A 72,089-nucleotide genomic window follows, 5' to 3' on the forward strand; every position below is an offset into this window, starting at 1 on the left:
AAAATGACTTTGGTAAAAGTGGGCAAAACATTGCAACTTCTCTTCAAAAAGATGTCAAAACAGAAGGTGAAGTTAGTCTTCTTTTTTGTGAAAACAAAAGCAATTTGTCTATAAATCCTAGTGATAGCTTGGAATCAGACGTTGAATTTGGCAATCTCTGTGTTGAGTTAGAAAGCAAGGATGAAGTTGTAAATGGTGACAACTTGCCGGTTTGTTCTATTAAAGAGGTGAAATCAGGGGTTGAAGTCACTAACAAATATATTGAAAAGGCTGAAAGAGTGTCCATGCAAGATTCAAGTGAAACTGAGTTAATTTTTGTGGAAAGAAATCAGTGCTTGCCTACTGTCCCTGTTGATGGTTTTGGTTCAGAGGCCAAATTTCGAAAAGACAGTGTGGAAAGCAGTGAGTATAAGCCTCTTGCACTTGTTGATGGTGTGAAGGTGGAATCTGACAGTACTGCTACCAGTGTGATTGAAAATGAAGATAGCTTGGCCAACAAAAATGGCAATGAAAAAACTTATTTCTGAGGATGTTGGAGGGCTTCAAGAGGTCCACTTGGCTCCTCGAGAGGATTCTACCATTGCTTCTTTGGATGCACAGAAGGCTAAGATGGAAGCCATAAAAAGAGGACCTAGTTACATCATTAGAGTCCCAAGATTTGTTAATGATGAACTTAGGGCAAAGAATAACTGGGCACAATTAGAAGTCAACCAAAATACCCAAGAGAGGGACTCCATTTGAGTAGCTTTACAGAAGAAAAAGGCAACTTGTGCCGAGTACTGGGACAATGATCTAGCTACTGGATCAGAAGAAAGAGCTGCATGGAATGCTGTCAATGCGAAATTTTGGGAAATGGATTATGTCCACTTGATTATTAATAGGATGAAGAATGCAACTTCCATTGATGAGAGTGATGAAAGGATACATGACATGGAGCATAAGATACAACATGAAAGAAGAGAAACAACTCATTCGTGAGATCAAACAACTGAAACAGGCCAAAGAGCAGCTTTGTGCAAGTATGGGCACACATGCTAAAGTTCAAGAGGCATTTGACCAACGGGACAACATCGAAGAACGCATTAAGGCTTTGAGATAGTAACTGGATTCTCTTAAGAGTGAGCTTTTACATGCTGAATGTACCTCTATATAGCTACTAAGAAGAAGCATTCCGATGAGTGTGAGGTTTTGAAAATTTGCAAGTGCAGCTTAAGTATGCGGATTCGCTTCGCCAACAAGCTTATGCAGAATTCCAGAGTCTAAAGAAACAAATGTATAAGAAGAGTTAATACTTTCACAGAAACCGCGGAAGCTACTTGAGAACAGGTGGAGACATCGGCACGGGCAAGCAGACCCTACCTGCGAGATTGAGGACAAGCTCTTTCTCCCAGGGAGAGTATAATGTTATGCACGCAATAAAATTATTATTTTAATTATTTTTTACTTTATTTTATTTTATTTCAGTTAAAGAATTAAAAGGTCATAGGGGCATTTTTTGAATATTTTATTTATAAGGGTATTTTTGTAATATTTTATCTTAAACCTTGTAAGGATGAACCCTATTTAAGGGGTAAGAGTAATGAGAAAGACAAGCATTGATTTAGGTTAAACAGGATTTTGAGTTCTCCTCAACAGCTCAGGGGTTTGCGTTCTCCTCAAAGAACCTAGGCTTTTCAAGCTTTTGTTTGGCTTGATTTTCATCTTTCTCTTCTTCCTCCCTATGAATCTATGTGTCAGATCCAGGACCGTAACAAATAACTCATCCACAACTGGTATGGGAAACTTGTCTATGACTGTTTTTGCATTTAACTCCTTGTAGTCCAAAAAAAAATTTCATGTGTCATCATGTTTCTTAACTAGTAGGACTGGTGAAGACAATGGGGAACAACTGCTCTGAATAAGACCCTGTTCTAGCATGTCTTAGCATTGACGTTCTATTTCATCTTTCTAGAGGTGTGGATACCTGTCTGGTCTAACAACCACCACCTCAGATCCGGATTTTAAATAAATTCTATGATCACAGTGCCTCAATGGAGGCAACTCTGAAGGCTTCTTAAACAAGTCTATGAACTCTTCCAGTAACTTTTCTAAGGTGCTGCCCAGTGGTTCCTATTTGTGTAGTAGGTGGATATGATGTGCCACGTCAGCTTGACTGCTCTTTAGCATTACTTGGTTTCCTTCCGACACAAAAGTCATAGTTAAGGCAGAGAAAACCCACAAGATTGGGCCCAAGATTTGCAACCATTTGATTCCAAGTATCATATCAAATCCGACTAATGGTATGACAAAAAAATCATTGGTAAAATGAGTGTTACAATAGAAAACTTTACCGCCTTGCTGACCCCGTAGCTAGGGATTTTCTCACCATTGACAACTGAAACCGTGGCAATTGGGTGAGGCTGGATCCCAAGTTGAAGATGTTTAGCAATTGTTAAGCTTAAGAAATTGTGGGTACTTCCAGAGTCCACTAACCCCACAAGTTCCTGGTCTAAAACCCTTGCCCGCACTTGCATAGTTTTTGCCGACTTTTGTCCGGTAATTGCATTTAAAGTATTTTTTTGGTTCGGCCTCCTCTTGAGGACCCTCATTCGGTTCTTCTTCTCCCATTGTATCTAACTCCAACCATAACAATCTTTTACATTGGTGGCCTACCCTGTAAGGTTCATCACAATTATAACAGAGGGTTTTTGCCCTGCGGTCAACCATTTCCAAACCGGTTAATTTTCATATATATTGGGGTAATGAGTGGCTAGTCCTTGTATCTACTGCCATAGTATTAACCGGAGTATTTTTTGGGTGGCTGCACTGTTGGCAAGGTCACCTGAGGTGAATAGTTCCTCCCCCCTTGCCAACCAGGTGAATTGTTCCTTCCCCTTGCCAACCAGTCCTTCGACTTTGAACTTTTTGTCTTGCTTCCAGTGCTCGAACCAAATCAGTAGGTGAGTACAGTTCCACCTCTAACCTCAGAGACTCATTAAGGTTTGCTGTAAATTTTTCTTGGAACTATTTCTGATAAAGTTCCATAGATGTGGTTTGTCTCAACTGGACCAAATCTTCCAATAGGTTGCTATGTGCTGGAGGGTAGAATCTTATGGTACATAACTCTTTAAATTCCTCCCATTCCAGCACCAATCTCTCCACTTCTACTTGATGAAACTATAGCTATGCCTCATCGAGCATGTGAAAAGCGGCCAGTTCCACCTTGTCAAACTCAGTTGTCCCTTGATTTGAAAAAAATTTCTCTCATCTATGCAACCAAATTAAGGGGTCGTCTGACCCAGTAAAAGTGGGAAAATCCAACTTTGTGTACCTGGGTACTGTGCCTCCACCTTGTTGTACATGGACACCAGTGCACCTTGCGAACTGCTCGCCCCTTTTGTTGTGCAAGTTGTCCTACCCCCTTCGGTCTAGGGTTGTGTTTCTTTCAACCAAAAGATCTGAAACCATACTTGAGAGTCTCTCGAGTTGCAGGTTAATACTTGGAATTTTTTCCAGTTGCTGGTCGTAATTTATCATTCTCACCACCTATTATTAGGCCTGTGCGCCCTGCACCTCTCTGACTATGGCTCTCAGCTCTTCATTTCTATATGTGTCCTCCATGTTACCTTGCTCTGATACCAAACTGCATGGGTCCTGGGTTATGAATTTTTTAACACGGTGCTGGAAAGGATAATCCAGAGCTTAATGGATGAATTTTGCACTACAGTGGTTACTCTTGGTTTCGATAAATGGAAAAGAGAAAAGGAGAAAGGAAAAGAAATCAGATTTATACGGGAATCTGGACCTTAGAGCTCGTTGAAGAGAACTCCAAACCCTGTTTAGGCTAAAATCAGACTTGTCTCTTCCCATTTCACTTTCCCCTTTAAGTAAGGTTGGCGCCAACACAAGTTCAAGATAAAATATTACAATAATGCCCATGAGGCATATTAACTCTTCAACCAAAATAAAATTAAAGATAAAGTAAATTGAAATAAAAGCAATTAACTAAATACAAAATAACTCAACCACGACACCTCTGACTAAGTCGGCTTGCTATTGAGTTCATAACAGAGTCTCACAAGAGGTCTCATAGAAGAGTATTAGTTAGATGTGTTTTAGTTATATTAGTCTTCTATTTATATTCAGTTGTTCAATTGTTCTAGAACTAATATTTTAGTGTTTAACTTTGGGCAATGGCAGTTTAATTGTAATTGGATTCTACTTGTTTCTTCTATTATATATATAAAAAAAGATCATTGTAATCAAATTACAAAAAGAGTAAAGTTTTTTTCTTTTTCCGGAAATTCAACATTCTTAAAAATCTATAAATAGCAAAACCTCCTTGATTATGTTTGTGTTCTTTTAAAAAGGTTGCATGTGTTTTCAGCATTTGTCAAATTATGAACTGCTTAGAAAGATCTAAAAAAGAATACCAAAGCAGACAGACCAATTTGTGTAATGGAAACTTCCATGCAAAAATAAACCGACTATTTCAAAAACAAAAGCAAAAACAAGAAAAAGGTAAGGTAAAGTAGTTTACCTGTCGCTTTGGTTATGCATTAACTTAGATCTTTTGTTTTTACAAGAAGGGGGAGTAGACATATTGATTGGATTCAGCACAAAATTGCATCTGAAAGAGGGACAGAACCAATAAAAGGCTACAGAGACGGCCCAACTAATCTAATGCAATAACTCTTACCAGCATGGCAGTAGAAAATCTGCTATGATAAATTTAAAGCCAGGGACCTCATCATAACAGAAACCAACTAGATTCCAGGGGCGAAATTAGTCGCAAGACATGGACCCACTTTGACAATTTGTCTGGCTAGTTAACATCGATTGTGTGCTCAGAAATGATTTGACAAAGAAGAAGCATTCAATCAAGCCAAAGTTTATGTGATTCCCTCCCTCCTTTTGGGCCTTCAAGGAAGCTTATCATAATGTAATACCCCAAAACGTAGCTTCTCTACTCCCCCGAGCCCTCTCTAATGCTACTCATTTGCATAATAATTGAGTGTTACTCAAATGAAGTAAACTTCCATAGTGGTGAGAAGGGTGAGAAGAGAGCCTACATTGGCTTCTGAATCAGTCAAAGTTTTCTACTCATCACTTCGAGACTATTACTGAAACCAAAACATATTTGATATGCCGAGTGGGATTTTATCATGCGCTTACAGAGACATTTTCATCAACAAGTAGTACACGTGGATAGTCACCAAGCATCTCTCATCTCCACTAGTTGTTTCTATCTCTTGGTGAGGCCAAAACCTACTCAATTGTGCAGATCTTCCGCTATGGGCAGATCTTCCGTCTCCAGAGCCCTACAAAAACAAACAAAACACAATATGCACCCTAAAAAGTGCTCCGCAGGCATTATGACCATCGCATCCTCCACCATTCTTCTTGCCACCAGGTGAAGAATCAAATCACTCCACGCCAACGACCCAAATCATAACACAGGACCTTAGTCGTCGTGTTGGTGATGAACAGTCGTTTTCCTCTGTATGTGAAGTGCGAGCTTTCTCTTTTTTTCTTTTTTGGTTTAATTCAGATTGGATAAGGAAAGCGCAATACCTTATCTTTATCGACGGATTTGACCTTCAAACTTTGTCGCGCAGTGTTAGCGCTGTGTCCATCATTAATTTGCAAGAGTAAAAGAGAAAAAACAGAGCAAGTAGAGTGAGATCGCTCTCCAGGACTATAGTTTAGTGATGAAAGGCATCAGTAAGTATGCTAAGGAAGAGGAGGAGCCGGGGAGGTTAGTTGTTACCGTGATGATGAATGGAGGATGGATTTTGGAGAGCGAGAGGAGTGGGTCTGCATGAATGAGTGCATGAGTGGGCCCTCCAATCGGTGGGACAATACCTCGGGGAACCCAACAATAGCTTCTCTTGTCTCACACATGGATCTTTTCCTTCATTCTTCTCCGGCAAAATCGCCGAGTTCTTCGGACATCAATGAAAGAAAAAAGTGGCGGCTGCTCGTTTTCACGGGACAAAACCTGTAGTTAAACCAGAGAAAAACTTTAGAGACGCTATGGTTGAACGGTTCATTGAGCAATTTTACCCAGTTTATAAATAAGCCCCATCATAATTCACAAACATCTGGCGTGGGCTCTCGACAAGCACTTATGCGTGCAGACAGAGAAATAAATGAACCGTGAGAGGGCGGCGATTTGCTTTAACCCGAGGCCTCTCCCGGTTGGGCTGGTCGGTCCTCGTCTTAGTCGACAAGCACGCCCACCCTTCATGTTCCTCTAAACAACTGAAGCCCTGCCTTCGCTCCCTCTTTCCAGGTTCCACCTAGTCTACTACTGTGACTCCTGGAAGTCAGTCGACACGCGCCTACTTCCTAAAGGGCGAACGATTGGAGAAAGCCGATAAAAGACATCGAGAGATCCTGTCCAGGTGTTTTCGTCTTATAGATTACTCGTTTTGTGCATCAACCATCACTCGCTAAAGCGCACTCGAAATTATCGATGAAATTACTGTGAAGAACAGTGCAAGTGCGGACATTTTCCCTCCAGGTCGCTGACTTGCTGTGGTGGCGCCATGGGGGATGCCGCTTCACAGTAGCAGTAGCAGAGTGATTGGCGTCCTTGCGAGTTGAGAGACTCGAACAGACGATCCGTTGAAAGAGATGACATATTAATCTTGTCAAAATATTCGACTTTTATTGCATCATTGCTCGACATGAAATCTCATGCAGGTACGATAAGGAATTCGCAGGAGTGGCCGTCTGCCTGTACGGGCACAGAGCTAGTAGGACAAATTTGTTTCTGTAATCCGTATTTCCTTTTAAAAGAGAGCAAACTTTATCGAAAGGTTACGTGTCGTCGTCTCCACCGGAGGGCCCTTCCTTTTAATAAGCTTCATTAGTCTTTACTCTTCCAACCTTTGCCGACATGTTCACATGAATGGAGGAGATGAACTCTGTGATGAACCTCTTATTTTATGTTTAAACTGCACATATCGAATGATCCATAGTGATTATTCAGTCCACAAGCGAGTGAATCAAACGATAAGAGGGACTTCAAACTTCAAAGGCAGCCATGGTTTGTCTCATTCAACAAAAAAAAAAGCCCTCGAAAGCAAAAGCATCCTTTCCTTGTTGAAGATGCCAAACAGTCCAATCCAAATCTGTTTTCCCTTATCCAGCAAGGCACAAGTCATCCTTTTCCAATAGAACTTTATATATATCTATATATATTTATATATATATATATAAAATAACTTTGGACTGGAGCCCTTCTCTTTTCTGATCCTTATCTAATGCATAGAATAGCTGAACAGAATGGAATTCCACTTCCATGTGCCCTTCGAGTGTCCTTGCCTATATCTAAATTAAGTGAGTAATCATTGAATTTAATAGGCTGATTAACAGTTTAACCATCAAACCGCCCCACAAGAGCTGAGTCTGGCTCGAAGAAGCTGTGGACGTTTCACGTCAAAGTCGACAAATTTCTCCAAGGCAATGATGGTCTTCGAGTATACGACTATGGAGCCTCAGTCAAAGAATTAGTAAAACCATATCAGTCTCGCTTTAATTATTGTTTCAATGGCTGAGTCACGGCATAGACTTCACGGGTTCTTCATCATAGTTTTCTTAATAAAGCGATCACTTTTTCATCAGCTGAATGGGAATATGGTCCGGTTTCTTCTCCCGACTCCGTAGTCTCTTGCCATTAAATCCTGAAAAGATTGTTTTGCCCCTTGCAGCTTGCAGGTTTTGCCAGGCAGAGGCTGAGAGACAAACCCCCGCTTTCTGAGAGCACTTCATTTGAGGAGAGTACAGTTGCTTCCCGAGACTGGGCTTTTCAGTCTTTCTCCAAGGGGGACCTTCTTATTGCTTTTGTGGTGGTGGGGAGGGTGGGTATGGGGTTTTTTATGTTTGAACGCTCCAGGCTTTGCAAGAGAAGATCAGCTGTTTTGTTAGAGCGAGAACAAAAGACAGAAGCTCGTCCAATAGCGACCCTTCCACTTGAAAGAAATTCCTCGTATTCACTTGTTCAAATTCAAGTACCCAGTTTGAATATTCCCTAATCCTACTAATCCTACTAATCCTACTAATCCTTCATAGGATATGGGGTGACATCGTCTTCTTTTATTCTTATCCGTTTCGACCCGCAATTCAGTATAGGAAACAGAAATTTACAGATAGACCTCCATTGAACGAACTACCTACAGGACGATGGACGCCAGCTAAATGCTGTCTGGGAGTGCAAGATATCGATCTCAGCTCTTCCAAAATCCACTACCCACGTAACACAAGACGTGTCGATTGGTGGTAAGCCTTCTGCTCCATTTAGTGGCTTCACAGTGGAGCTGTGCAGCACTTGTCCTTGTCGTGCAAATCACTCGTTTAAATACTTCAACTTCGGCCTGCTTTGGGCCACTACGCCAATCAATTCTATCAAGCTATAACCTCCGAACCACGAACCATGTTTGAGTTGACATCAGTCCTACTCTTATAAACGGGTAATTAAAGATGACAAACTGGAACTGCTAAAGAGTGTTGATGAGAATTGAGAAAGGTCTGGTAAAGAAGCGGAGGAAGGCAGAGCAGGAAAGAAGAAAAGAGAAGTGAGCAGACATGTCGAAACTTGTCAGCAAACAAATGATACGAGAGCTTCACAGCAACTTTTCTTCCAAAACATCCTTTTTCTCATCCTTGATCCACAAGACTATGATATAGAATTACCATTAAAGCTTAACTTTTGTTTGCACCCTTATTGCTACGAAAATTGGTCATCCTCCACCAAGCGCAACATAGCTATCCTTTTCCGATCTTTCTCAAGTGCGACTAACCTATTCTGCCTGGAGGAAAAAATTCTAAGAACCTGAACTCTGGAAGAAGCAGAGGACGGTGGCCTTTTTCTCAAGAACATGGTGACACTCACTTGGTCTATCACAACGGCATTCGCGTCATCTCGGCATTTTCATCATCAAATTATTTTGACTAATTAAGCTGTTGTTATGACTCAATATGAAAGATCGACTTGCTGCAAGGAAGAGTAATTTTTACAAAAGATTAGCTAAGAAAATCAAACATTTTGGTGTGTCCATGAGATTAACATCTTCATCGACGTTCATCAATGAATTATAACTACTAATTCAAAGGTTAAGCTCATGATGGTCTTCTTAAGAAGAAAGTGTCACCACATTTTATATTTTCAGACAGATCAAGATAGAGAGATGCTGCACAGACCTGAATTCGATGGAGAGAAGAAATGCATTTGACTCCATCTTCAACCAAATCAGAATCCCAAGTGGGTCCCCATGTACCATTGGCCACTCGTCTTCACTGTTTCAAGACCATTTTTCCATTCATAAGATCCAGCAAAATTTTTACCTCATCTCCGATCGTTCTGGGTTCCAGCGAGCAAGTTATGGGTCACCGATGCTGAAAGCATTGGGAAATGGAGGGAATTTAAATATCAGGGTCGGACGTTGGGGGGTCTATGAGGATCTCCTCTTCAGTCTTGGCCTTGGATTGGAAGAAAGGGAAAAAACAAATTAGCATTGGCAGAGACAAAACTTGCAGAGAGATGCAAAAGAATCTTACCCGTTACGCCCCATTCAGATCTTGTTTTTAAGATATATTTTAATCCGACTCCTGACTGCCGAGTGCGCTCGTCGGCTTAAGCAGAGTCGAATAGTTTGGTAACGGTGAGAGTCGTACGTACGCGCATGCACGCGGACTCGTATACAAATGTATTTAACATTTCAATGGGGGTGTAATTATTTATAAAACGTCTGTAACAGAGTGTCGATGAGAGAGAACAAGTTAATCAAATGAAGCAGCGAGCAAACAACTACTAACTGACAAGAATGAATAATGACCAAGACCTTGCTCAATCTCCATTGGTCCAAGTTATACTATAATGTCGAAGAGCTTCACATCGAAGGGAGAGGAAGTAGAGAAAACTTATGGAGAGGGACGGGGCCAGGCGACTTCACAGAAAAGGAAAAAAAGGATGGAAAGGGGTCGAAGAGGCAGAAAGGTTCCCTAGGGATCCTAAACCAGTAAAATAGTGGGCGGCCGGGAGCATGGTTGGAGTTCCATCAATCTAGGCAATGGAGGTGAGATTAGAGTATTAAGCGGAAGTTCGAACGAAGCATAGAATAATAGGGGATGGGTATTTGTTTACTTATAAAATATTAAACTTGTAATGGAAGAGAGAAAGAGTGATAGGATGAGAAGAGGCAAGGCATTTAGTAGAAGGAATGGCATGGCGTGGGAGGGGACAGCATGCTTGGTCTGGCGAAGGTGGGAAAATGGGGAATGGGAGATCGCGTTAAATAAAAAACGCCATGTTTCCTCTCTGTGCAACATCTCAGTCCTACCCTCTCCCTCTCTACTCTGTACAAGGGACAAAGAGAAGGGGACGGGGAAACAAAAAACCATTTATTTATTCAATTTGTCATTCGGGGCTTCCACATTCAAATCAATGAGCTCTCGCAGCATCGTTGTATTGTATGCCAATGATTCATGCACCAAATCTAAGACCCATCAGTGGATATTTGAAGCTGCAACTGTTTAGAAGGAAAAGAAATTCGCTCCGAATCAGCACCAAAAGAGATTACCTCCACAGCCCTCTTTCCTATTTACGAACAGTAACAGGATGAGAAAGTATTTGAGAAGAGAAGAGAGGAGAGCAGAGCAGATCAGGCTTCAGAGTCCTACTGGTACGAAGACAGGGACAGAGAGGTTGAGGTCCCCGTACGGAAGCAGTTGGTTTTGTAATGCCTGGGGTAGGGCCATCTTGTTTTCCACTGACCAGAATAGGACAGCTGTCATCACCCCCATGTCGGCTCCACTTTTTGGTGATTCAGAGGGTTCGCACTACCACAATGAACCTCAAGAGTTGTGACTCGGGACAGAGTCATTTCGGAAGCGTCGTTTATGTTCTAGCACATTTTTAGTCTTTTTCCATCATTAATCATCTTTTTTTGTTGCTTCCCCAGAAAGCGAGTGTGCAAATATATATATAATATAACGCTTAAAAAGTTATAATATGAATGGAGGCGGTGGGTCTATGCGAATATGCGTGCTGTGGGTATCGGTGGAGGAGTGAGCTATCGTGCGCCCGTGTGTATTCCCATTTATAAAATACGCATTGGAAGGCGCACAATGCGTCAAGTGGATATTTGTAGTCCAGTCTGCTTTGCGGTGAGCGTCTGACACTCATATATATAGTTATATATATAGTAATATATATATAGTTATATATATATATATATATATATAGTTATATATATATATATATATATATAGTTGTGTATATAGTGGAGGGGAAGGGAGAGTTTGAGAGTGAGAGACTTCGAATCGAGGCTTTCTTACTGGAAGCTCCTGGAAGAGAGAGACAACAGCGGGGTTCCCTTTCATTTGTTCTTTTGAGAGTGAGTAATAGAGTAGAAGGAACACCGAAGAAAGAAAAAATGGAGCGAGACTTGGAAGTGAAACAATCTAAATTCAAGAGGATTTGTGTTTTCTGTGGGAGTTGCCAGGGGAAGAAGAGCAGCTACCAGGATGCTGCTATTGAGTTGGGGAAAGAGCTGGTATGGTTGCAGACAGTTAATGGTTTCGGAACTGAGTTTCGCTTTTTTTTTCGAGCTTACTCTTCCGTGCTCTCTTTTCTTTTCTTCAACAGAGTTCCTGTTTTCGGATTAGTTTCACCAATGGGTACTGTCTGTTTTCAATTGTTATGATCTTATTGCTTGTGTCCTATTTCCTGAGCCTGCCGCAATGTTGGCGTTCTGAAGTTTTCTTTCTGTATAGATTGGTCAAAGGTTTTTATAGCAAAATCAGCTTCGCTCAAGGGTCCTTCAACTTTTTTTCTCATTTATATTCATGGCTCTTGGCCTATACAGTGGGTGTCTCTCTCAACGGCATCTTTTCCTTTGTGTTGTTGGGGGCTTTTGTGCAATGGGATTCCCAAAATATATCTTCTATGAGTGGGTTAATCCCAGTCGTGTTTATTATCTTCTAGGGCAATTCAAGCAAAATGTCTTATGTCCACCTCTGTGAAAAACAGAGGTATAGTTACTGGCTTCTAGTACTCACGCTTTACTCCCTGTGCAAATGCATGATCATTGCAGTGAGGGAATAGAAATGCATAATTCATCGGTTCATTTACTTTCTCTTTGACTGCTCTCTCTTACTCTTCGTCCTTACCATTAAAAAAGCATCTAGATAGGATCTGGAGACCATCCATGGTCTTCTCATCCAGTTCTCCAAGTTCCTCAGTGAGGAATAAGGCATTGTGAAGTGAATCTTCGAAATCATCCATTTGGGTACTTGTTTTCTCCCTTGTATTTCTACATTTGAAATACATTCTCTAGTTTATCTCTTTATTTTCTCTCAAAGTGGACCTCCCAACTGCGTCTTGCTTTCTGTGATGGAGGTAGCTATGAAATAATGCGCCTCCCTCTCCGATTCCCTGGCACGGTTTTCGACAACCGAGACTTGGCTAGAAACAGAAACTGCATTACTATTCACGAGTTTCGTTTTCTAAGGAGGCTAATTATTTATAAACACGCTTTGATGGAAAGATTCAGACAATGTTCAGACGGCATTTCCACCTAAAATTAAAAATTCCCACCATCTGACTCTACTTATTTGCTTGGCGTATTCACCTCAGCACTACGCTCTGTCTGAATTGTGGTCGGTTTGTGATAGGTGTCAAGGAACATTGATCTGGTTTATGGTGGGGGCAGTGTCGGTTTGATGGGTTTGGTGTCGCAAGCTGTTTACGCTGGTGGGCGCCATGTCATTGGGTGAGCACTGGTTATTTCCTTTTTGTGTTATCGAACTCAAATTCCAGAGATTAATATGTGGAAGAAGAGACGCGTTATCTCTCGCAACATGTTGTCCTTCGAGGTTGTTTCTAGCTACTGATATTTTTTGTCATGTTATTGTCTCTCTGCAGAGTCATTCCCAAGACGCTCATGCCTCGAGAGGTATGTCAGCTGTAAATAAGTCTCAATGCTTTCCTTGGAAAAATCTTTAGAAAGCCAAAATGCTTCTATTGTTTATATTTTTCCTTCTACTGTTGTTGGACATTGACATTGCGGAGAGAATTCCAAGTGTATTTCACTTCCCTCTGTCTAAAATAGCGGCTATTTGGGTCTTCGGCCTGCATAAACTGTTTGTGAACGGTTTTAAAGTAAAGTAACACAGTTTCTTTAGCAAGATCTTTCAACTTTGAAATAAGAAATTCGCAAATATTTGTTACTTCAGACATTTTCTCTAAAGTAAGATGGGTTTATCCTTTCCCCGTCAGATACTGCTTTTGACCTCATCAGTACGTAATTCTTCTTTTTGAATGATATCGATACATTGATTTTTCTTTTCTTTTAATCTTTTTTTCTTAAATTTCTTTTTACGGATAATGACTGAAAAATCTCTGCATTTAGTTTTTTTCTGGAAGAAGGGTTGTCTGCATTTCTGCTTTCAGACAGAGAGGAACTCCAGAATTTTTTATCTTCAATCCTAAAACAAATAACTGAGACTAATCACAAAACCCCTTGCGCTTGCAATTCTCATCATTGCTTCTCTGCATAACAGTGCCCCATAAAGAAGGCTCTCAGGGAAAACTGTGGCAGCCGTAGAAACCGCTCTGTTCGAGTGTCAAAGCTTATCTCTTTTTTTTTTTTTTTTCCAAAAATTGAAAATATTTTGTCTTTTGCCCTTTTGCAGATAACTGGTGAAACTGTAGGGGAAGTGAAGGCTGTTGCAGACATGCACCAGAGGAAAGCAGAGATGGCTAGGCAGTCCGATGCCTTTATTGCCTTACCTGGTTAGTGTAAATTCTGTATCTTCTGAGATTTCACTCTGTTTTAAGAGTATACGAAGCGGACTCGTGTTGATGTTAGTTTTTCTTGTAACTGCTAAAAGTAGACATCCTTAGACGATAGAAACGAAAGTGAACATGAACGGAAATCAAGTTCTGGGTTTTCTTGTAACTCCTATTTTTCCTAGGTGTCTGAAATTAGTCTTCTTTAGTTCTGGAACTGGGATGGTCTGAATTCAAACGCCTCCCTCGATCTTAGAAGTAATAATAAAAGAAAATAGATACCATGTTGAATCTGCCGAAACGGAAATGAATTTGGAAGAACTGTGTATCAAACACCTTTTCAACGACATTATTGTGTTTCTTTACTCAATATAGATCAATGGTGCTAGTTGCCACAAATGGGTTTGCCATATCTCTGTCTATTTTTAGTCAGTTTGTGAAAGGCTGAAATCCTGAAAGTAACTATTCCAGCCTTCAATTATTACCATCTGTTTGTGCTTACTGCTCTCACTGAAACTCAGGCTTTGTGAATTTTGACAGAGCCACAACTTTTCCTTTTTCTGCATGTTGAGTGAATTGAAGAGCTTCAGTTGTTTTAATTGCAGGAGGCTATGGAACTCTTGAAGAATTACTTGAGGTGATAACTTGGGCACAACTAGGCATTCACGACAAGCCTGTAATGATCTTTCGCTGGTTCTTTAAGATCCCTTTTCCATCTACAGTTTCGTCTTACTTCCACACAAGTATCATCGCGTTAGTTATTAAATTGTTCAGGTTGGATTGCTGAATGTGGATGGCTATTACAACTCTTTGTTGTCGTTCATCGACCAAGCTGTAGAGGAAGGGTTTATCAGCCCCAGTGCTCGACATATCATTGTCTCTGCTCCAACAGCGAAGGATTTAGTGAAGAAATTGGAGGTTAATTAGATTTCTTACAAAAAATGTAGTGCTTAAACTAGATATTGAATGCGAATTTAGGCAAATAATATTTTTCCGTGGTGGTTGACAGGAGTATTTCCCCCGCCATGAAGGAGTCGCATCGAAGCTGAGCTGGGAGATGGAGCAGCTGGGATACAATGCAAAATGTAAGGTTTCTAGGTAGGGGAGGAGTGGACGAATGACGTTTAGGTGAGTATGAGGAGCAAAATGGAAAAACCAATTGTTTCCTCTGTAAGGGACAGAATGCTGGGGAATTCTTTTTGTAAAATACAACAAAGCTTCACTTTTGTCTTTTATTTCCATTTCGAAGTTGTTCTTTTTTTCTTTTATCTCTAACCGGAATAGCAAAAGCAGCTTTTTTTAATGGAATGACAAAAGCGCCATCTTTAAAATGTGAAATGCGCTTCTTTAGTTTTTGCTTACCATTTCACTGTCCCTTGCTTACTGTTTCAACAAAATAGGAAAAAAATGAAATTACATAACTGCCTTACATTTCACTTAAAAGCAAGGAAGAGAGTAAGGGGTAGCAGAATTAGAAGGTCACCCCTCTACCTCTTTTGCTATGTGGAAGGACAAACCCTCCCCTCAGGTTTGGAACATATAAAAGTAAAAAGAAAATAAAATGAAGTATTAATAAATAGTCTCACATGGACTAGTGGATATAAATTGGTACCTTTTTGGAGAAAAATGACAGAGCCTTCGACTTGATTTAACATGGTATCAGAGCAAGTCACTTAGAATGTGGGCCTTTATTTAAATTATCCACTTATAAAACCACAAAAGAGAGCGGGCTTACACGAGAGGAAGAGTGTTAAGCAATAGTCTCACATGAATTAGTAGATATAAAGATCTTGAGTTTATTAGTTGGTTAGAGAAAGAATATTTTTTTTCTCTTGTTTGGATGTCTATGAAAAATGAAAGAAAAAATGGAAGAGAAATGTAGTTTATGTTGTTTGGATACATGTGAAAAAATAGTAATATTTTAAAGTTTTCTCCTAAGTTTCTATTTCTTTTATTTTCTACCCAAATTCCATTATTTTGTGAGAGAAATTTTCTTTTCTTTTCTCTCAATGATTCTCTACTTCCAAACAAACAACAGAAAATATATTTCTCTCCTTTTTTCTTTTCTTTTCTTTTTTGTGGGTTCTAAATAGGCCCCTACTAGATTAGGAGAAGAAGAAAGGTTTTTTCCAAATTTTTCTTCTTCTGCTGTTTTTTTTTTCCCGTTTGTAGCGTCACAGAACCAACCACTTTTCAATTAATTATCTTCTTCAACCAGAGAATGGCTCAACAAAGAAAGGATGGCCGAGCTATTTAAATCGTTTCCATTGTTTTTGTTATATGCGACTAAAACAGAAACAACTTCACACGGGTGGAAACATTTCATATTTTAAATATTAAAAACTCCAACAATATAAAAAATCAGAACTCGCTGGGCTATTTCCCAACATTTCCTCAAGCAAACTGAGTTTCCCGAGAGTAAATTAGAGGCCAACTGCCCCTTCCCAGTTTCTGATGATCACCCCACCACCAGCGCAGTTGTTTGAGAGGTTGCTTTAGCCATCGAAATTCGCCTTTAGAACCCCTAGTAGGAGGCTCCCTTCAGTCACCCAGCTTTCTGCCGGTTCTTGCCATGGACAAGTTGCCTTACATTGATGAGGAGAGAATTGACTTTATCGCTATAGTTAACGGGGCCAATAAAGTGACGCGGTTGGAAGACTAGACTGTTTGACGTGGCAACCCTTTATCGAGCCATAGGGAGGTCCTGCTACCATGTTCAATGATATGTCTGTAGTGGGCTGAGCAGGTGCGTAGATGTGGTTGCATATGTTTCCAAATGAGACAGTCATGTGTTTCTGTGCGTTGGATATATTATGGGGAAAATTCCCTTATTTCTCTCTCATAATTGTGCTACACCAACTTGGTCATGTGCGCATGTTAGGGAGTTTTTGTTTCTTCTGCCCAAACCTCCCTTCTTATACGGTTCCCAGACTTCAACCCATTTTACCGGAGGGATCTTCTTTGAAAGACAGCAAGAGGACCCCTGTTAGTAATTTCAAGGATGAATGTCCACGATCACAAAAGAGGTCAATTTTTTTTTTTTGTTATCAATGTTCAGTGGTGGTAGTCACCGTTAAAAAACTTCTTACTTCAAAAATTCACTAATCTCTATATAAAAAAAAAAAAAACTTGAAGGGTTTATAGCCATATGGAGAGATAGCTACATGCACTTTAGATAATTGATCATGCTTTATATATATATTTTTATTTGAAATGATCCATCATGCACTATAAAGGATAACCAATCATGACTTATAATTTTCAATGTATGACCAATCTTATAATTTTCAATGTATGACCAATCATTGTAAGCTAATGATCAATCAATATCACGGATATACATAATACTTCAATTTTGACCATTTTCAAGATTCAAATCGATTCAACACTTGGTGAAGGATAATTCAAGAGACACTTTAAAACATTTCTATTATCCTTTTTTCCTTCTCCTCCTATTTTTTTTTCTTTTTCTTCCTCTTCCTCTTTTTCCTTTTCTTTTTATCTCATTTTCTTGGAAAACTTTTCCACCAACGAACATGAAAAGGCCGTAATAAGATTGGAAGACCTTTATCATTAAAGCCTATAGTGTAATCCCATCTCCAAATCCATGGTATATAAAAAATTATAAAGAAGATGAAGATATCACCATGATCGGGGAGTCTTTTAAATCCCAGAACTTTAAGCTCAGGACTGGATTTAGTCCATTTTGTAAAAAGAACTTGAATGGGTTCTAGTACTATATCAAAAGGCGGCCCAAATTTGATCCACCATGCATAAACCCAATTGGGTAGAGGTAATGACCTCTTGTAAACATCCTTTTCCCATTGGAAAAAACAGGAATGTCTTTGGGAGGGATTTTGGTAATAAAAAGTATTATACCAGGAATCCATATAATCCCAATAATTAAATTCCTTATCATTAGAAAGATTAGCTGCTTTAGCCAAATCAAAATTTTCCCAAGTTAAGGGATGCATGAATCTTTGAATTGTAAACTTACTGTACGCTCTTGGGCTATCCCATTTAGCCACATTTTCCAGTGTATGATACACTGCAATTGAATTGAGATGAACCAAAATAGATTCAAATGAATACCATCATTTTCCTGCACGGATGGGATAGTAGGCTTCTCCAAGCCATTTCTATAACATCTCCCAAGAATCCAAGGTACCATCCAAGTCCTCTTTATTGAGGATCAAAATTGTGTCCTTTTCAAGAAGAGTAATATACTCTGGTTTTGCTTCAAGTGTCTCTTTATACGACACTAGGGCTTTGCCCTTCTTGTCTGAGGAATTTCCTCAATCTTGATTTTTAAGGCTTCGGCCTCTGGATTTTCCACCTCCTATGATTGGGAGTGGATAACACCTTCTGGGGTTATACATGATTGGCACCCTGGAGAAATTCGCGGGTTAGAAAATCAGGTAAGGAGTTTAATTTTCCTTTGATATGTTCAATATCAAAATCAAAGGCGCTTAATTCCGCCTGCCATCTAGCAAAGATTTGTTTGGAAGTAAGATTCTTCAAATCCTTCTTAAGAATTGATTTTGCAGCAAAACAATCAACTCTTAAAAAAATTTCTGATTTAATAAATCATCTTGGAATTTATGAATGCACTTAATTATTGCCAAACTTTCCTGTTTCACAATGGAATAATCAACAAAAGACATAATTACTCTATTTGTTTCCAAATAAAGATAAAAGTCCTTTGAGAATTCCATGCGTTTTGCTTCCCCATAGGTTTCATAAAACCATCTTTTGAAACCTAGGTTATTGGGGTGAAAGAATTCAGCTTTAATGGCTGCATGATTCACCACAAATGGAGGTGAATCCTGGGGGTCAATCTGGAGAGGTGTAAAATCATAATTACAGATTGAAACCAGTCATTTCATTGGGAGTGGGAGAAGTTCGCTCATGCTCCCTTTCGGTATAGACACCATGAGGAATTTGGGTGTCTGATATGTGGATTCCTTTTAATGAGGAATCATACTTGCAGGATAGGCGTGCATCCACCTCTTGTAGGCGTAAGGTCTGGCCTACATCAGAGAATCTCGAGGACGGTGGTAAAGAGACTCGGTAGGGAGTCTTAGGTTTAAAATTTATAACTACATCTCCATCTGTGGATTGAAGAACTTGATCAATATCTTGATTAATCAGGAGTCTTGGAGGAACAGCCTGGGGAATTGTCCAGTTGGCTGGAAAATGTATTTCCTCCCAATTGATCATTCTTGGAGTAGCAACATTTGCACTCATGAGATCTGTTTCAATCAAGACTGTCTTACCCTGATCTGGTAAGTGTAATACCTTAGGGACTAAGGTATTCATGATGTTGAAATGAATCCTTGCAATAATTGTAATGGTTTCAGTTCTAGGAATGAAATTATATCCCTATGTTAAAATCCTCAATTGGATGGATTCTAACATATTCCAATCAATCAATGACAGGGTGAGGTTTGGATGGATATTAAAATAAACTGGTCCCCTACTGAGACTTGTTTCAACAATACCCATTAATGAGGGTTTCGAATCCAAACAGCGACCATCTCGAAGAATGGCCTGCAAACATGTGTTCATCCCTAATAAGGTAAAGGGTTTAAACGCAATTTGTATGCATCCAATATGCATATATTTTTTCTCAGTATCTCTGCAAGATACTTATTGAGATCTGTTAACTCTAATAATTTAAGAGTTGAATCTTGATTTTCAAGATTAATGGTTTCTTCCATGGTGTTAATTCCCATGGTACTAGAAAGGGTGAAAGTTCCTCTCTTGTAAATTGAAGTTGGTTTTATGGACGGAATTGTCCAATCGTTTAATTGCTTTTGAACTTTATATTCAACAAGAGATGCATTCTTTATTGATCTAGTAATCATACTACTGGATGCCATTGTTGTAACAGAGATTAAAATAAATACAATTAAAAGAAAAGTAAACTAAATTGAAAAAAGAGGGTACATCCCTCTCCCAACCATTTCTCAATTTAGCTGGGAATGTCTTTTTGTTTTTTTCCATTTTTATTTTTCCTTTCCTTCCTTTTTCCCACCTTTCCTTTCTTTTCCTTCTCCCCCTTTTTCTCCTTTTCTATTTCTTTCTTTTGTCCTCTTTTCCTCTTTTCCTCTTTTCCATTTTTTTCTTTTTTCCTTTCTTCCTTATTTTCCTTCTTCACTTATTTTTCATTTTTCCTTTTCTTTTTCCTTCTCCTTTTTTTCCTTTTCTTTCTCCCTCTTTTTTGTTTTCCTACTTTTTTTCCTATTTACCCTTATCTATTTTCCATGTATGTGTTTCCTATTTTCCTTTCAATTTTTTTTTCTTCTCTTTTTTGTTTTTCTTTTCTCTTCTTCTTTCATTTTTCTCTTTTTTATCATCCTATTGTTCTTTTTCATTTTTCCTTATTTTAATTTCTTTTACCATTCATTCCCTTCCCTATCTTTTTTCTTTTCTTCTCTCCTTTTTTTCCTTTCACTTCTTCCTTTTTTCTTTTTTTCTTCTCCTCATAATGTTCTTTAATCAATTTTCCTTTTTTCCTGTAATTTTCCTAATTTCCCTATTTTCCCTTCATTATTCTTTTTTCTCTTTTGTTCTTTTGTTCTTTTTCTTTTCTTTCCTTCTTTTTCCATGTATTTTTTTCTTTTTTTCCTTCATTATTGTCTTTTTTCTTCTTTTCTTTTTTATTTTCTTCTCTTTTTCTCCCTTTTCCTTTTTTTCTTTTTCTTTTATCCTTCTTCTCCTTCTTCTCCTTCTTTCCTTCATTCCTCTTTTCCATTTTTTTTCCTTTCATCTTGTTTTTTTTTTTTCCTTTTCTTCGTCCTCCCTTTCCCTTTCCTTTTATCCTCTTTTTCATCCTACTCCTTTTGCCTATTTTCCTTTATCTTTTTTCCATGTATTTATTTCTTATTTTCACTTCAACATTTTCTTATTTCTTTTCTTCTCTTTTTTCTGTTTTTGTTTTCTCCTCATCTTTCCCTTTTCTAGTTTTTTCCTCCTATTGTTCTTTTTGCATTTTCCTTATTTTGTTCTTCTTCATTTTTGTTGAATTTAGGACCCCATGATTGAAACCTCGAGCAAGAAGAGAGAGGGAGAAGAAAAAGAGCAAAGAGAGAGAGAGGGTAGAGAGGATAAAAGAGAAAAGAGAGAGATTCTTCACAAGTTGAGAAATGGAGAGCTTGATTGAACCCTTCAACCAATAACCCTATTTATACTATTTTTATTACATATTTAGAGATAAGGTAGGATCCCTAATATCCCTAATTACATCAATCATGATTATCCAAATCTACATAAATCAATGGAAGATAAATCAATTACATTAATCAAGGAAGATTGCCAAATCTTCCAACTCATGCGATAAGGATCCCAATTCATGTGATAACTCATCATGCCACCTCATGTGATCATGGTGGGTGGGTCCCACCAACTCGTGTGATCATAGTGGGTTCCACCTTGTAACACTCCCCCCCCAAGTTGAGGGTGAGAAAATATCATAAATGCCTAGTTTGCTGTAGATTGTGGACAAGATCTTATGAGTGACTGGTTTAGTGAGAATATCTGCAACTTGCCCTTGTGAGTAGATATGTTTGAGAGATAATATGTCGGCTTAAAATTTCTCTCATAAGAAATGTCGGTTTACTTCAATGTGCTTTGTTCTCTCATGGAGGACTGGATTTAAGGTGATTTGTATTGCCACTTGATTATCACAATGTAAATCCATAGGGGTTTCTTTATAGAATCCCAGTTCAGTGAGAAGGGATCTGATCCATAGAAGCTCACTAACTGTGGTGCCATGGCCCTGTATTATGCTTCTGCACTAGACTTTGCAGCTACATTCTGCTTCTTACTTCTCCATGTAACCAAGTTTCCTTTAATCATTGTACAATATCCCAAAGTAGATTTTCTATCATACGGGGATTTGACCTAGTCTGCATTTGAGAACCCTTCTATGTTGAAGTGATCATGGTTCTTATAGAGAAACCCTCTTCCTAGAGCTCCTTTCAAATATCACAATATTATTTCTAGTGCTTGCCAGTGACTAAGTTGTGGTTGTGCATGTATTGACTCAACACACTTACTGCATATGATATATCCGACCTTATTACATAGAGATAAATGTGTTTCCCCTCAAGTCTCTGATATTTTCCGATATCCACATTTTCTCCAGTGCCTGTAGATAATTTTGTATTGGAATTCATAGGGGTTTCTGCTGGTCTACACCCCATCATTCCTGTCTCCCCTAGTAGATCAAAGACATACTTCCTTTGAGATAGTATAATCCCATGTTTGGACTATAGTACTTAAATACCCATAAAGTATTTAAGTAGTCCAAGATATTTTTTCTTGAATTCTTCACATATCTTTTCCTTGGTTTCTTGAATGTCCTCGGCATCACTATCGATTTGGTGAGTCTTTAAGAAATACAGAGTGATCTATAGAACATCTGTGAAATCCGGCCCGTATGAGTGCTTGGCTAAATTTATCAAACGATGCACGAGGAGACTGTTGCAGACTATAAAGGGATTTCTTCAATTGACATACCGACTCTCCCTCAACCAAAAATCTAGGTGGTTGTTGCATATAAATTTCTTCCTTTATATCACCATTGAGAAAAATATTTTTCACATCAAGCTGATAGACCGGCTAGGAAGAATTATCAGCAAGAGATAATAAAATATGTACCGAGTTCATTTTTGCCACTAGAGAGAATGTTTCCTCATAATTGATCCCATGACACTGTGTATAGCCTTTAGAAACGAGGCGGGCCTTAAGGCAATCAACTGACCCATCTAGATTGTGTTTAATAGTAAAAATCCACTTACAGTCGATAATTTTTTTATCTGAATGAAGAGGAACTAGAGCCCATGCCTGATTCTCATAGAGTGTCTGCATTTCTTCGTCCATTGACGCCTTCCATCCTGGATGTTTCACAACCTCTTGATAGGACTGTGGGACTGAGATGGAGGAGATAGATGCAAGAAATTGACAACATGAAGAGGATAAACGATGGTGAGACGCAAAATTGGATATGGGGTGAGAAGTAGAAGGCCTAGTGTAAGTTCTGGGTTTTTTTTAAGGCAATGGGTCAAGTATCATATTGTGGTCCAAAAGGAATAGGAGAAGATGGACTTACCTTGATGGGATCCGCAAACTCTGCAGGTGTGGTGTCAGCCAGCGCTTCAGGGGGTTGAATAGTTTCCATAGCATGGGGCACAATAGGTCGAGGAGAGGCTAGTACAGGAAGAGAGAGTAGTATGAAGAGTCTTCAAAAAAGGTTACACCCCTAGACACAAGTAACCTTTGGAGAGTAGGATTGTAGCAAATATAACCCTTCAGCATGAGAGAGTATCTTAAGAAGATACAATTGATAGATTTTGGATAAAGTTTACTATGTTGTGGGGAGGTAATATGAATAAAGCATGTACAACCGAAGACTTTCAAGGGAAACGAAAAAGGATCACCGTGTGGAAATAATAAGGAATATGGGGATTTATGATCGAGAATGGAAGAGGGTAGCCTATTTATAAGAAAGCATGTAGTAAGGATGGCATGCGGCCAATCAAAGTATGAGACTTACGTTGTGAGCTACATCAAGAAGGTGACGGTTCTTTCATTCTACTACACCATTTTGTTGGGCGTGCAGGCACAAGATGTTCGATGGGTAATGCAATTCTCTTGACAAAAATAGTCAAGATCTCTAGAAGTATATTCTTTGGCATTATCAAACTGAAGTACTTTGATTTTCTTACCAAATTGAGTGACAACCATAGCATGAAAGGATTTAAATATGGATGGTATTTTAGATCGCTCTTTAAAAAGAAATAGGCATGTGATACGAGTAAAATCATCAATAAAGATAATAAAGTACTTGACTAGGGAAATGTTTGAGACGCTCAAGGGTTCCCATACATTTGTGTGGATCAATGAAAAAAGTGCAACACTTTTAAGTTCTGGACGAGGTGAGTATGTGGTCCTCTGGTGTTTGCTAAGTTGACACACTTCACAATTTAAATTTGACCTATCCTTAAAGTTAGGGAAAAGAAGATCAAGAGATTGTGCGGATAGATGTCCCAACAGATTGTGCTATAGACTTGCCTCAATTTCCTTGGTTGAGATGACATTTATTTGTGGCACGTCCAGGTAGTAGAACCCACTTTGTTCACGACCTCCACCAATCACCTACTTTGTTATAAGATCCTGAAACACGCAAGATGTGGGTGAGAAGGTAATTGAGCAATTTAAATGTTGTGTTAGTTGACTAACAGATAAACGATTCAAGGGAAAGGTAGGAACAAAAAGAATATATGTGAGTGGAAGTGATGGTGTAACAAAGGTGGATCCTTTCCCGAGAACTTTAGTTTGGGAGCCATCAACTATGGTAACAAGTTTATTTGAGAAACAATGAGAAATTGAGTGGAGTAGATTTTTGTTACCTGTGAGATGCTCGAAGGCCCTTGAGTAAATTATCCAGGATGAAGAGGAAGAAGTTGTAGAGAGCATACCTAAAGCGGTGGTGAATGCAATAGTTGAGGAGGAACTTGAAGGAGAAACTATCAGTGTTTCCATTTTCTGGAATAAGTCATACTCATCATTGGTAAGGGTTTTATTTTCTGTTGATGGGGTAGACTGGTCCTCCTTTGTATCACTTACTAAGGCTTGATTAGCCTTAACCCAATTTGGTATGCCATGAATTTTAAAACGCTGATCTATAGTGTGAACATATTTCTCACAATGGGTGCATTCCCTGTCGTCTGTTATGACAAAACCATGCCTTCCACCTCTTTCTTGTCCTCCTCTATAATTTCTTCCACGGCTTCGACCACAGTCGATTGATGTTCTCCTATACCCAAAGTACATAGCAGATGACACTTCAGTAGGAGAAGTAGAAGAAAATTCTGGAATGCGGAGTAATGTGGCATATACATCATCAAAGGTAGGAGTAGCAGAGGTGCTAAGGAGCTGACTTTTAGCAACTTCGAGATATGGCTTAATGTTTGCTAGCCAAATGGCAGTGGCTATGGCTTCCTTCTCCTTGTCTTGGACGGACATTGGTGGAGGTAGGCTGAGCTAGCTTCCATTCTTGAAGAAGGCCTCTAAAATGAGCCAAATATTCATGGCTATTTTCTCCTTTTTTAGTGTTGAATATTCTTTGGAGAATATCATATGGCTTGTATAAGTTGTCGAAGCTAGAGTACAACTTAGCGCATGCCTCCGAAATTTGTTTGGTGGTGTCGAGATGAATAAAATTGTTGGAGACAGGTTCTTCCTTGTTGTTGATGAGCCAACTAATTACCAAAGTGGCATTTTTTAACCACTTAGAATAAGCAATATCTTCTTCATCAATGGGTGGCCCAAGTTTGGTGAGGTGACCAAGTAGATCCCTTGTTATAAGGAACCGTCGAACCAATGTGGACCAACTCAAGAAATTTGATATCCCTCACAAGGGTATGGTAGTAATCTTGAGAATATCATTTTTGTTACTCAAGTATTCTTCAGCCATAAGAGTCAATTCAAGGGTAATAATGTACTCACATTTGAAGTACCCTAAGTAAGCTGCTTGAAGATTCTAGACCAGCCAAGGTTAGCTCGGGTAGATGGGAGGAGAACCTGAGCTTATCAAGTCTTTAGGCAAGGAGGGAACCCTCTTAGGCCAGTCAACTTTCTGGCCAAAAATTTATATAATTAATTCTCTAGTCTTCCTTGTAGAGAATTGCAAAAATCAATCAATCAGCATGAGATCAAGTAAGGTAAGGTAGCAATTCCGAATTAGATCTTTCCAAGTATATATTTTTTATCCATTGGGATAAACCAGTATATATTCATTTCCTCATGAATTAGGCAAGATATAATTGATAAAACTTCAAACAAAATCAGGCCTAATCAAGAAGATATTGTAAGATCTTAAAAAATAACAATCTTTCTTCAAATGGATTGGCGTCAACTAGCCACTTCCTTTCTTATTTTGTGCTTGATTCATTTTATGTAAAACACAGTATTCAATGCTTGATTTTACAAGAACAATCAACCACCTCATGGCTCTCAAAAAATTCTCCAAAAAATCACAAAACCGAGCAGGGTTCTTCAAACAACTCGGTTAATGGAGAAGCTTAGCATAGAAGCTATGTAATTAGATTTTTGAAATCAAATGGATAAAAAAAAAACCACTCATAATAGGCTCAAGAAAAATTTTATTCATCAGGAAAATCTTGTCCCACAAAATTATAACCTTTTATATGGAAAATTTCAACATATCAGCCAAAAACTTGCAAACTAGAAAAATTACCTTAGTAAACATCTTCTAATCCGAGATGCATAAATCTCAATAATTTCATAAGATGAAGACAAAAATGAAATCATCTCTAAACCATCTTCTAAAGATAAAAAACCAAGAGCATGAAGTAATAATAACAAGAATGAATAACTTATCTTACAAGCTTCAATCTTGTTTAAGCCTTCTATGAGTAGTTTTGATCATAGCTTCTTAGAGCATTCTTTTGACGTGGGGATCATAAATTTGATGCTCTGATACTATGCTGAATTTAGGACCCCATGATTGAAACCTCGAGCAAGATGAGAAAGGGAGAAGAAAAAGAGCAAAGAGAGAGAGTGAGAGCTCGGGTAGAGAGGAGAGTAGAGAAAAGAGAGAAAAGAAGTTTAGGCTAGAGAGAGATTCTTCCGAGTTGCTATTTTTTTGTTTAGAACTTAAAAGTGTTGCTGCTTTTTCATTGATACACATAGATGTATGGGGACCCTTGAGTGTCTCAAACATTTTTCGAGTCAAGTACTTTATTAAATTTACTGATGATTTTACTCGTACCACGTGGCTATTTCTTTTTAAAGAGCGATCTAAAATACCATTCATTTTTAAATATTTTCATGCTATGGTTGTCACTCAATTTGGTCAGAGAATCAATGTACTTAGGTCTGATAATGACAAAGAATATACTTCTAGAGACCTTGACTATTTTTGTCAAGATAATGACGTTATCCATCAAACATCTTGTGGCTACACCCCCAACAGAATGGTGTAGCAGAATGGAAGAACCATCATCTTCTTGAGGTAGCTCACAACTTATTGTATACCATGAAAGTCCCTTACTTTTATTGGCCACATGCCATCCTTACTGCATGCTTTCTTATAAATAGGCTACCCTCTTCCATTCTTGGTCATAAATCCCAATGTTCCTTATTGTTTCCACATGGTGATCTTTTTTCGCTTCCCTTGTGGTCATAAATCCCAATGTTCCTTATTGTTTCCACATGGTGATCTTTTTTCGCTTCCCTTGAAAGTATTCAGTTGTACATGCATTGTTCATATTACCTCCCCACAACATAGTAAACTTGATCCAAATTCTGTCAAGTGTATCTGCTTAGGATACTCTTGCACGTAGAAGGGTTATTTTGCTACAATCCCACTCTCCAAAGGTTACTTGTGTCTAGGGATGTAACCTTTTTTGAAGACTCTTCATACTACTTTGACAATGCTCCTCCAGGTCTCTCTTCTGTAGCAGTCTCTCCTTGACCTGTTGTGCCCCGTGCTACAAAAAGTGTTCAACCCCTTGAATCGCTGGATAACACCACACTTGCCGAGTTTGTGGATCCCATTGAGGTAAGTCCATCTTCTCTAGTTCCTTTTGAACCACAATATGATACTCGGCCCATTTCCTTAAGAAAAGAACCCAGAACTTGCACTAAGCCCTCTACTTCTCACCCCATATCCAATTTTGTGTCTCACCATTGTTTATCCTCTTCATGTTGTCAATTTCTTGCGTCTATCTCCTCCATCTTAGTCCCACAATCCTATCAGGAGGCTTGGAAACATCCAGGGTGGAAGGCATCAATGGACGAAGAAATGTAGGCACTCTATAAGAATTAGACATAGGCTCTAGTTCCTCTACCATCAGATAAAAAACTTGTCGGTTGTAAGTGGGTCTTTATAGTTAAGCACAATCCAAATGATTCAGTTGCTCACCTTAAGGCCCGCCTCGTTGCCAACAGCTATACACAGTGTCATGTGACCCACTATGACCATGTGAGGTGTCATGATGAGTCATCACACGAGCTAGAATCCTTATCACATGAGTTGGAAGATTTGGCAATCTTCCTTGATTAATGTAATTGATTTATTTTCCCTTGATTTATGTACATTTGGATAATCATGATTGATGTAATTAGGGATATTAGGGATCCTATCTTATCTCTTAAGTTTCCCTAAATATGTAATGGAAATAGTATAAATAGGGGTCTTGGTTGAAGGGTTCAATCATGCTCTCCACTTCTCAACTCGTGGAAGAATTTCTCTCTAGCCTAAACTTTTTTCTCTCTTTTCTCTTCTCACCTCTCTACCTGAGCTCTCTATCTCTCCTTCCTCTTTTTCTTCTCCCTCTCTCATCTTGCTTTAGGTTTCAATCATGGGGTCCTAAATTCAACAGAGGCAAACTAAGATAATTGGACAATCCTCTTAAGGGAATAGTCGTAATTTTGAGTATGTCACTCTTACTACTTGTATTTTCTTCAACCATCCTAAATCAAACAAATTCTTAGCAAAGCACAAACAAGGAGGTGATAAGATGGGAAATCAAACTAAAAATCCAATTAAAGCTTGGTGCAATTGCGACAATACATGATTGAATAACTTATTTGGACTGAAAGAAGGTCACTTAGTCTAACTTGAGAAACAATTAAATCAATTATATGCTGTCCAAAAAAGAGTAACCAGAGTGAGATAACTTTCCTCTCATTCTGAACTTTAACTCAAGAAAGAAATTTTGAATTCAAAAGCAATCCGAACCCGAATTCAAACTGAAAATCTCAATCTTGGAAGGCTTATGCCTACCAAAAACAGCCATAATTCAAATTTTAAAGAAAATAATCCACTTAATCAATTTTGAACAACTTTATTGTCCAACCAGACACTTTCAAATAAAGATAAATTCTTATCCACCAAATCAGCCACTAAATCAACTCCAAAGAAGCAAAAAATTTTGCCTTAAGGGAAGCAATTATCCACTCATTCAATTCCAATGCAAATCCCTTTATAATCTTATAAAATAACTCAAGAACCCGTGGCTGAATCATAAAACAAACTCGTGGCTTAATTATCTTTTACAATAGATGTCATCTTATCACTTAAAAAAACCCCTTTTCCTTACTCATTTCCAGAAATCCTTTAGGCACGTAAGTCTTAATGGATGAGTGAAGGAGTTAGAAACTTCCAAATATTCATAAATCACCAAAAAAAATTGCTCTTTGAACTCTAAAAAATCCCACAAACAACTTTTTCATGTTTGGAGAATCTGAGTATTATAAACCATAAAGCAACTTGATTTAATCCAAAATATCAAGTAAAATACTGGTCTTGAATAATGAGAGATCAAAATAGGTCTCATGCAAGTCTCATATTATTCTTCCATCATATAAACACCAACTTCATACTCAATAGATCTTCATAGAACTTGTAGGCCACCGATTGTGATCAAACATGTAATATTTGAGTACAAGAAGATCAAAGTCATAATATTCTCTAAACACCAAGGATTAGCCTTCAAAACTTCTCATATGAAAGCCATTTTTCTTGCTGTAATATAAAGATTAAAGGCTGGTACATAGCATGAATTTCTAGAAAAAATAACTAGATATCTCTTATCTTTCCATGTTGAATCTCTTCCTTCAAGAGCAAGTTGTATGAGACCTTCAAAGGTACTTAAGCATCACTTCAACATGGAAATCCTAAATTCTATGCTCTGATACCATGTAGAATTTAGGACTCCATCACATTGATCTTGAGCAAAGGAGGGAGAGAAGAAGAATAGGAAGAAGAAGAACGAAAGAAGAGAGAATGAAGAGAGAGTTTAGAGTTTGGCTAGTAAGAGAAGGGAGAGGAGAGCTTGGATGATTTTGAGAAGAGAGGAGAGGAATTAATGCTCTACCTCTTAGTCATGGGCATCTATTTATAGTTTTAGAGAGTATGTTACAATGACTACAATGCCCTTTAGGACTACAATCTTTACAAGAGAAAAAACTTAAATAGACATGTATCTTGTTAACTAATTACATCTTCATGCCATATTTATGAGAAATCTTCTATTTACAAAGATGCCGCCTCTTGGACGTGTGGGCTTGAGCTCATCATCTCACAAGAGCACACCTAGGAGGAACCAAGAGAGAAGCAAAAAGAAGCAAGGACAAAAATTCACTCCCATTCCTCATATTGAATGCCACAATTGCAACAAATAGGACCACTATTCCCACATCTGTGAAATAAAAAAGGAAATTGCATAAAATAAAAGTGGTATCTAAAACAACTGAAAGCGTTGTGGTAACCCATAAAGCTTTGGGCAAGAAAATTTGGAAGTCCAAAGTAATTAGTGGAGCAAATATTTTCCTAAAGGGATCCAATTGAATTTGTGCATACATTTTGAATTTGGATTTTAATTTTATTTTTCTCTTCCCGTTTTTCTCATATTTCAAAAAAATTGAATATAATGATTAAATATAGATGCACAAAAAGATGTGGGTCAAGACCTTTCATTTCAAAGTTTTCAAAATGTGTATAGAATTGAGTACAAAATTGACATAACGTTAGAATATTCAAATTTAGTACAAGATTAAGGTCAATCCTAGGTAAAAAAGATAGATGGAAACAACACTAGGCCAGAGATGGCTGATTTGAGGATAGATAGTTAATTATGAAGTGGAGTCCTTTCATTTCATTCAATTTCTTCTTGATGTGATCAAGTGTCTCTTTTATATCATGTTGAATAGTAGATATGGAAGAGTCTTACATGACTCTCATAGTAATCAGTTAAATCAAGTCAGTGAAGTTTTTTCTCTTTTTCATAAATTAAACATGGTATTAGAGCAAGTTTTGTGAGTTTACTCGATCAACCCACAAAGATAATGAAATTATTTTCTAATTTTTCATCTCTAGTAGTTTAGCTTCATATTCTATCTTTTTTCTCTCTATTATGTCCTTGTACCCGTTGTTTTCATGCCATTGGCACAACCATACTGAAATTTTAATATTTTAAATTATATATTTATGGAAATATATTCAATTTTACTTTCTAACTCAAAATTAATTTTGGAAATCAAAGTTTTGTCCAAAGAAAAATTGATATTTGAAGCAACAAAGGTTAGATTGGAAAAGAGGTTCGAGCAGCAACAAAGAGCTTCAAATTTTTAGGCATGTCATACTATAAAGAATGAGACTTTTTATGAAAAATTATATGTTAAACATAGAATATAAAGTCTATTTTATTATCTATTAAACCAATTCTCAATATGATTTTACTAGAGGAGATATCAAAATCGAAAGAGTGAATGGTCTTGCTGGCTAAAGAAGAAAGAGTTCTTAGTTCGACCAAATTGTAGAGTTCAAAATCTAACAAATTATTCCTCTCAAAAGAAGTATATTTGTTATATTTATGATCCCATGATAGCATCATAGATATTCAACACCTGTAAGAGATGAGGAACCAAATGTAAGATGAAGAAGAGAACAAGAATTAGAGGAAGAAGAGAGGAGGAAGAGAGGAGAGCTACCGAAGTTGAGAAGAGGTTTGAGAGAAAAGGAGGGAGGAGGATTTAGATCTATGTCACATTCTAATCCTCCCCATCAATGTATATTTATATTAGTGACAAGATTTTTAATTATATCATTACCCTTTACCCTAAGAAGAGATAGAAAGGGACAAAAACTTTTAAGGAAAATTTCTTCATGTACTATAGTCTTATCTTTTAACACCCCCTTCAAGTTGGGAGAGAGAAAACATCATAGATACCCAACTTGTCGCATATAATGGTTTGTATCTTGGATGTGACCGGTTCTATAAGAATGTTTGCTACATGTTCTTGAGATGAACCATATATGAGAGATAAGATACCAGCCTGAAATTTCTCATATATAAAATGACAATCTACCTCAATGTGTTTTTTTCTCTCATGGAAGACTGAATTTGAAGCGATATGAATGGCTTCCTGTTGTCAAAATATAATTCCATAGAGGCTCCTTTATAGATATCCAACTCAGTGAGAAGAGATCCGATCCATAGAAGTTCACTGATTGTGTGGGCCATTGCCCTCTCCTCTGCTTCTGCACAAGATCTCATTTTACTTTTTGCTTCCCAACGTGACTAGGTTATCCCCAACTAAGGTACAATACCCAAAAGTGAACTTCTTGTCATCAGGTAATCTGCAAAACCTTCTATGTTGAAGTGACCATGATTTATAGAGAAGTTCCTTCCCCATAGCTCCTTTCAAATATCTCATTATCCTCTCCAGAGCTTGCCAATGAGTAAGTTGTTGTTTGATCATATACTGACTCTCTACACTTATTGCATATGATATATCCGATCCGGTCATTGTGAGATAAATAAGCTTTCCCACAAGTCTCCGATATCAACATCTTCTTCAGAGCTTGCATATAGCTTTGTATTAGCATCCATAAGAGTATCCGCTGGTCGACACCCATCATCCTTTTGAAGAGAAGATATGCAAGTCTTACATGACTCTCACAATAAGAAGTCTTACGAAGCCATAATTATTATGGCAAGAGGTCTCACAGAATAGTTTTAGTTAGAGTTTTAGTTAAAAGGTGTTTTAGTTATGTTAGTCTTCTATTTATGTTCAGTTGTTTAATTATGCTAGGAATTATCTTTAAGTGTTAGACTTTGGGTGTAATTGGGTGTTATGAACTCCATAGCTTCTAGAGTCATTGCTAGACGTAGGAGTTAAGTGGTGCCATTTTCAAGTTAAGTTAAGGGCTGGGTCTAATGTAATTTGAATTAAGTTGTGGGCCTCTTCCTGGATTGGAAGTGTAAACGTCATGGCAAGGTAGTGTAAACGTCATTCCCCCTTCTTGTTATAAGGAAGACAACACTTAGAATGTGGCCAAGCATTAATCAAATTAGTTGTTAGTAAGGCCGGATTCTCCCTTTCCCTAACGAGGTCTAGGTTTGAGCTCCCTTCGTAAGCTCAGTTATTCCAGCTATTGGTCGTTCAAGGAACTTCAGGTGCTCTCCAACGTCGCACATCAACCTGGAAGATAAGAGTGATCATCGGGTGACTCGATCTATGGCGAGGGAACCTAACATCGTGGTATCATACAGGACCACCGTCGGCAATTCCACTTCCCCTACGGATGAAAGAGATTAGATGGACGAACTCAGAATGGAGACACAACACTCTATCGCCATTGTCCACACAAAACTAATAGAGCCGCGGGACTCCTTTCAGCATTTTGCTCTTCGGATGGAAGAGTTTATGACAAGGGACACTGCCCCTCCTGCTCACCCGCACCGCTAGCATCAGTAGCCACCTCCCCCACCACCCCCAACGGCTCCTCTGCGCCCAGCCCACCCCACCCTGTTCCAGGGGGGATTTACGCATACGACCATTCAACAATGCCCATGTATTCTAAACTGGACTTTCCAACTTATGACGGGTCCACTGACCCGTTGATTTGGGTGCACCGGTGTGACCAATTTTTTTGGAACCAACGAACCCAGCCAGAGGACCGGGTTTCGTTAGCTACATTCCACCTGCTCGATGAAGCAAACCTGTGGTATCATCAATTTAATTCTAAGCATTCGGTGCATGATTGGGACCTTTTTCAAGATTTTTGTATGTTGCGATTTGGCCCTCCAGCCGGCAATAATCCTCTTGGCGATTTAGTCAATCTGAAACATACGGGTTTCATAGAGACCTACCAGAAACAATTTCAAGAACGCCTTGCCTGAGGCAGTCCATATGTGCGTCCCAATCAATATGTCCATCTGTTTACCACTGGCCTAATGGAGGCACTTTGCCTCGAGGTGGAATTACATGACCCCCCCTCTCTAGCCCATGCTATGAATTTGGCATGCACATTGGACTCCAAAAAACGAATTATGAAAGACTCTATGGGGCATCACCCAGCCTGGCCATGCCGAGCAGCTACTGGAACCTCCTATGGCCACAACTACCCTATGTGCCAAGGGCCAAATCCTACTCAAACCGCAGAGCCCCCCTGGTCCACTCCACCACCATGATACATTAAGCGCCTTTCAACATCAGAAATGGACCAGCGCAAGGCACAAGGGATTTGTTTTAACTGTGATGAAAAATATTTTCCTGGACACTTATGCAAGCGGCCCTGAGGTGGAAGAACCGGCCATTTCCATCCATGAAATGACTAGCTTACATAGCAACAACACTATGCAAGTCCACGAGTATTCAACATTTCATGTTACTTGCCTTGGTTGACTTGGGCAGCATCCACAATTTTCTAAGCCAAACTGCAACAAACCAATTGGGATTGCCCATTCAGCAAAATTCTGGACTCTCAGTCTCAGCAGCTAACGGGGAAAAGCTCACCAGCGTTGGCCTATGCTCAGCAGTGCAGTTTGTTATTGAGGGCCACCACTTTGCAGCGGATTTCTTGGTTATTCCATTGGCTAGGTTTGATTTAGTATTGGGTATTAAGTGGCTCCAACAATTGGCTCCGATATTGTGGGATTTCACCTCATTAACTATGAGTTTCACTTTTGGCCAACACCACGTCACCCTTCATGAGACTCATGCACCCTCACAGTGCACACTCCAGCAACTTCAAGTGGCTTTATACTCTCTCAATGCAGAATTTGGGGACTTATTTATGGAGCTTCAATCACTCTCTCTTATCCGCAACTGTGACCATCGGATTCATCTAAAAATGGGAACGAAGCCGCTAGTGGTGAGGCCATACCGCTACCCACATTTACAAAAAGATGAAATAGAACGACAATGCCAAAAAATGCTCAAGCAAGGCCTCATCCAATCCAACAGGTCTCCCTTTGCATCTCCAATGCTCTTAGTGAAGAAAAAGGACCATACTTGGTGTTTTTGTGTTGATTATAGAGAATTAAATGCACACACAGTCAAGGATAAATTCCCTATTCCTGAGGTGGACGAGCTCTTGGATGAACTACATGGCGCCAAATTCTTTACCAAGCTGGATTGGCGCTCCGGTACCATTAGATCTATGTATACCCTGCAGACATGGAGAAGACCGCCTTTCGTACCCATCATGGCCATTTCGAGTTTCTGGTCATGCCATTTGGGCTTTCCAATGCCTCCACTTTTTAGGCGCTCATGAACAAGGTATTTCGCCCCCTTTTATGAAAATTTATATTTGTTTTCTTCGATGATATTTTGATCTACAACCCCACCTGGGAAGGCTACAAGCAGCACTTGCATCCCATGTTCCACATATTGCGTGCTCATCACTTATTTCTCAAGCACTCGAAATGCTCTTTCGGCGGCCCGAAGGTCGCTTATTTGGGCCATGTTATTTCAGACTCTGGCGTCCAGGTTGACAATACTAAAATTCAGGCCATTATTGACTGGCCCCCTCCACAATTAGCAACTGCGTTAAAGGGCTTCTTGGGCTTATACGGCTACTACCGCAAATTTATAAAAGATTATGGTCAAATAGCAGCTCCACTGACGAGTTTGCTGAAACGGATTGATTTCATTTGGTCTGAGGCAGCGTCTTCCTCCTTTGCACAACTCAAGTAAGCCTTAGCGTCCGCCCTAGTGTTCCTTCCTAATTTTGTGGATCTATTTATTATTGAATGTGATGCATCCCCATTGCCTATTTCAGCAGACAACTGGCCACACATCATCACAAATTAGCTGCCTATGAGTGAGAATTTATTGGCTTAGCCAAAGCCATTCAGCATTGGAGGCCATATCTGTGGGATCGCCACTTCCTTATCTGAACCGACCACTGCAGCCTGAAGTACTTGTTGGAGCAATGCCTTACCAATTCACCACAACAGCACTAGCTTAGTAAATTAATGGGGTTTGATTTGCGGGTGGAGTTCAAACCGGGAAAACTCAACAAAGGCACATATGCATTGTCTCGCAGAGATGTTCCAGTACCACAACTCAATGCCATTAGTCAACCACGATTCTTGCTACTGGATTCGATTCGAGATGAAATTCAACAAACATTGGACCTCCTAACCTTATTGCACAACATTAAACAACTGACCATGGACAACAACTGGGCCATCCAGGTGTTATGGACTCCATAGCATCAAGAGTGGCTAACCGGAGAAGAGAATAGATGGAGTAAACTTGTATTTCAGTACCTTAGGAGTTTTATTGTAATTTGAAGTCCAATAAGGGTCTAATTGTAATTATAGAACCTTTTTCGTTTTTCCCTGATCTATTTAGGGCGTCAAGTGATTGAATGAAGACAAGCATTGATCAATTAGTCTAGATGAGATCAGGTACTCTCTGTAAAGAGGCCTAAGGTTGGAGCACCTTCAAAGGCTCACGTTCATTCATCATTGGGCGTTCAAAGACTCCCAAATCCTTCCCTTCTTCGTCAGTCAATCTGGAAGCAAGAGGAGATCGTCAGGTGACTCGATCCATGGTGAGAGAACCTAACAACATGGTATCAGACAAGACCACCCTTGGTGATTCCTCTTCCCCTGCAAAAATTTGAAATTTTGTGGAAGAGAACCATGCTGATCTACAATCTCAAATCAATGGCCTGAAGGGAAAATTCTAGATGTTGATGTCCCGAATGGAGGAGGGCTTTACCCAGCTTCCCGTCCAGATGGCATCTACCTCACGCACAATAGATCATCTCAACCCTCATCCACCGCCACCACCTTCTCCCCTACGCCAAACACCTCCACCTCGTGGGGGCATCAATCCAGCACCTCCTACTGTGCCAAGGTACACAAAACTTGATTTTCCAACGTATAATGGGTCTTCCGACCCTTTAATGTGGTTACACAGGTGTGATCATTTCTTTTCCAATCAAGGAACTCTACCCGAGGGCAAGGTTCTATTAGCACGATGAAGCACTTATGTGGTTTCATCAATTCAAAAACGAGTTTGTGGTATATGATTGGGAGTTTTTCAAAGAAAATTGCATGCCACGGTTTGGTCCTCTGCTTCGCAGCAACCCAGTTGGGGATTTGGTCAATCTAAAACAGCTTGGAACTATAGAACAATATCAAAAAATTTTCCAAGAAAAACTTGCTCGTGCAAGTCAATTGGTGCAGCTTGAACTTTATGTCAATTCGTTCACGGCTGGCCTGGTAGAACCACTTCGCCTAGAAGTGGAATTGGAAGCCCCCATCTCCCTAGCCCACACCATGAATTGGCAAGAGCATTGGACACCAAACGGCGCCTCTTCCGAGATTCATTAACCAAACGTCCCCATGGCAACCTCGCCCACAGCCCCATGGTCCTTTTTCCACTAACCCAAGGCCTCAACCCCACAACCCCTCTCCAACACCACCACCAGCCTTTACACCCCCATTGGGATTTATCGAATGTCTTACAAGAGCAGAAATTGATCAGAGAAGGGCTCAGGGACTATGTTTCAATTGTGATGAAACATTCGTCAAGGGCCATCAATGCAAAAGACTCTTTTGGTTAGAAATAGATGACCCCTCAAAGGATGACTTTCAGGAGGATGTGGACCAAACCGAGGAGGAGGAACCAGAAATCTCCCTCCACGTCATGATAGGCCTGCACAACACAGATACCATGCAGGTCCATGCCACCATGAACCATCATATGCTGCTAGCATTGGTGGACTCAGGCAGCACAGATAATTTTATATGCAACCAGGCAGCACAACAGTTGGGGTTATCACTACAACAGAAATCAGGAATATCCATCTTAGTGGCTAACGGTGACAAGGTCACCATTGTGGGTTTTGGTTCAGCAGTGCCCTTCACTATTGAGGGTCACTCCTTTGTAGCGGATTTTTTGGTCATACCACTGGCTGGGTTTGACCTGGTATTGGGCATTCAATGGCTATCGTGATTGGGTCCGATCTTATGGGATTTCCAATCCCTTACCATGATTTTACACAGGACAGCCATCCGATCACCCTCCAGGGCACTAGTGCCCAGCGCCCATGCAGCCTCCAAACACTTTCCATGGATACTTCAAAGGGGGATACCTTAGCTTCATTGTTGGCTGAATATGCGGATTTATTTCAGGAACCTGCAGACCTTCCACCTATACGAGCTTGTGATCACATAATTCGTTTGAAGATGGGCACAGAACTAGTGGTAGTGCGTCCCTACCGCTATCCACTTGTGCAAAAAGATGAGATAGAAAGGCAATGTCACCAAATGCTCCAACAGGGTATTATTCAGCCTAGTCCTTCTCCATTTTTGTCCCCAGCATTGCTGGTAAAAAAATCAGATAAATCTTGACGCTTTTGTGTGGATTACCGTGAACTCAATGCAAGCACCATCAAAGATAAATTTCCAATTCTAGTGGTAGATGAATTATTGGATGAGCTACACGGATCTCAATTATTTACAAAGCTGGACTTGAAATCTGGCTACCATCAGATTCGGGTTTATTCGGAGGATGTCGAAAAAACTGCCTTCCGCACCCACCATGGTCACTACGAGTTCCTGGTGATGCCATTTGAGCTATCCAATGCCCCGTCCACCTTTCAAACACTTATAAACCAGGTATTTCGCCCTTTCTTACGGAAGCATGTCTTAGTTTTTTTTGACGATATACTGTCTATAGCAAAACTTGGGAAGCACATTTGCACCAATTGAGACAAGTTTTCATAATCCTCTGAGCACACCATTTATTTCTCAATCGAGCCAAATGTGACTTTGCCACTTCCGAAGTAGCTTATTTGGGGCATGTGATCTCTGCCTCTGGGGTGAAACCAGACTTCAACAAGATACAGGCTGTTATGGATTGGCCCACACCTCACTCCGTTACAGCTTTGAAAGGGTTCCTTGGTCTCACAGTGTATTATAAAAAAATTATCAAAGAATATGGTCACCCACCAGCACCTTTACACAATTTACTGAAGAAGTATGCCTTTCAGTGGTCTCAGTTGGCGGATTCCTCGTTTAACAACTTGAAACAGTCATTAGCGTTAGCTCCAGTTCTCCAATTGCCAAACTTTGCCAAAAATTTCATCATAGAATGCGATGCATCTGAGGGAGGTATAGGTGCCGTCTTGCAGCAACGGGGACACCCCATTGCTTATTTCAGCCGCCATCTCGCTCCTCACCATCACAAGTTAGCCACTTAAGAAAGGGAACTCATCGGTTTGGCCAAAGCCATCCATCATTGGAGGCCGTATCTGTGGGGCAGACCTTTTGTTATACGGAAAAATCACTGTAGCCTCAATTACTTATTGGACCAGGGCCTTACTACATCACCACAATAACATTGGCTCAACAAATTAATGGGATTCAATTTTCAATTGGAATAAAAACCGGGTTATCTCAACCGTGGAGTAGATGCCTTGTCACGCAGAGAATTGGGGGATTCACACCTGCACGCACTGAGCCACCCCAGGTCCCTTTTGTTGGACACAATCCGTCAGGATACTAGTCATCATCCGGATCTCCTTGCCTTACAAGCTCAAATCGAGAACCATTCCAAGGACAATAACTGGACACTACAGGATGGTCTCATTCTTTATAAAGGACACATATATCTTCATCCTTCGTCGGCACTCCTTCCTACCATTATTGCCTCCTTTCATGATAGTACACATGAGGGCCAACAGAAGACATACTTCCGCCTCAGTCGGGAGTTTTATTGGAGGGGTATGAAGCAGGTCATTGCTGATTATGTTGCAGCATGCCAGGTCTGTCAGAGGAATAAGTTTGAATCCTTACAACCCGCCGGCTTGCTCCAGCCACTTCAACTTCCTTCACAAGTATGGGTAGATCTCTCAATGGATTTTATCGATGGTCGTCCTCCTTCTGCAGGGAAATCTATTATTCTTGTTGTGGTAGACCAGTTCTCGAAATATGCCACTTTATGGCCCTCAGCCATTCGTATACAGCAACACAAGTCACTCAGCTCTTCATGGATAATATTGTCCGCCTCCATGGACTTCCGGAGACCATCACTAGTGACCTGGGTGCTATATTCACCAGTAAATTCTGGGGGGACCTATTTAAGCTCCACGACTCCAAGTTAGCCTTTTCTTCCTCATACCACCCTCAGACAGACGGCCAGACAGAGGTGGTTAACCGCACATTGGAGATGTATTTGCAGTGCTTTGTGGGGGACACTCCTCGATAGTGGGTTCGTTGGTTAGCATGGGCAGAGTATTGTTATAATACCTCATACCACACCGTACTGGGTACTACCCCTTTTTGAGTCGTTTATGGACGCGAACCTCCATGTCTACTTTCTTATGAACCGGGATCTTCTCGGGTAGTAGCATTGGACCAAGCATTAGCCGACAGAGATGCAATGCTTGCTCAGGTCCGCCTTCAGTTACAACGTTAACAAGCCACAATGAAGCATACTTATGACAAAGGACATCGTCCCCTTTCCTTTGCACCCGGAGAATTTTTTTGGCTCAAACTTCAACCATAGCGCCAACTCTCTCTTGACGCCATCAAACGCTATAAGCTCTCTCCAAAATTTTATGGGCCGTTTAAGGTCCTACACCGTATTGGCACTGTGGCGTATCGTTTGAAACTCCCACCGGACGCCAAGCTACATGACGTGTTCCACATCTCCCTTCTCAAGCCGTTCAAGCTAGACTCACCACTGCTGCATACCCCTCTGCCTCCGATCAAAGATGGCAGGTCCATGCCCACTCCCACACAGATCCTTCAAGCAAGGCGAGTTAACAACTCTTGGGAAGTGCTCGTTAAATGGACTGACGAGGAATTGGTGGAAGCCTCTTGGGAGACACTCGAGTCCTTCCAGACTCTATTCCCCACTTTCGGGCTTGAGGACAAGCTCTTTCTTCAGGAGGGGGGTGATGTTATGGACTCCATAGCATCAAGAGTGGTGAACTGGAGAAGAGAATAGATGGAGTAAACTTGTATTTCAGTACCTTAGGGGTTTAATTATAATTTGAAGTTCAATAAGGGTCTAATTGTAATTATAGAACCTTTGACATTTTTCCCTGATCTATTTAAGGCGTCAAGTGATTGAATGACGACAAGCAATGATCAATTAGTCTAGATGAGATCGGGTACTCTCTCTAAAGAGGCCTAAGGTTGGAGCTCCTTCAAAGGCTCACGTTCCTTCATCACTGGGCATTCAAAGACCCCCAAATCCTTCCCTTCTTCGTCAGTCAATCTGGAAGCAAGAGGAGATCGCCGGGTGACTCAATCCATGGCAAGAGAAGCTAACAGGACCGCCTCATCTTGTACAAGCAACAACTTTATCTTCCTGCTACCTCGGCCTTATTGCTCACAATCCTTTCCACATATCATGACAGTACCCATGAAGGACAACAAAGGACAAATTTCCGCCTTAGTCGCGAATTTTATTGGAAAGGTATGAAAGACTGGTAGCTGACTATGTATCTGCCTGCCATGTTTTCCAATGCAACAAAATAGAAACTTAAAGCCCCGCAGGCTTGCTCCAGCCCCTACAACTCCCTACTCAGATTTTGGCCGATGTCTCCATGGATTTCATTGATGGTCTTTCAAAATCTTCTGGTAAATCTATCATATTGGTGGTGGTGGATCGTTTCTCAAAGTATGGGCATTTAATTCCCTTATCACATCCATATACAGCCTCTCATATAGCTCAAATATTCATGGATCACATTGTCAGACTTCATGGCCTCCCGGAATCCATCACCAGCGACAAAGATGCAATATTTACTAGTAACTTCTGGAAGGAGCTTTTCAAGCTGTAGGGCACCAAGTTGGCTTTCTCTTCAGCTTACCACCCCCAGACTGATGGGCAAACAGAGGTAGTCAACTGAACTCTTGATATGTATTTGCATTGCTTTGTGGGCGATCGTCCCAAAACTTGGGTCCATTGGCTCGCGTGGGCAGAATTTTGCTACAATACTGCCTACCACACAACTCTCAAGACCACTCCCTTCCAGGTGGTTTATGGTTGGGAAACCCCTTGACTTGTCTCTTATGTTGCTGGTTCCTCTCAGGTTGCTGCTATTGATCAGGCATTGGAGGATAGAGACCGCATGATAGCCCAGGTCAGAGCCAAATTACAACAGGCTCAAGTGCTCATGAAGAATACTTATGACAAGGGCCACCGTAACCAATCTTATGCCACAGGTGACTATGTGTGGCTGCGTCTTCATAAGTATCGCCAATTGTCCCTCACAGTGTCTAAATGAAACAAACTTTCACCCAAGTACTATGGCCCATTCCAGGTCTTGGAGCGCAATGGCAACGTGGCTTACTGTCTCCAGTTACCAGTGTATTATAAAAAAATTATCAAAGAATATGGTCACCCACCAGCACCTTTACACAATTTACTGAAGAAGTATGCCTTTCAGTGGTCTCAGTTGGCGGATTCCTCGTTTAACAACTTGAAACAGTCATTAGCGTTAGCTCCAGTTCTCCAATTGCCAAACTTTGCCAAAAATTTCATCATAGAATGCGATGCATCTGAGGGAGGTATAGGTGCCGTCTTGCAGCAACGGGGACACCCCATTGCTTATTTCAGCCGCCATCTCGCTCCTCACCATCACAAGTTAGCCACTTAAGAAAGGGAACTCATCGGTTTGGCCAAAGCCATCCATCATTGGAGGCCGTATCTGTGGGGCAGACCTTTTGTTATACGGAAAAATCACTGTAGCCTCAATTACTTATTGGACCAGGGCCTTACTACATCACCACAATAACATTGGCTCAACAAATTAATGGGATTCAATTTTCAATTGGAATAAAAACCGGGTTATCTCAACCGTGGAGTAGATGCCTTGTCACGCAGAGAATTGGGGGATTCACACCTGCACGCACTGAGCCACCCCAGGTCCCTTTTGTTGGACACAATCCGTCAGGATACTAGTCATCATCCGGATCTCCTTGCCTTACAAGCTCAAATCGAGAACCATTCCAAGGACAATAACTGGACACTACAGGATGGTCTCATTCTTTATAAAGGACACATATATCTTCATCCTTCGTCGGCACTCCTTCCTACCATTATTGCCTCCTTTCATGATAGTACACATGAGGGCCAACAGAAGACATACTTCCGCCTCAGTCGGGAGTTTTATTGGAGGGGTATGAAGCAGGTCATTGCTGATTATGTTGCAGCATGCCAGGTCTGTCAGAGGAATAAGTTTGAATCCTTACAACCCGCCGGCTTGCTCCAGCCACTTCAACTTCCTTCACAAGTATGGGTAGATCTCTCAATGGATTTTATCGATGGTCGTCCTCCTTCTGCAGGGAAATCTATTATTCTTGTTGTGGTAGACCAGTTCTCGAAATATGCCACTTTATGGCCCTCAGCCATTCGTATACAGCAACACAAGTCACTCAGCTCTTCATGGATAATATTGTCCGCCTCCATGGACTTCCGGAGACCATCACTAGTGACCTGGGTGCTATATTCACCAGTAAATTCTGGGGGGACCTATTTAAGCTCCACGACTCCAAGTTAGCCTTTTCTTCCTCATACCACCCTCAGACAGACGGCCAGACAGAGGTGGTTAACCGCACATTGGAGATGTATTTGCAGTGCTTTGTGGGGGACACTCCTCGATAGTGGGTTCGTTGGTTAGCATGGGCAGAGTATTGTTATAATACCTCATACCACACCGTACTGGGTACTACCCCTTTTTGAGTCGTTTATGGACGCGAACCTCCATGTCTACTTTCTTATGAACCGGGATCTTCTCGGGTAGTAGCATTGGACCAAGCATTAGCCGACAGAGATGCAATGCTTGCTCAGGTCCGCCTTCAGTTACAACGTTAACAAGCCACAATGAAGCATACTTATGACAAAGGACATCGTCCCCTTTCCTTTGCACCCGGAGAATTTTTTTGGCTCAAACTTCAACCATAGCGCCAACTCTCTCTTGACGCCATCAAACGCTATAAGCTCTCTCCAAAATTTTATGGGCCGTTTAAGGTCCTACACCGTATTGGCACTGTGGCGTATCGTTTGAAACTCCCACCGGACGCCAAGCTACATGACGTGTTCCACATCTCCCTTCTCAAGCCGTTCAAGCTAGACTCACCACTGCTGCATACCCCTCTGCCTCCGATCAAAGATGGCAGGTCCATGCCCACTCCCACACAGATCCTTCAAGCAAGGCGAGTTAACAACTCTTGGGAAGTGCTCGTTAAATGGACTGACGAGGAATTGGTGGAAGCCTCTTGGGAGACACTCGAGTCCTTCCAGACTCTATTCCCCACTTTCGGGCTTGAGGACAAGCTCTTTCTTCAGGAGGGGGGTGATGTTATGGACTCCATAGCATCAAGAGTGGTGAACTGGAGAAGAGAATAGATGGAGTAAACTTGTATTTCAGTACCTTAGGGGTTTAATTATAATTTGAAGTTCAATAAGGGTCTAATTGTAATTATAGAACCTTTGACATTTTTCCCTGATCTATTTAAGGCGTCAAGTGATTGAATGACGACAAGCAATGATCAATTAGTCTAGATGAGATCGGGTACTCTCTCTAAAGAGGCCTAAGGTTGGAGCTCCTTCAAAGGCTCACGTTCCTTCATCACTGGGCATTCAAAGACCCCCAAATCCTTCCCTTCTTCGTCAGTCAATCTGGAAGCAAGAGGAGATCGCCGGGTGACTCAATCCATGGCAAGAGAAGCTAACAGGACCGCCTCATCTTGTACAAGCAACAACTTTATCTTCCTGCTACCTCGGCCTTATTGCTCACAATCCTTTCCACATATCATGACAGTACCCATGAAGGACAACAAAGGACAAATTTCCGCCTTAGTCGCGAATTTTATTGGAAAGGTATGAAAGACTGGTAGCTGACTATGTATCTGCCTGCCATGTTTTCCAATGCAACAAAATAGAAACTTAAAGCCCCGCAGGCTTGCTCCAGCCCCTACAACTCCCTACTCAGATTTTGGCCGATGTCTCCATGGATTTCATTGATGGTCTTTCAAAATCTTCTGGTAAATCTATCATATTGGTGGTGGTGGATCGTTTCTCAAAGTATGGGCATTTAATTCCCTTATCACATCCATATACAGCCTCTCATATAGCTCAAATATTCATGGATCACATTGTCAGACTTCATGGCCTCCCGGAATCCATCACCAGCGACAAAGATGCAATATTTACTAGTAACTTCTGGAAGGAGCTTTTCAAGCTGTAGGGCACCAAGTTGGCTTTCTCTTCAGCTTACCACCCCCAGACTGATGGGCAAACAGAGGTAGTCAACTGAACTCTTGATATGTATTTGCATTGCTTTGTGGGCGATCGTCCCAAAACTTGGGTCCATTGGCTCGCGTGGGCAGAATTTTGCTACAATACTGCCTACCACACAACTCTCAAGACCACTCCCTTCCAGGTGGTTTATGGTTGGGAAACCCCTTGACTTGTCTCTTATGTTGCTGGTTCCTCTCAGGTTGCTGCTATTGATCAGGCATTGGAGGATAGAGACCGCATGATAGCCCAGGTCAGAGCCAAATTACAACAGGCTCAAGTGCTCATGAAGAATACTTATGACAAGGGCCACCGTAACCAATCTTATGCCACAGGTGACTATGTGTGGCTGCGTCTTCATAAGTATCGCCAATTGTCCCTCACAGTGTCTAAATGAAACAAACTTTCACCCAAGTACTATGGCCCATTCCAGGTCTTGGAGCGCAATGGCAACGTGGCTTACTGTCTCCAGTTACCACCCCCACCCCCCCCCCCCCCCCCCCCCCCCCCCCCCCCCCCCCCCCCCCCCCCCCCCCCCCACCACCACCACTCCCGACGCCCACATTCATGATGTCTTCCATGTTTCCCTGCTGAAGCCATTCAAGGGCTACTCACCTATGTTGCACATTCCTCTACCGCCCCGCCATGATGGTCACGTATTGCCCACTCCAACTCATGTCTTCCAGGCTTGCCGCATCAATGATCTTTGGGAAATCTTAGTCCAGTGGGCGGAGATGGATCCGATGGAAGCCTCTTGGGAACCATTGGCGGAATTTCAAGCACTCTACCCCAACTTTGAGCTTGAGGACAAGCACTTTCTCTAGGAGGGGAGTGATGTTATGGACTCCATAGGATCAAGAGTAGCAGGTAGACGTAGGGGCAATTGATTTAATTTTTTGCATGTTTCCTTTAGTGGGATTTTTGTAATTTTGTCAGACATTTGTGCTTTGAGTGATTGTGTATGGGGGCGTTCGATTTATTTATAGGGACTTCATTGGAATGAAAGGGAAGCTTTGAATCATAGTTAATTGTTGTGGATTCAATAGCACACCGAGTCACACAACGAAGAAGACAACAACAACTCACTCAATAGGATTTAATTCTTATATTTCTTTGAGTAGGATTTATTTCTTATATTGTTTTAAGTAGGACTTATTTCTTATATTGTTTTAAGTAGGAGTTATTTCTAATTACTTTATATGTAAGGGCATTATGGGGAATTATTGTAACCCTAACCCTAAAACTCACTATTTAAGGGATAGGTATGAATGAAATAGGGAAGCTTTGAGATTTTAGAATAACCTAGTCTAAATAGGTTGAGATCACCTCTTGATCTCGAGTTTAGGGTTTACTCCAAAAATCCAACCTATCCTTCACCCTCCATTGCCATCCATCTTCACCCAAATTCATCCACCATCATCCCTACTAAGAAAAGGAGCTTCCTGCCCCTTTTCCATGTCCAAAGAGGAGGTCTATCCTCCCTCTTGGCAGCAGCAGAAAGAGAGGCCGAATTCCTCCCTTACCAAGTAGCAAAGTGAGGATTTTTATCCTCAAATCTTGAGCAAATCCTGGTGCAATGTGGGAGCAGATCATAGCATCCAAGAATAGGTATTAATCTATCCCAAACTCGTGTTTCAAGTTATTTAAGAAAGAAGGATTGCATTCTTAGCTAGAGCAGCAACAAAGAGGGCCAAACCCTCTTTGCCGTGACCAAAAAAAGAGAGCACCTTGCTCTAGCAAGGACATCATTGCTGTGGGGTCTTCCACCTAACACAACAACTCGGTAGGACCCTCAAAAGAGGATCTTTCCTCCTGGCCAAGTACTAGTTAAGGAGAAATACTCATACACAGACCCTTGATGTGAAGTGAGTAAATTCTGAGTGCTGGATTCACAAATCCCACGCCGTGTTACTCGATCCATGACCCGGGACCGTAACAACTTGGTGTCAGAGCAGGGTAACATGGGGGATCATATCAGCAATGAAGAAATCCAAATCAGGATACAAAAGATAGAAGATAGCCTTGAAACAGCACAACCAGTGTTGGGAAAGGTTTGTGGTTTGGAAGAAGAGATGAGCCGAATCATTAGCATGCTACAGGAGTTGAGAACAGAGAGACATCAGAGTCCAAAGGTACTAGAGGTTGCTCAACCATATCACAAAAGAGGGGAGCAGTGGCCTGGGCGCACTGCTGTCCAAGCACCTCAGCATGGAGGCACAATCCCAAGGTACACCAAGTTAGAGTTTCCCCATTTCAATGGTTCTGTGGATCCTGTAATTTGGTTGCATAGATGTGAATTTTTTTTTTTGAACCAAGGGACTACTGAATGGGATAAGGTGCAACTAGCCTCTTTCCATATGACAGATGAAGCCATGTTATGGGTGACTCAAGTAGAGAAAGAGAGACCAGGAATGACTTGGGGCGAATTTAAAAATCTATGCACAGTTAGATTTGGGCCTCCCGCCAACAGCAACCCCTTGGGAGAGTTAGTCCTATTGAGACAAACGGGTTCGGTGGAACACTATCAAAAACTCTTCCAGGAAAAGTTGGCTCGTGCTGGAGAGAGGGTATTGGTTGACCAGCAGGTCTCCTTATTCACAGCAGGTCTCAATGAGTATTTACGGCTAGAGGTAGAACTAGTTATGCCCACGGATCTAGCTCATGCCATGAATATGGCCCGAGCAATGGAACAACGACAACAGTTGCAACAACGTAAGCCGGGTTGGTCGAGTGAGAGGAACACTTCCTCCACGTGGCAAGGGTGCCGCTATAATTCATCTCAGGGAGGATCTACATCAACACCATCCAGACACACTCCGACTACGACTCGGGTAGCCGATCCCCGCCCTGGTAATTCCCTACCGAGCTTTATAAAAAAATTGACGAGTGCGGAGAAGGCAGAAAGGCGGTCCAAAAATCTCTGTTATAACTGCGATGAGCAGTATCGGGTCGGACACCAATGTAAATGATTATTTTGGCTCGAGATGAAGGATTCAGATGATCCAGAGGAACCAGAGGATATTATCGAGGAGGAACCACCAGAGATATCCTTGCATGCTATTACTGGGCAGAAATCGCCTACTACAATGCAAGTCCAAGCTCATGTCATCGACCGAGAACTGGTGGGACTAGTCGACTCAGGGAGTACACACAATTTTATGAGTTTGACAGCTGCACAGCATCTCCAGCTCCAGATTCACACTCATCCGACAACCACCATCTCAGTGGCCAATGGCAAGAAGGTCCCTAGCTATGGGATTAGTAAGGCGGTAACTTTTTCCATTGGATTTACTTCATTTAATGCGGAATTTTTTGTTATTCCCCTAGCGGGATTTGATATGGTTTTAGTCATTAAATGGTTACAAACATTGGGGCCCATTCTGTGGGACTTTTCGGCTTTAACCATGAGCTTTGATTTGGCCGGAAGTTGGGTGCTCTTACAGGGCTGTCAGGTGGACAGGACCCACCGCATACACACTTTGCAGACACAGGATCAGCCTGCTAGTACTAGTGATGGTCTGGTTGAGGAGTTCTATGACCTCTTCCAGGAGCCTTCGGGGTTGCCTCCCATGAGGCACTGTGACCACAAGATCTGTCTGAAACCAGGTTCTGAGGTAGTGGTCGTGCGACCATACCGTTACCCACACCTTCAGAAGGACAAGATAGATCGTCAGTGCCATGAGATGTTGAAACAGGGTCTTATTCATCCCAGCCGCTTCCCGTTCTCTTCACCCATCTTACTTGTGAAGAAACATGATGCGACATGGAGGTTCTGCGTGGATTATCGGGAGTTGAATGTACAGACAGTAAAAGACAAGTTCCCGATTCCGGTAGTGGATGAGCTTCTGGATGAGTTACATGGGTCGTGGTTATTCACTAAACTCGACCTCCGTTCAGGATACCATCAGGTCCGGATGCACCCCTCTGATATCGAGAAGACGACGTTCTGCACGCACCATGGCCACTTTGAGTTCGTCGTCATGCCGTTCGGGTTATCCAATGCACCCTCCACTTTTCAAGCTTTGATGAACGAGGTATTTAGCCCCTATCTTCGAAAATTTTTTCTTGTATTTTTTGATGATATTTTGATATATAGCAAGTCGGTTGAGGAACACTTGGCACACTTGAGGATTGTTTTCGACTTGTTAAGAGCACATCAGCTCTATTTGAAACACTCCAAGTGTTCTTTTGCGGCTTCACATGTGGGATATCTGGGACACATTATCTCAGATGAGGGGGTTACGGTGGATCCCGAGAAGATCTAAGCTATTCACGAGTGGCCGCAACCACAGTCGTGTTCTGCATTACGGGGTTTTCTGGGTCTTGCGGGCTACTACCGCAAATTTATTCAGAACTATGGGCCAGTAGCAGCACCATTGACAAGTTTACTCAAGAAAAATTCCTTTATTTGGAATGAGGGGGCCACCACGTCATTTGTGGCACTCAAAGCTGCCCTCGCATCTGCGCCAGTATTACAACTTTCCAACTTCGACGAATTGTTCGTGGTAGAGTGCGACGCTTCGGGCGTGGGCATGGGGGCCGTTTTACAACAGTTGGGCCATCCTATTTCTTATTTTAGCAGACAGTTGGCAGTCCGCCATCAAAAACTGGCAGCCTATGAGCGCGAATTGATTGGGTTGGCCAAAGTGGTCCAACATTGGAGGCCTTATCTCTGGGGCCGGGCTTTTCTCATACGCACGGATCACTACAGCCTTAAATTCTTACTAGAACAGTGTTTGACGACGTCGCCACAGCAGCACTGGATCAGTAAGTTGTTGGGGTTTGACTTCTCCGTGGAGTATCGTGCGGGGAGATTAAATAAGGTGGCAGATGCCTTGTCACGGTGTTTTGAAGATCAGCAGTCGGTCTATTCTATCAGCCAGCCGAGATTTCTCATTATGGACTTGGTGCGAGAAGCACATGCTACTAACCCTGCACTGCAGGAACTGCATCAGCAGATCTCAGAAGGGACAATGAATGTGAAGTGGTCCATCCAAGGTTCACTTATTTATTAAAAGCATCAGATTTTCGTTCCACCTGAGTCCGAGTTGATTCCAGCTATTCTCTCGGCCTACCACGACAGTACACACGAGGGGATCCAGAAGACCTTGCACAGAATTTGAGCTGATTTTTACTGGCATGCCATGAAACCCTCTATTGCGACTTATGTGGGCAACTGTCAGGTATGCCAGTGCAACAAAGCTGAGCACTTGAGTCCAGCCGGTCTTCTCCAGCCTCTGGCCCTTCCTACGCAGGTTTGGGCTGACATTTCAATGGATTTTGTGGAAGGCCTACCCCTGTCAGCCGGCAAATCCGTAATTTTCGTAGTGGTTGATCGATTCTCCAAGTACGGGCATTTTATACCGATGGCTCATCCGTATACAGCAACACGGGTTGCTCAGACTTTCCTGGAGCAGATAGTCCGCTTACATGGCTTTCCAAAATCCATTGTGAGTGACAGAGATGCAGTTTTCACAAGCACCTTTTGGCGGGAATTGTTTCGCTTGAGTGGGACGAAATTGAAGTTCTCCTCCGCCTATCATCCACAGACAGACGGGCAGACTGAGGTGGTGAATCGCACCATCGAGATGTAACTACGGTGCTTGGTGGGGGATCATCCGCGGCAATGGATTCAATGGCTTCCGTGGCCCGAATACTGTTACAACACTTCGTTCCACTCTGCATTGCAATCCACTCCTTTTCGGGTTATATATGGCCGGGATCCACCTCGTCTCCTCTCATACAACCCAGGGTCCACCCGCGTGGACACGATTGATCAAGCACTCATAGACAGGGATCTACTGCTACAGAATATCACAGAACAGCCAAGACGTGCCCAAGCTCGGATGAAAGATGTATACGACAGAGGCCACCGTGACGTCTCTTTTGAGGTTGGAAAGTATGTGTGGCTACGGCTCCAGCCCTACCGTCAGCAGTCTCTAGCGGGACCTCCACGTCATAAGCTCTCACCAAGATCTTTTGGGCCGTTTCCCATTCTTCGACGCGTGGGACCAGTCGCCTATCAACTCAAATTACCGGACACAACCAGAATTCACGATGTGTTTCATGTCTCTCTTTTGAAGCCGCATTCTGGAGCACAACCTACATCCACTCCATTCCTACCACCGGTTGATCATGGCGAGGTTATTCTTAACCCAACTGCGGTGTTATGTGCACGGCTGACCAATGATCATTGGGAGATTCTCGTTCAATGGACGGACACTGACCCCGACGCTGCAACATGGGAACGTGTGGACATCTTCAAACAAGTCTACCCAACTTTTGAGCTTGAGGACAAGCTCTTTCTCCATGGGGAGGCAGATGTTGTGGATTCAATAGTACACCGAGTCACACAACAAAGAAGAGAACAACAACTCACTCAATAGGATTTAATTCTTATATTTCTTTGAGTAGAATTTATTTCTTATATTGTTCTAAGTAGGATTTATTTCTTATATTGTTTTAAGTAGGAGTTATTTCTAATTACTTTATATGTAAGGGCATTATGAGGAATTATTGTAACCCTAACCCTAAAACTCCCTATTTAAGGGATAGGTATGAATGAAATAGGGAAGCTTTGAGATTTTACAATAACCTAGTCTAAATAGGTTGAGATCACTTCTAGATCTCGAGTTTAGGGTTTACTCCAAAAATCCAACCTATCCTTCACCATCCATTGCCATCCATCTTCACCCAAATTCATCCACCATCATCCCTACTAAGAAAAGGAGCTTCCTGCCCGTTTTCCAAGCCCAAAGAGGAGGTCTATCCTCCCTCTTGGCAGCAGCAGCAAAGTGAGGATTTTTATCCTCAAATCTTGAGCAAATCCTGGTGCAACGTGGGAGTGGATCATAGCATCCAAGAAGAGGTATTAATCTATCCCAAACTCGTGTTTCAAGTTATTTAAGAAAGAAGGATTGCATTCTTAGCTAGAGCAGCAACAAAGAGGGCCAAACCCTCTTTGCCGTGACCAAAAAATGAGAGCACCTTGCTCTAACAAGGACATCATTGCTATGGGGTCTTCTACCTAGCACAACAACTCGGTAGGACCCTCGAAAGAGGATCTTTCCTCATGCCAAGCACTAAGGAGAAATACTCATACACAGACCCTTGACGTGAAGTGAGTAAATCCTGAGTGCTGGATTCACAAATCCCACGCCGTGTTACTCGATCCATGACCCGGGACCGTAACATTAATTGAGATCAATTACTCTCTCCAACGAGGCCTAGGTGCAAGCTTCCTCCAAAGCTTGGTTATCCCTCATGTCCGTTCATCTTCCCCTCTCCCGAGTTGCTACTTCACGTTCCTTCTCCTCCATCCCGAGCTCGTCAGTTTTCATCACTTCCGTCTAATCTTATGAACTATTTCCATCTTCGATTACCTTCCTCCATAGCCTCTCTTGCCCCACCAACAGACACATCTTCTTCCCTTCCCTGCCGAGTTCCAGCAGTTTGACGGTTCATCTCCTTGTTGGAACTCGCTATGACTGTTCACCTTCCCTGCGAACTTCTCTGTCGCCATTGGGCATTCCAAGCATCTGAAACACAGATCTTCACCATCTCTAAACATGGAAGACCGAGGAGAGCGTAGGGTGACTCGATCCATGGCTAGAGATCTTAACAAAGTGGTATCAAATAGGACCACCTTGGACGACTCTTCCTCTCCAGCGGATGGGCATACAACCATTGAAGAGTTTCGAACAGAGCTTCAGACGGAGATCTAGGAGCTTCGGGAGACCATGCTCCAAATTTTCAACTCCCTAGGTTCACGAGAGGTTCCCCGTCCGGGCAGTGGCTCATGCCCGGCGGAATACCCCGATCCTCCACTCCCGCCTATGCCTCGTATGTGCCTTGCTCAGACCCCTCCAGGGAGCTTTCACAGCAACAACAACACAAATGTCCCCAGGTACACCTAATAGATGCCAGATTCTGAAACGAGAACTAAGTTAATTATAATAGAATAACCCTTATAATTGTGCTATAGGTGGGTATTTATTGGTTTTCAAATGAAACATGCATTTATTGAATTTGGCATTAATGACTATTTATATTGCATATTTTTCTCTCTTGAATTATATTTCATTGCTTTAAAGGTTTATTTCTTCCTGAAATGATTTTTATGGATTCAATTATGGAATTTCAGGGAAATTTTGGTGGAGAAGGAGATATTTTAAAAAATGCCATTAGTGAAAGAGATAGATTTTTTTAGGGTAAAATAGTTGTGAAAGAGAGGAAGGAGGGGGGAGAAACAGGAGAGGTTGTTGACTGAAAGAAGGGAGGCCCGAGAGGATTTCCAGCCGTCGTTCGGCGCACCACCGTCGTTCACCGTGCCACCATCGTCCACCGCCATCCGAAAACCGAGAACAGACCCAGGAGAGCTCAAGAGAGTCTCCATCGTGATGAGTTTGACACTGCCAGTTTCTATTCGCCGGGCCAAGAGGTGACCCAAGAGGGCTCCTCCGGCGCCGATTCCGCATTCCGACCATCCTCCGGCATCGATTACCCATTTCTGACCATTTTCGGAGCTATTCCGACTCCGACCGAGACTCGAGAGAGCCGGTCAAAGGACTTCGGCTCCATTCCATTGTCCGCCGCACCACCTCCATTCATGGGTTTCTATCCTTCTTCGCCGGTGTCGTCTCTACCTCTGGCCACTCACTCTTGCAACCCGAAACCATCAATTTCTGGAAATTGCAGCACCCGTGAGAATGAGCCTTTGCTGCCCGAGTAAGATGAAGGAGAAGGGGAGTAATCCGTCATTTTGTAATTTAATTTTTCTATAGTTTGAACTTAGGTTTTGAATGTTTATTGAATTTGATTTGAGAATTAATGTTTATCGAATATTTGTTTTTCGGATATTTGATTAAATTAGCTAGTTAGGGTAGGATTATAATTTAGGTTGGATTTAGGCATTTAAATCCGATTTCTGTCTTTCACTCTATGCGCCTGAGAGGGGCTTAACGCAAGGATTGAGAAATCAGATTCTTGATTACGTGGCGCTCGAGAGAGGCACAAATCACGGTAAAATCCAGAGTTGATAATTTTAACATCATCACAATTGCATTCTATTGTAATCTGATCTCTGTCATTAACTCTAGGCACCAGAGAGGGGCTAGACTCAAGGATTGAGAATCCGGATTCGTGGTTATGTGGCACTCGAGAGAGGCACGAATCACGGTAAAATCTGGAGTTGACATTTCCTGTTGTGCAAGTAGTTAATTAGATTATTTCTTAATAATTTAGGATATAATTAATGTTTAGTTCAAATTAATTCATCATATTTGGTTGGGCTAGTTGATTGAAGAATGAACAAAACTCAGTCCTCCCTGTGGATATGACCCTCGCTTCCCGTTAGATTACATGAATGATTCGTACGCTTGCGAGGTATAAAAGCCGATGTAATTAAATTTCACATAAAGTATTTGGCGCCGCTGCCGGGGAGGCACATATTAAGTGTATTTCTTTGTTCTCCATGGTCGTAGGTTAGATTTTTTTTTTTGCTTTAATAGTTTTATCTTGATGATTCTGTATGGAGTTATTTTTATTTCTTCTAGTTAGTTCGTATTTTCAGTAGTTAGTTTGTTACCATAATTTTATAGTTAGTTTTGTTTCTTTTTGTGTTTCTATGCACTGGTGCCACTCCCTTGGTGAACCATTAGCTCCCTTTGTTGAAGAGGTAGAACATATTGGTAGGAAAACAACAGAAGTCAAGTTAGGAGCTACCATGGCCAATCATGGTGAACCATTACAGTTACCTGCAGCAGGTGACCGTAGAGCCCTGAGGGATTATTCTATCCCATCCCACTTAACATCACCTTCTTGCATTATATTGCCACTGACTACTGCTGCTAGTTATGAGTTTAAACTAGGTGTGATCCAACTCCTCCCTACATTCTATGGGTTGGAGAAGGAGGACCCTTATTACCACATCAAGGAATTCTTAGATATCTGTGTGACTTTCAAATTCCAGAAATTCTCAGATGACTCTATCTGGTTAAGACTTTTTCCATTTTCACTTAAGGATAAGGCCAAGTCTTGGCTTAATTCCTTAGAGGTGGGCAGCATCACTTCATGGGACACATTAGTCACGAAATTTTTGTCTAAGTACTTTCCCATTCAGAGAACTACAGCCCTCAGGAGAGAAATCTCCAACTTTATGCAGCAGGAGGGTGAACACTTTTATGTGGCTTGGGAGAAATGGAAGGATTTGATCCATAGGTGTCCGCATCATGGGTTTGAGAAATGGCATTTAATGCAATACTTTTATCAAGGTCTTACACCCCAGGTTAGATTCATGGTAGATGCAACGAGTGGTGGGAGTTTGATGGGAAAGAGTGCTAGTGAGGCGTGGGACTTCTTTGAAACGTTGAGTGATCAATCTCAACAATGGGGTTCATCATTTAATGTTGATAGGAGATCCCACGAAGCCAAAAGAGGGGGTCTCTACGAGGTTAGTGAAACACCCATGCTCATGGCCAAGATTGAGGGGTTGACTAGAAAGATTGATGCCCTTATGGTGTCCAATAGTTCACTTGCTCCTAACCCATCTACTGTCTGTGCCATATGCTCTAGTTCATCTCATCCCACACAAATGTGTCCATCTAGTTCATCCTACCCGGAGCTCATTGAGGACCTGAATGCAGTCCAGAATTTTCATAGACCAAACCGGAATGATCCTTTTTCGGAAACATATAATCCGGGTAAGGCTAGGCACCCAAATTTCTCATGGTCCAAGGGCCCACAGGTTGAGGGTCCTCCAGGGTTTACTCAACCCCAAGCTCCGCACCCACACTTCACTCAACAGCCATTGATTCCACAAAAACCTTCACTTGAGGTTACACTTCAATTATTCATGCAGAATACATAGTCCTCCATTGCTAAACTTGAAATGCAAGTGAGTCAGTTGGCCAGCCACATGAGTGAACAAGCACAAAATAGACTCCCGAGTCAAACCATTCTTAACCCCAAAAGCACATATGAGAGTGGGTCGAATTCCAATCCCCACCATGAGCAAGCCAAAGCCATAACCACCCTTAGGAGTGATCATGAGTTGAATAATGGGGTAGGGACCACTAAGTCTAAGGAGTCAAAGGATGAGAATGGGGACACATCATTGAGTGAAGAAGCTCCAAGTTCTCCACCAACATGGAGGCAGATCCCTAACTAAGTCCCACCAGCTCCTTATCCACAGAGGTTTTCGGGCCCACCTAGGAAAGGAGATAGCATGCATGAAACGTTGGAACTATTTAGTAAGGTTCACATTAACATTCCACTTCTTGATGCTATTAGGCAAGTCCCTGGTTATGCTTGATTTTTGAAAGACCTTTGTACACAGAAGAGAAAACAACATGTTAACAAAAAGCTCTTTCTTACTGAGAATGTAAGCTCAATTCTGAAGCACAACACTCCCCCTAAAGTTAATGATCCTAGATGCCCCACAATTTCATGTGTCATTGGTGAACATACCATCCAGAGAGCTCTTCTTGACTTAGGGGCAAGTGTGCATTTGCTTCCTTTCTTTGTGTACCAGCAATTAAGTTTGGGGGAATTGAAGCCTACCCCCATCACATTTCAACTAGCTGACCGTTCTATCAAGATACCACGAGGAATAGTTGAAGATGTTTTGATAAAAGTTGACAAATTTCTACTCCCAGTTGATTTCATTGTTCTTGATACAGAACCAGTAGTCAATGTGACCAACCAAAATGCTTGTCATCCTAGGACGTCCCTTCTTAGTCACATCTAATGCTGTCATTCATTGTAAAAGTGGTGAGCTGGAGCTGTCTTTTGGAAATTTTAAGGTCTCGTTGAATGTGTTTAATGCCGGGCACCATCCACTTGAGTCTGATGATTTGAGTTCTGCATTTAAGATAGAGAATGTTATGCTTAATGATGAATCCACTCTTGAATCTTTTGAGTCTTACATAACAACTTTAGACATGGATTATTTTGATGAGGAAACATATTTCCGAGAGGTTGACTCTTTACTCAGTTCTGTACCTTTGTTGGAGGAAGCTTGTGAGGTTGTCACAACTGATCATCCACATGATCTTCATCTTGACTTGGACAAACCTCTTGAAACTTCCAAGCTAGATCTTAAGCCATTTCCTCCCACATTGAAGTATGCATTCTTGGGGCCCATGAACTCAGTGCAAGTCATTATTGCCTCTGATTTGAGTACTGACCAGGAGGAACAATTGACTGAAATTTTACAAGCACACAGAGAGGCATTGGGGTGGACTCTTGATGCCTTAAAAGGGATTAACCCCTCTATATACATGCATCGTATTCATTTGGAGGAGGGAACTAAAGCCTCACGTGAGATGCAACGTAGGTTAAATCCCCATATGCTAGAGGTTGTGAGAGAAGAAGTCATCAGGTTGCTTGTGACAGGAATCATTTACCCTATTTCTGATAGCACCTGGGTGAGTCCAATTCAAGTTATCCCTACGAAAGGGGGGATAAAGATAATGAAAAATGAGAGTGGTGAATTGATTCCCACAAGAACTACCACCAAGTGGTGTGTCTGCATTGACTATAGAAAACTTAATTCTGCCACTAGGAAGGATCACTTCCCACTACCTTTCATTGATCAGGTGCTAGAGCGATTGGCCGGCCACAGTTTTTATTGCTTCTTAGATGGATACTCCGGCTACAATCAAATTCCCTTTGCTCCAGAAGACCAGGAAAAGACCACATTCACGTGTCCGTTTGGCACCTATGCTTACAGATGCATGCCTTTTGGTTTATGCAATGCGCCCGCCACTTTCCAACGGTGCAAGATTAGTATTTTTTCTAACATGATTGGTGACTTTTTAGAGGTCTTTATGGATGACTTTTGTGTGTTTGGCTCTAGCTTTAAGAAAAGTCTGCACAATCTTTCACTCGTATTGTCCCATTGCATTAATTCCAATTTAGTCTTGAATTGGGAGAAATGCCACTTCATGGTAAAAGAAGGAATTGTTTTAGGACATGTAGTGTTTGAGCGGGGTGTAGAAGTGGACAAAGCCAAGGTTGACCTAATTGCCAATCTGCCACCACGTACTTCTGTGAAGAGGGTGCGTTCTTTCCTTGGCCATGTTGGGTTCTATAGGCCCTTCATTAAGGACTTTAGCAAAATTTCTCGTCCTTTGACGAATTTGCTTGCTCAAGGTGTTGCTTTTGCCTTTGATGATGCCTGTATTCATGCTTTTGAGACACTGAAGAAATGTTTGTCCACTGCACCCATTGTCCAACCCCCTACTTGGTCTTTGCCTTTTGAGTTGATGTGTGATGCCTCTAATTATGCATTGGGGGCTGTTTTGGGGTAAAAGACAAATAAAATTCCCTGTATCATTCAGTATGCTAGCCGCAATCTTCATGATGCTCAATTGAATTACACTACTACAGAGAAGGAGTTGCTAGCTGTTGTGTTTGCCTTGAACAAATTCAGATCATATCTGTTAGGGTCAAAGGTTATAGTGTTCACTGATCATTCTGCTTTGAAGTACTTATTATCCATCAAGAACACTAAATCTCGCTTGATTAGATGGGTCTTGCAATTGCAAGAATTTGACCTTGAGATTCGAGATAAGAAGGGTTGTGAGAATGTTGTTGCTGATCATTTATCTAGGATCTGTGTAGCACCTATCTTCCATTAAATGATTCCTTCCCTGATGAACAACTTCTCCACATATCCCAGTTGCCTTGGTTTGCTGACATAGTCAACTATCTTGTAACTCGTAAGATTCCTGATTATTGGAGTAAACAAGATCGATTGAAATTCTTTTCCCAAGCCAAACTTTTTTTTGGGATGACCCTTATTTGTTCAAGGTGTGTCCTGACCAAGTCATTAGGCGTTGTGCGCCTGAGCAAGATTTTTCCAACATTCTTGAATTTTGTCATTCCCACGCATGTGGTGGACATTTTTGTGCTAGAAAGACCGTGGCTAAAGTCTTGCAATGTGGTTTCTATTGGCCTTCATTATTTAGAGATGCCCATGAGTTTTGTCGTGTGTGTGATAGATGCCAACAGACTGGTTGTTTGTCTAGGAAGAACATGATGCCTCTTAACCCCATTCTTATTGTTGAATTGTTTGATGTGTGGGGTATTGACTTCATGGGTCCTTTTCCTGTCTCTTTCGGCTATCAATACATCCTTGTTGCTGTTGAATATGTCTCTAGATGGATTGAAGCTATTGCATGTAAGACAAATGATCACAAAGTGGTGGTAAAGTTTTTAAGAGAAAACATCTTTAATCGGTTTGGTACCCCGAGAGCGATCATCAGTGATGGGGGATCCCATTTTTGTAACAGAGCATTTGAGACCTTGTTGAAGAAATACTCCATCACTCATTGGGTGTCCACTCCGTACCACCCACAAACTTGTGGTCAAGTGGAAATCTCTAATAGGGAGATCAAACGGATTTTGGAGAAGTCAGTTCGCTTTGATAGAAAAGATTGGTCCACTCGATTGGACGATGCTTTATGGGCCTATCGAACTGCTTATAAGACTCCTATTGGGATTTCTCCATTTTGCCTAGTGTCCGGCAAAGCATGTCATCTACCTGTTGAGCTTGAGCATAGAGCTTATTGGCCCATTAAGGCTTTGAATTTTGATTTAACTCAAGCAGGTGAGGAGAGGAAATTGCAATTGAATGAGTTGGAGGAGATACATCATGATGCTTATGAGAATGCCAAACTATATAAGGAGCGAACAAAGCTTTTACATGATAAATCTATTTTTTGCAAGTCTTTTACTGTTGGGCAGAATGTTTAACTTTATAACTCACGATTGCATTTGTTTCCAGGGAAGCTGAGATCCAGGTGGTCAGGTCCGTTTGGGGTATGCAGGTGTTTCCTCATGGCTCTATTGATATCCGCAATCATGGAGATGGGTTGGTCTTCAAAGTTAATGGTTAGAGGCTCAAACCGTATCTTGAGAATCTCCCCACACCGGAGGAGGTGATGGTGATTTTCTTGGAGGAACCTGTCCATTCATCTTGACTGCGTCAGGGTCTTGCTTACGACTATAAATTTAGCACATTGTGGGCAATCCCCACGTTTCTATCCCTTTGTACATTATAGTTTTATTTTTGGTTTATTCATTCTTATTGGGATACCCTTTGGTGGACTCTGGTCTTGATTGATTGGACGTTCCCCGGCGATGCTGGCCCCGTCATGGACTCGAGGTACTCTCTTGCCAGCTGAGAGCATAAATGGTTCCGGTAGTCGATGACCAGTTTGATCTTGAAGTATTGAATGAAAACCTTGTGGTGAGTAACTTAAGTACTTGTGTTTAGCGCATGATTCCTGCTGCCTTCAGTGGCCAATCACACAGAGATTTCTTCAAAGTGTGATGTGGGATAGCGGTTTCATCTACGGATGATTACCTACGGGTACGGCTGATACGAGTAAACCTTCTTCGAGGGAGACTATGTATCATTCCTAGGGGTCTTTATTGACTCTTCAGTATTATTGTTGATGACCAAACACATATGGTCCCACCTATGGATTTAGGAGCCTTGAGGAAGCTTAACCCTTACTCTGCTGGAGTATAACCAGCTAAGTTGTGAGTCAACAGGAGTATAATCAGATATTTTAATGATTGTTAGTTGGTTTGTTGGTGTCTTCCCCATTGAGGACAATGTCAGGTTTAGGTTTGGGGGGGGGGGGGGGGGGGGACGACTCTTTTATGTCTTAGTAATGATTTTCTTTTGATTTTTGTTCGTGGATTTCAAATTAATCCTCTTAGTATGTGGTTAACTTTAGTAGAGTTAAAATAAGTTGCTCAAATGTGTTTCAAAATTTTTTGTAAAACTGTGTAGAATATGCCTATTAAAAATCTGATATCATTTGTTGTGATCCATGAGAATTCAGTGGGATACCTTACTATTGCATTAGACTTGGAACTTAGTTGCAAAAGAGAACATGTAAATCTAGTGTTGATCTATGTTAGTCTGAATAGTCTTGTATGCCTATTTGATCTTATTCTTTTTTATATCTCAGTAAAATTCCTTGTTGTAATGTATGAATGCAAATGGAAATGCTCTTGCTTGCAAATGACAGATAACCTTAGAAACAGCCAGGACAAACCCAAGTACATGCATTGGAACAGTCGATTACTTAAAAATAAGTGCATGTGTAGTGAAGACGAATACAAAATGGTGGTAATACCAAAAGTATTTAGTGAAACAAAAATTACGTTGGTAATAGCGAAAATGCGCTGTTAATAGCGAAAAATGGGTTTAAATCTGGAAGCAATGAGTTTCCTTAAGTTTGATGATGAATTGTAAGTTGAAAGAAGTTGCAGGTCAAGATTGAAATTTGTATACTTCTTTTGTGAGATTGTCAGACAACAGGCTTACTCTACTATTTTCTCTTAATTGTGATGTGACCTGGATTTTATTGTTATTTGTTGCCTCTTTGTTCTGTTGAAGTAATTGCTTATGGGTCACATTGGTTCAGGTGGAGTAACAATGAGTGTATTTGGATTGATAATGTGCTATATTTTACACAGGTTTTCAAATATAGCAGGGTTTCAAATCATTTTCAGATATTTTACGATACTAAGTGTTAGTCATATGCTAATGAGGAGTAGATTTTCTTCAGTTTTCTTTTTATATTGTTGATTTAGATGAATTTTGTGAGTAAATTTCATGCAAACCCTCACGAGACACAACTCGTCCACTACCGTAAAGTAGGGGTTTAACGGCTTGTTGCATACGCTAAATGCAATCGTGTTCCCTACGAAAGTGACATTTTGTTTTCTTAGGCTTAATTTTGGTTTTGTTATTGTTTTGCTAGGGACTAGCAAAGATTTAGATTTGGGGGTGTGATAGATGCCAGATTCCGACATGAGAACTAAGTTAATTATAATAGAATAACCCTTATAATTGTGTTATAGGTGGGTATTTATCGGTTTTCCATGAAACGTGCATTTATTGAATTTGGCGTTAATCACTACTTATATTGCATATTTTTCTCTCCTGAATTATATTTCATTGCTTTTAAGGTTTAATTCTTCCTGAAATGATTTTTATGGATCCAATTATGGAATTTCAGGGAAATTTTTTTGGAGAAGGAGATATTTACAAAAATGCCATTAGTGAAAGAGATAGATTTTTTTTAGGGTAAAATCATTTTGAAAGAGAGGAAGGAGGGGGGAGAAAAAGGAGAGGTTGCCAACCAAAAGAAGGGAGACCCGAGAGGATTTCCATCCATCGTTTGCCGTGCCACCGTCGTTCGCCGCGCCACAGTCGTCCACCACCGTTCGAAAACCGAGAACAAACCCGAGGAGAGCTCGAGAGAGTCTCCGTTGCGGCAAGTTCGACACTGCCAGTTTCTGTTCGCCAGGTCGAGAGGTGACCTGAGAGGGCTCCTCCGGCGCCGATTCCGCATTCCGACCATCCTCCGGTGTTGATTACCCATTTTTGACCATTTCCAGAGCTATTCCGACTCCGACCAAGAATCGAGAGAGCCGGTCAGAGGACTTCGGCTCCATTCCGTTGTCCGCCACACCACCTCCATCTATGGGTTTCTATCCTTCTTCGCCGGCGTCGTCTCTACCTCCGGCCACTTGCTCTTGCAACCCGAAGCCATCAATTTCTGGAAATTGCAGCACCCGTGAGAACGAGCCTTTGCTGCCCGAGCGAGAGGAAGGAGAAAGGGAGTAATCTGTCATTTTGTAATTTAATTTTCCTATAGTTTGAACTTAGGTTTTGAATTTTTATTGAATTTTATTTGAGAATTAATGTTTATCGAATATTTTTTTTGGATATTTGATTAAATTAGCTAGTTAGGGTAGGATTGTAATGTAGGTTGGATTTAGGCATTTTAATCCGATTTCTGTCTTTCATTCTATGCGCCCGAGAGGGGCTAGACACAAGGATTGAGAAATCGGATTCATGATTACATGGCGCTCGAGAGAGGCACGAATCACGATAAAATCCAGAGTTGATAATTTTAGCATGATCACAATAGGAAATTGATTCTCTACATTCTATTGTAATCCGATCTCTATCATTAACTCTAGGCGCCTGAGAGGGGCTAGACACATGGATTGAGAATCCGGGTTCATGGTTACGTGGTGCTCGAGAGAGGCACGAATGACGATAAAATCCGGAGTTGATGTTTCCTGTTGTGCAAGTAGTTAATTAGATTATTGCTTGATAATTTAGGATATAATTAATGTTTAGCTCAGATTAATTCATCATATTTGGTTAGGCTAGTTGACTGAAGAATACACAAAATTCAGTCCTCCCTGTGGATATGACCCTCACTTCCAGCTAGATTATATGAACGATTCGTACGCTTGCGAGGTATAAAAGCCGATGTAATTAAATTTCACATCAATACCAAGCTTACATTTCCGACTTATGACGGGTCATTGGATCCGTTAATGTGGTTGCAGTGTTGTGAGCACTTCTTTTGGCACCAATGAACCCACCTGGAGGAGAGGGTCTCGTTGGCTGCTTTCCATTTGCTAGACGAGGCCTTACAGTGGTATTCCCAGTTTGATTCGGCGCACCACGTACATGATTGGGATTTCTTTAAAAAGTCATGCCTTTTGAGGTTTGGGCCCCCTGCATGCAGCAATCCCCTTGGGGATGTGGTTAATCTCAAACAGACGGGCTCCATCGAGAAGTATTAGAAATAGTTTCAAGAACGCCTTGCCTGCACTAGTCTGCTTGTCCAGCCGAGTCAGCATGTCAACTTGTTCACTGGTGGGTTGGTGGAGGCTATATGCCTTGAGGTGGAATTGCATGGGCCTTCCTCTTTGGACCATGCCATGAATTTGGCCCAAACTTTTGATGCTAAACTACTCATCTTAAAAGAATCTTTGGTAAGTCGCCCTCCTTGGCCGATCAGAGTGCCCGCAAGTGTCCTAGCAACCCCCAACACCCCTCTGCGTCCAGGATAGCCTACAACCCAATCAACCTAACCTACCAGGTCAGTGCCTCCCCCTCAGTTTATTAAACGACTTTCTAAAGACATGGAAAAAAGGAGGGCCCAGGGGATCTATTTTAACTGTGATGAGAAGTACACTCAAGGCCACATTTGCAAGAGGCTGTTTTTGTTAGAGGTAGAGGATCCCGAGGACAGCCCCCCTTCCCTCCCCTTGAAGAAGAAGTCAGCACAAAAGAGGAAGCCCCAACCATCTCCCTCAACACCATCACCGGGTTACACAACACCATGACAATGCAGGTCCATGCTGGCATTCATACTCTTTTGTTACTTGCACTGGCTGACTCGGGCAGCACCCACAATTTCCTTAGTCAACCCGCAACCCAACAGTTGGGCTTGCCACTGCAGTAAAATTCAGGCATCATGGTTTCAGTAGCAAATGGGGAAAAAATTACCAGTGTGGGGTTATGTGCAGCAATCACTTTCGTCATTGAAGGCCACACCTTCCAGGCAGATTTTCTGATCATTCTGCTTTCTGGATTTGATTTGGTCCTAGGCAATAAATGGTTACAGCAGTTGGGACCGATATTATGGGATTTCAAGTCCCTCACTATGAGTTTCAACCAGGGTCACCAGCAGCTCACGCTCCATGGTATGCATACTCCCCTGCCGTGTACTCTTTAGACGATCCAATTGAGGGATTCAGAGGGCAGTCAACTCACGCAGCTGATGGAGGAATTTGCAGACTTATTTCAACAACCTGCTGCCCTCCCTCCGATACGGGATTGTGACCATCGTATCCGGTTGAAGTTGGGCACCAAGCCAGTCATGGTACGGCCATACAAGTACCCTCACTTGCAGAAGGATGAGATAGAACACTAGGGTGAGCTCATGTTAACTCAGGGCCTCATTCAACCCAGCCGTTCCCCGTTCTCATCGCCAGTTCTGTTGGTCAAGAAACTTGACAACTCATGGTGGTTCTGTGTAGACTAAAGGGAGCTCAACGCTCACACGATGAAGGTTAAATTTCCCATTCCAGTCGTGGACTAGTTGTTGGATGAACTTCATGGCACTGAGTTATTACGAAGTTGGACTTGAAATCAGGATACCATCAAATCCGAGTCCACCCTGATGATGTGGAGAAAACAGCATTCTGTACCCACAACAGACATTTTGAATTCTTGGTGATGCCCTTTGGTCTGTCCAACGCACCCTCTACATTCCAGGCACTCATGAATGAGGTATTCTGGCCCTTTTTGTGCAAATATGTTCTTGTGTATTTTGATGATATTCTGATCTATAGCCAGAATTGGGGTGACCACATTCAGCACCTGCGCCAGATATTCCACCTGCTACGTTCGCACCATTTATTCCTTAATAAGTCTAAATGTGAGATAGGAACTTCCGAGGTCGCCTACTTGGGCCATGTTATTTCTGCATCAGGGGTTAAGGTGGACAGTACCAAAATCTAGTTAGTGCTGGACTAGCTGACTCCGCATTCGATTACAACTTTGAGGGGGTTTCTAGGGTTGGCCGGTTATTACAGGAAATTTATTTGGGACTATGGCCAGATTGCTGCAATGCTCACAAGCCTACTCAAGAGGAATGCCTTCACATGGACAGATGCAACCGATTCATCCTTCCAATGGCTGAACAATCCTTAGCTTCGGCACCGGTTCTATAACATCCGAATTTTGAAGAAATGTTCATTATGGAATGTGATGCATTAGGTGGCGGCATTGGCGCCGTCTTACAGCCGCTGGGGCACCCCATAGCATATTTCAGCCGGCAGTTGGGTCCACACCACAAAAAATTAGCGGCTTATGAATAGGAACTCATAATCTTGGCCAAAGCCATCCAGCATTGGAGGCCCTACTTGTGGGGTAGGCACTTTGTGATCCGTATAGACCATTGTAGTTTGAAGTACTTGCTGGAACAACGTCTCACGACTTCCCCCCAGTAACATTGAATCCGTAAGCTCATGGGTTTTTATTTTAAGGTGAAATACAATCCGGTTCGCCTTAACAGGGGTGTTGATGCCATGTCCCACAGGGAATTAGTGGATCATCAGCTGAATGCTATTAGTCAACCACGAGTCCTTTTACTCGACTCCATCCGAGGTGACATCCAGAACCATCTTGAGCTCCTAGAGTTGTACTGGCAGATTGAGCAAGGCACTGAGGATCGCCAGTGGGAAATTCAAGATGGGCTCATACTATACAATAAGCGCCTCTTTCTCCACCATACCTCCCCTCTTCTCACCACCATTATTTCTGTAGTACACAATAGTACTCATGTGGGCCAGCAAAAAACTATTTTTGTATCAGCCGGGATTTCTTTTGGAAATGGTTGAAGCGTATGGTTGTTGACTATGTTTTGGTGTGCCAAGTTTGTCAGAGGAACAAGGCCGACTCTTTACATCCAGCGGGCCTGCTACAACCTCTTCAACTTCCATCTCAGGTATGGACTGATATCTCCATGAATTTTATTGAGGACTTCCCTCTTCTTCGGGTAAATACTGTAATTCTGGTTGTGGTGGATCGGTTTTATAAATACGGGCACTTCCTGCCCTTGGCGCATCCGCATAAAGCAGTACAGGTAGCCCACCTCTTTATGGAACAGATTGTGCGTTTGCATGGCTTACCGGAGTCCATTACTTATGACCGCAATGTTGTTTTCACTAGCACTTTTTGGAAAGATTTTTTTAAATTGTAGGGTACCAAATAGGCCTTCTCCTCTGCCTACCATCCTCAATCTGATGGACAGACTGTAGTAGTGAACCACACCCTTGAGATCTATTTGTGGTGTTTTGTTGGGGATCACCCCAGACGCTGGGTACATTGGTTGGCATGGGCTGAGTATTTTTATAACACTTCTTACTATATGACACTTGACACCACTCCGTTCCAGGTGGTATATGGTCGCGCACCTCCTCGACTCCTCTCTTATGAGCCTAGTTTGTCTCGCTTGCCATTGATTGACCAGGCCTTGGGCGAATGGGACACGATGCTGGCTCAGGTCAAGTCCAACTTCCAGAAGGCTTAAGCCATAATGAAGCATAACTATGACAAGTGTCATAGGGACCTTTCTTTTGCTCTGGGCGATTATGTTTGGTTGCGTATTCAACATTTACCAGCAGCATTCTCTGACAGCAACACGGAGACAAACTGTCCTTCAAATTTTATGGTCATTTTCAGGTTTTGGCTTGCCTTGGCAAGGTAGCTTATCACATGTAGCTTCCACCGGACGCCCGTATCCATGACGTCTTCCATGTTTCCCTCCTGAAACAATTTCATGGCGACTCACTCATGCTGCACACACCCTTGTCGGCACTGCATGATGGTCGTGCTCTGTAGTCTCCAACCCAAGTTTTGTAGGCTCACTGCATTCACGAGTCATGGGAGCTGTTAGTTTAGTGGGCTGACGCCCAGTCCCTTGCTTACTCTTGGGAACCACTCGAGGAATTCCTGGCCCGTTACCCCAACTTTGAGCTTGGGGACAAGCATTTTCTCCAAGAGGGGGGTTATGTTATGGACTCCATAGCATCAAGAGTAGTAGGTAGACGTAGGGGCAATTGATGTAATTTTTTGCCTGTTTCATTTAGTGGGATTTTTGTAATTTTGTCAGACACTTGTGTTTTGCGTGATTGTGTATGGGGGCATTCCTATTATTTATAGGGACGACATTGGAATGAAAGGGAAGATTTGAATCATAGTTAATTGAGATCAGGTACTCTCTCCAACGAGGCCTAGGTGCAAGCTTCCTCCAATGCTTGGTTATCCCTCACGTCCGTTCATCTTCCCCTCTCCCAAGTTGCAACTTCACTTTCCTTCTCCTCCTCCATTCCGAGCTCCTCTGTTTTCATCACTTCCGTCTAATCTTTTGAAATATTTCCGTCTTCGATTACCTTCCTCAGCCTCTCTTACCCCACCAACAGACACGTCTTCTTCCCTTCCTTGGCGAGTTCCAGCATCATGATGGTTCATTTCCTTGTTGGAACTCGTCGTGACTGTTCACCTTCCCTGCGAACTTCTCTGTCGCCATTGGGCGTTTCAAGCATCTGAAACACAGATCTTCACCATATCTAAACCTGGAAGACAGAGGAGAGAGTAGGGTGACTCAATCCATGGCTAGAAATCTTAACACCATAGCATCTAGAGTCATGGCTAGACGCAAGAGTTAAGTGGTGCCACTTTCAAGTAGAGTTAAGGGCTAGGTCTAATGTAATTTGAGTTAAGTAGTGGGCCTCTTCCTGGCTTGGAAGTGTAAACGTCATGGCAAGGAAGTGTAAACGTCATTCCCCCTTCTTGTTATAAGGAGGACAATAGTCAGAATATAGCCAAGCATTAATCAAATTAGTTGTTAGTAAGGTCGGATTCTCCCTTTCCCTAACGAGGTCCAGGGTTGAGCTCCTTTCGTAAGCTCAATTATTCCAGCTATTGGTTGTTCAAGGAACTTCAGGTCCTCTCCAATGTCGCACGTCAACCTGGAAGGTAGGAGTGATCGTTGGGTGACTCGATCTATGGCGAGGGAACCTAACATTGGGACAAGGGTAGTTAATTATAGTTGGACTCTACTACTTTCATCTATTATAAATAGAGGCTCATGTACTCTGATTATAATAATTTAGTGAATATTTTCTCCTTTCTAGAAATTCAACAAGGTATCAGAGCAGGTTCTATGAGTTGACTTGGTCAACCCATAGAGATAATGTAATCTTTTTTTTCTTTATCATCTCTAGTAGTTTAGGTTTTTATTCTATTTTTTCCCTTTCCAGTCATAGTACACATTGTTTTCTTGAAATTTTCACCTCAGTACTGAGCTTTTCATATTGAAAAATATATATTTATGAATAATTTTGGCAATCGGAATTTTGTACAAAGAGAAATCGATATTTGAAGCAACATAGGTCACACTACAAGAGAAGTTCAAAGAGTAGCAAAAAGCTTCAAATTTTGCGCCATTGTATGCCATCAATAACGAGACTTTATATGAGAAATATATATTGAAATAATGACCTATGAGTCTATTTTCTTATCTTTTCAACCAATTCTCAATCTGAGTTTTCTAGAAGAGATATTGATATTGGAAGAGTAAATGGATACGCTGGCCTAAGAAGAAAGAGTACTGAGTTTGGCAAGATTATAGAGTCCGAAAAATATCATATTATTTATCTAAAAATAAGTATATTTTATGAAGCTAAATATTACTTTGATGAAAGGTATCGAAGTCTAGTTTCAGAAGGGGAAAATTTCATGTCTATCTAATCTATATTTAAGGAGATATTCGCATTGGAGTCGCCAAGGGTGAAGTTATAGAATGAAGAGAATCAATAGGTCGTAAAAGATTCAAGAACGAATCTTTTTGTTTCAAATTAAGTATCAAATTAAAACTCTTCAAGTCTATTTTCTTGATAAACATAGTTTTTGTGATTTTGACATATATTGTTTTAGATATTGATATCAGAATTACGAAAGGTCAATTATATCAAAAATTTCTTTTAATATTCTTATTTTCTCCCCATTTTTTTGGACGAGTGGGGCGAGAATTAGGCCTTCCCCGTAGCTTTATTTATAGAAGATTAAAGTATAAATATTACAATTATACCCTTCACTATTGTAGGAATGAGGAAGAAACAAAAAACATACGATAATTACAACAATAACACCCAAGCTTGGCTATATCTTCTAACAAAATGACAATCCATCTCGATATGCTTAGTTCTCTCATGGAAGACTAGGTTGGAGGTAATGTGGATGGCCGCCTGATTGTTACAATAAAGTTTCATATGAGATAGTCAATCCTCAAGTAGACGAAGAACAAATTTCCTCTGAGATAATACAATCCATGCTTTGACTGGAAGACCTGAATACCCAAAAAATATTTTAGAAGTTCAAGATCCTTCATTTTAAATTCTTTGCAGATATTCTCTTTGACCTCTTTTCTATTGTCGGCATATTTGCCACTTAAGACAATATCATCCACATAAACTTCCAGTAATACTCTTCCCTTTAAGGTATCATTGACAAAGATGAAATGATCTTATGAGCAGTGGTTGAATCTAAAACACAAAATTGCTTAGCTAAATTTGTCAAACCAAGCCCGAGGAGACTGTTTGAGCCCATGTAAAGACTTCCACAATCTACATATTGATTCTCCCTCAACCACAAAATCATGTGGTTGATACATATCTATCTCTTCTTTAATCTCGCCATTCAAAAATGCATTATTCACATCAAATTGATATACCGGCCAAGACGAATTAGCAACAAGAGATAATAAGATGCAATACCGAGTTTAGTTTAGCCATCGGGGAGAAAGTTTCCTCATAATCTACTCCATTGCATTCAATATATCCCTTTAAAACTAACCAGGCCTTGAGGCGAGCAACAAAACCATTTGGATTGTGCTTGATAGTAAAAGCCCATTTACAGCCCACATATTTCTTGTCGGGAGGAAGTGGAACTAGAGCCCAAATTTGATTTTTATATAATGCATTCATGTCTACTTCCATTGCTGCCTTCCATTTTCAGGGTCCTCAAAGCCTCCTGATACGAATGTGGAACATAGATGCAAGAAATAGATGCAAGAAAATACAACATGAAGAGGACAAATGATGGTCAGAAACAAAATTGGATATTTGATGAGAAGTGGAGGGCCTAGTGAAAGTCCTAGGCTCCTTTCGCAGAGCTATGGGCCAAGTATCAAAGTGTGTGTTGGAAGATGGGCTCGAACCCACATGACCAAGGAAAACCCACATATCTAAAAGTATTATAAGATGGGCCACAAAACAAAGGACGTCCCACAGGATGGGCCCAAACACATAGAAGTAGGACCCACCAGAATTACCACGAGCTGGCATCCTTATCACATAAGTTGGAAGAGCAACAAGGACACACAAAGATAACCACAAGCTGGTTGGAAGATCAAGAAAGACTTCAAAGATAAGCATGAGCTGGCACTTTTATCTTATGGTCACGTCATAGAAGAGTTCTAGTTTGAGTTATGTTTGTCTTCTATTTAGATTGAGTTATTTAATTATACTAAGGCTTATCCTTAAGTGTTAGATTTTGGGTGTCATTGGGACAAAAAGGTATTTTTATATTAATTGGACTCTACTACCTGAGTCTATTATAAATAGAGGTTCATGTATTCTGATTATAATAAGTTAAGAAGTCAATGAAGTATTTCTATTTTCCATAAATTCAACATGGTATCAGAGATAATAGCAACCTCTGTGAGTTCACTTGGTCAACCCACAGAGATAATGAGATCCTTTTCTATAAACCCTAAACCCTAAACCTTAAGTCTAGGTTCGTAGTATTTTTTTCAATCCCTACACCTGTAGTTTTCTTTGTATTTTTTACCTCTATACTGAGATTTTAATATTGAAAATTATATATTGACAAAAAGATATTTGAGTCTAATTTCCAAGAAAAAATGTTTTTTTCCATTTGGAGTTATTTGAAAAGAGAAATTATTATTTGAATGAGCGAAGATTAGATTGCAAAAGAGGTTCGAGCAGAAGCAGAAAAATTCAACTTCCGAGGTATTTTATGCTATCAACAACGAGACTTTATATGAAGAAATATATATAAAAAGAAATATCTGTAAGTTTATTCTCTTACCTATTCAACCAATTTTCGATCTGATTTATCTACAAAGATAAATTGATATTTGAAGTAGCGAAGGTCAGATTGCAAAAGAGGTTCGAGCAACAGTCGAAAGCTTCAACTTCCGAGGAATTTTTTACTATCAAGGACGATACTTTATAAGGAGAATTATATATAAAAAGAAATATTTGTTTGTCTATTTTCTTACCTATTCAACCAATTCTTGATCTGATTTTTTTATAAGGAGATATTGATCTTGGAAGAGTCAATGGTCATGCTGGAAAAAAAGGAGAAACAATGCTTAGTTCGGCCAGATGATAGAGACCGAAATCTATCGGATTATTTATCTTCTGATAATTATATTTTATGAAGAGAATTTATACTTGGATGAAAGGTATTTAATCCTAGTTTTAAAACGAGGTAATTTCTTATCAATCTGATCTATATTTAAATATATATTCGCATTGGAAGAATCAAAAGTCATGCTTGTATTCTATTGCATTGAAAAATCCGAATTTATGCCCATTGTTTTGTGTCACTATGTGAGTTGATATATCAAGAAAATATCTCAATTTTCCCTGGTTTGAGGGATTATTTATACATCTATGTTATTTGGGATTATTTCTACATCTTTGATATTTGGTTCAAGCTGGAATCACTGCTATTACATCCCAGCTTGAGGGGAGGGGGGGGGGGGGGGGGGGGGGGGGGGGGGGG

At 41.2% G+C, this 72,089-nt stretch overlaps 1 protein-coding gene and 1 non-coding gene across 2 annotated transcripts; one reads left to right on the forward strand and one right to left on the reverse strand.

Annotated features, from left to right (window-relative positions):
* The first annotated feature begins 11,420 nt into the window (after positions 1 to 11,420).
* On the forward strand, positions 11,421 to 14,936 carry LOC137962047 (cytokinin riboside 5'-monophosphate phosphoribohydrolase LOG1). Its single transcript, XM_068808762.1, has 7 exons — positions 11,421 to 11,540; positions 12,661 to 12,758; positions 12,911 to 12,941; positions 13,681 to 13,780; positions 14,383 to 14,453; positions 14,552 to 14,695; positions 14,787 to 14,936. The coding sequence occupies exons 1-7, from the start codon at positions 11,421 to 11,423 to the stop codon at positions 14,877 to 14,879; spliced, it is 657 nt and encodes a 218-aa protein (XP_068664863.1). The 3' UTR covers positions 14,880 to 14,936.
* A 40,068-nt stretch (positions 14,937 to 55,004) lies between these two features.
* LOC137964348 (small nucleolar RNA R71) lies at positions 55,005 to 55,111 on the reverse strand. The gene has a single exon (XR_011115545.1). It is a non-coding gene; the product is annotated as a small nucleolar RNA R71 (small nucleolar RNA).
* Positions 55,112 to 72,089: the final 16,978 nt, after the last annotated feature.

Source organism: Aristolochia californica, unplaced genomic scaffold, assembly GCF_029961685.1.
Source record: "Aristolochia californica isolate CCGP_79_NKW_82.1479 unplaced genomic scaffold, dmAriCali1.0.hap1 SCAF_4, whole genome shotgun sequence".
In the NCBI taxonomy this organism is placed as follows: domain Eukaryota; kingdom Viridiplantae; phylum Streptophyta; class Magnoliopsida; order Piperales; family Aristolochiaceae; genus Aristolochia; species Aristolochia californica.

Excerpts from the sequence above, each read along its gene's own strand:
- LOC137962047 (XM_068808762.1), top strand. The coding sequence starts at position 11,421 with ATGGAGCGAGACTTGGAAGTGAAACAATCTAAATTCAAGAGGATTTGT. Across the intron at positions 13,781-14,382 it reads TGCCTTTATTGCCTTACCTG|GAGGCTATGGAACTCTTGAA; the intron begins GTTAGTGTAAAT and ends TTTTAATTGCAG. Across the intron at positions 14,696-14,786 it reads ATTTAGTGAAGAAATTGGAG|GAGTATTTCCCCCGCCATGA; the intron begins GTTAATTAGATT and ends GGTGGTTGACAG.